This window comes from Bison bison, unplaced genomic scaffold, assembly GCF_000754665.1.
Source record: "Bison bison bison isolate TAMUID 2011002044 unplaced genomic scaffold, Bison_UMD1.0 scf7180017864296, whole genome shotgun sequence".
NCBI lineage: Eukaryota > Metazoa > Chordata > Mammalia > Artiodactyla > Bovidae > Bison > Bison bison.
Window position 1 is genome coordinate 1888997 of NW_011494868.1, and position 70298 is coordinate 1959294.

Genomic DNA, 70298 nt, shown 5'->3' on the forward strand with positions numbered 1-70298 from the left:
TATAATGGGTTTACTTCTTCTTTTATAGTGAATCAATACATAAATATTCCCAAACTATCTTAACGAACCTGGGTTTCCTGCCTTGCGAGTGGACTATTTACCATGTGAGCCACCAGGGAAGCCAAAACTGTCTTAGACTTTAAAATATGGCATATACTTTTAAATGCCATCCACATCAGCAAAAGATCTTCAGGTGGCTGATACTTGAAGAGCGTAAGGAGGTCCTGAGGCTGAAATGTTTTAGGACCTCTAATTTATGTGAATTAGTAAATTATTGATTGCTCTTAACATTGACTTTTTTCATTACTCACATACTCTTGAAATGGAGAGGGACGCTATAGGCCTTCCATGTCATGTCCTCCAACTGCCTTTTCTCTATGGAAAATCTTAGCCAAAGAATATGTTTAATCAGAAAAATGAGAAAATACAGACACAAAGGAAAACTCCAAGGAAACCAAATAATGATAGCTTAGTCATTAAGCAAAGCCAAGGACCTTTAGCTCTTTCTCAGGGCTATAGCTAATATTTTAAGCCTGTGAGCTGCCATATAGATACTGAAACCCCCAGCAGGTGGAAGGAGTTAACTACATGATATCCAGACTGTAGCCATGACATGAGCTGCCACAATTCCAAGAGCTGGCCTCAAGGTGATGGGACAAAACAGACCCTGGAACTGAAGATTAATTGTACTTAAAACAGTCAAGATGACCCTGATCACACCACCACGTAACTAATTTCAAGATGACTGTCAGAGCTGTTTCTGCATGTAGCCCCCTCCTTCCTTCTATAAAAGCCCTTGCCCACTGATTGTCCGCAGGGTGGTGGGGGCTGACAGGAGTCAGTCTTCAGATAGAAGTCTGCCCTCCTGGTTCCCACCGTCCAAAATAAAGGACACCTTCCCTTCCACCAGCCTGGCCTCTTTATTGGCTTTGGAGCAGTGAGCAGACAGATTCCCACTGTTGATTACACTCTTCGACCAAACTCTTAGTTAAGGCCTTCTCTTTGCTCTGCTTTGTATAGCTCCTGAAGCAATGAGAATATAGCTTTCCAAAAGCACACACTTTGGTGTGTGTTCAAAGTCTACTTGCAAAAAGATGATTATGTAGTAAAATGGATCTGCTCAGTTGCCATGGTAACACAGATGATTAATGTGACAAGCTGTGCTTGAGGGGGGTCAGGCAGGGCTTGATGGACAACATGTGGCTTAGAGTATTTAGCCAACATTGCATTAATCCTCTGCTCCTTCCTTTCTCCCTACCATCTTCTCCTCCCCATGTCCCCACCCACTTGCTGTCAGAGCCCCTTAAGGAGATTATCGATTCCTCATGTGTAACTGCAACTGGCAGCCTTGTGGCAGTACTTCTAGCATTTCTTCCTGGAAAACAAACTTTTCCTGATGCAAAGACTCAGGCAGGGGGCACGGGTGTGGGTTGGGAGGGTGGAGGCTCCCAATCCTGCTGTAGACAAAGCAGCAGCATCTTGGTGGCCAGTAAATCAATCTAAATGGCCGTGTGCTTAAATCATACCGGGAAAGGAAGGGAGAGAGAAAAAGATTACACTGCTCAGGATTTGCAAGGGTTGTCAAAGAGATGGGCCCTGGGGTCTATCTACGGCCCTTGCCCGATCCATGAAATGCTTTATTTATGCTCCCGCTCTGAGCTATCTCATGTCAGGAGTGATCTCTTGTTGTGTGCTTCAAAAAGGTGGAAGCAGGAACACAATGTGACACTCAATTAACCACATGTGTCAATCAGGAGAAGCCCAGTGGATTCTACACTGTCAGCAGCCCAGCGCTGTGTGTGGGTGGGCGACAAAGCCTTTCATTACCCCACTTCCTGGAGGCCTCCTGTTTGCAGGCATCCGGATCAATTCTGGAGACCTCAACTAACCTTCCGGTTCTGAAACCTGAAAGGTGAACCCCAGGATTGCATTTATCATCTCCGCTTGTTACATTGTTCGGGCCACGATTCAGTGCTGGTAGGGGTTCACAAAATAATGCCTTCTTTTCTCTTCTGCCTTAAGCTCAGATTTCTCACCCTTTTAATTTTGTGTAATCATGATATTGATTAGGGGAAAGCAGTGCTTTCTGCTGAGCTTAGTTGACTTCTCAGCCTGTTGCTCTAACTCTCTCCATTAAGAATGGAATTTTACTGAGTTAGGTAGACTCAGTTTGGGGAATGGAGATATATTTTAATCTTGTTTTTGAACATTTCTTTAAACCCTTAGCTCCAGGAACTGGAAGTTAATTCCAGATGCCATCCCTGAAATTGGTTCCAAATAAATGAGTGACAGATTTTTGTTATCATTTGTTTTACAAAAACACTAATAAGAAAAGAGAGAATTTTAATTTCCAGGAGCAAGACTTTTACTACACTTAGAGAAAAAAAAATCATCAGGTACTGTGGTATTGTAAAGATATATATTATGTACTTGTTTTATATTTTTCTTGATTTGAATATGTATTCACTTGTCTAAACTGATGACTTCATCTTTGGTCTCCTATTTCAAGATTTAGTTTCTCAAATAAGATGGAAGGAGTTGATCCGTCTTTACACTAATTCAAGGAAATTATAGCTTAAAATTATAAGCATTAACATGCATTCATAAAACTTTTAATGATAAGCAGACAGTGCTTTTATACTTAAGGATTAGGAATACTGAAGATACCACAATATCTAGCAGATTTTGAGTGAGGGCTACACCAACCTGCTGTGGTAAAACCAAGAACAGTGGAGCTAAGACTATTTGGGTTTGAATGCCGCTTACTAGCTGTGTGGACTTGGGCAGGTTATTTAGACTTTCTGGGCCTCAATTTTATCTTTGTACAATGGAGATAATAATATTAGGTACCTTGTAGACTTGTGATTATTATATGAGTAAATGCATTTAAAACACTTATGAAAAGTGGGAGAACCATTCTAAGTGATCTTATGTTTTCATTCTTATTCTTTTATTCTTTCTGAAATAATTTTACCATCCAAGTGCTGCTAGTCTCAGGTAGCTTATTAAATTCTAATTGTATTGTTCAACAGTTTGTGTTGAAGTGCTTCTCCTTTTGTATTCCATCCATCGGTTCTGTTTTGTCTCCCTGGAGTACCCAGTACAAATATACAGTTTCCTCTCTATGATGGGCTTTCATCCACTTGACTTTAATGCTCTGATGACCACTTGGACTTCACTTGCACATTTGACTTTCAGCTCAGGATCTGGAACCAGGGTGCCCAAGTTCCTATTGGAGACCAACCAACTTTGGATGTGCAGTTGGGGGCACTTTTTCTTTATTGAAACCCATTCTTATCTATAAAATGGATAAGCATTACCTCATAGTATTTATCTTGAAAATTCAATATGATAATCTGTGAAAGATGTATTTGATACCTCTCAAGGAGGTGGAGCATAACTCTCCACCATTTAAGAGCAAGCTGCACATGGTACATCCTTCCAAAGAGTGCAGTCTGAGAATGGGAAAATAAGAACCATGCAAGGGGAAACACTAATAAACACTACTGCAGCCATGTGTTCAAGGTTAATATCAACAGTGATAAGGAATGTTGACAGTGTATATCCTTGATATGATGTGATAAGTGTCAGTTGTTCAGCCGAGCCCAACTCTTTGTGACCCCATGGACTATAGCCTGCCAGGCTGCTCTGTCCATGGAATTCTCCAGGCAAGAATACTGGAGTGGGTAGCCATTCCCTTCTTCAGGGGATCTTCGCAACCCAGGACATGCAATCTCTCCATTCCACGCAGATTTTTTACAATCTGAGCTACTAGGGAAGACCCATAATGTTATGAGAATGGCATATTATCTCTCTGGTCTTCCCCTGCCCAAACCCATTCAGCTTTAGTTTAGTTACTCAGCCATGTCTGACCCTTTGCAACTTCAGCATACCAGTCTTCCCTGTCCATAACCAATTCCCGGAGCTTGCTCAAACTCATGTCCATCAAGTCAGTGATGCCATCCAACCATCTCATCCTCTGCTGCTCCCTTCTCCTCTTGCCTTCAGTCTTTCCCTGCATCAGGGTCTTTTCCAGTGAGTCAGTTCTTTGCATCAGGTGGCCAGAGTATTGGAGTTTCAGCTTCAGCCTCAGGACTGATGTCCTTTAGGATGGACTTCCCTTGCAGTCCAAGGGACTGTCAAGAGTCTTCTCCAACACCACAGTTCAAAAGCATGAATTCTTTGGTGCTCAGCTTTCTTTATAGTCCAACTCTCACATCCATACATGACTACTGGAAAAACCATAGCTTTGACTAGATGGAATTTTGTCAACAAAGTAATGTCTCTGCGTTTTAATATGCTGTCTAGGTTGATCATGACTTTTCTTCCAAGGAGCAAGTGTCTTTTAATTTCATGGCTGCAGCCATCATCTGCAGTGATTTTGGAGACCAAGAAAATAAAGTCTGTCACTGTTTTCATTGTTTCTCCATCTATTTGCCATGGATTGATGGGACCAGATGCCCTGATTGTAGTTTTCTGAATGTTGAATTTTAAGCCAGTTTTTTTACTCTCCTCTTTCACTTTCATCAAGAGACTCTTTAGTTCTTCTTCACTTTGTGCCATAAGGGTGGTGTCATCTGCATATCTGAGGTTATTGATATTTCTCCCAGCAATCTTGATTCCAACTTGTGCTTCATCCAGCCCGAACCCATAACTCCAGTCTAATTGTGAGAAAAACATCCAACAAATTCTAGTTGAAGGAAATCTACAACATACCTGAATAGTACCCTCAAAACTATCAATATTATCAGAATAAAGGTAAGCCTGAGAAATGGTTACACAGGAACCTAATGAGACATGATGATGGTACCCATAGTACCCATATGGGATCTTGGGGAAAAACAAGTTTGTTAGGTAAAAGTAAAAGTGGTTTAGTTGCTAAGTCATGTCTGACTCTTGTGACCCCATGGGCTGTAGCCCACCGGGCTCCTCTGTCGATGGGGATCTCCAGGCAAGAATACTGCAGTGTGTTGCCGTTTCATTCAACAGGGGATCTTCCTGACCCAGGATTGAACCTGGGTCTCCTGCACTGCAGGCAGTTTCTTTACTGACTGGAGCAACCAGGGAAGCCAAAACAAAAGAAAGACAAATAAATTATGGATTTTAGTAAATCACGATGTATCAGTATTGATTCACTAATTCTGACAAAATAATATATGATCTAAACAATAGAGGAAACTGGATGCAGGATATAAGGAAATTCTTGGTGCTATCTTTGCAACTTTTCTGTAAATCTAACACTATTCTAAAATTAAAAGTTAGAGCAAACGTATACGAAAGTACCTGAACTTAGTGAAGCTCAGTATGTGTTGACTGTGATGATTACATTTCTGTTAGGCCTGTCTCTTGTGACATCTGTTTCAGTTTACACCTAGCGAGGCTTGAGAAGCCTGGGTGTGGGGGCTGGGGGTTCAGGGGGAAGAGAGACATTTGTGAGAGACCAGCTTATTTATAATCATTGACCTGGATTTCAGGACTTTGCATTGATAGGGATCCAAAAGATCATTTATAACTTGGTTCTGAACTCCCATGACTTTTCTAGGAAGTCACTTGACTGTCCTCTAAATGAATAAAAATTTGAACCTCAAAAGTAGGATGATGAAACTTTACGTTAATGTATTGGTGTGAATTTTGGCTCACTGTGGTGTCTAAAGAAGCAAAATTGACCTTAGAAATGTAATTTGAAATGATTGGCATTTGCTTGGCTATAGGCAGCCTGCTGCCATTGAATACTTAACTGCACTTAATAAGCACCAGGATTATATGCAGTTAGCTTCCTAGAATGGAGGTCTCCAGGGTTCTTCCACTAAAGCAACCTGTGCGAATAAGACACTTTTGCCGTCTGATGCTTATTGCCCTTATGTCTTCTGAAGCTCTCTGATACAATTATTTTACCTCCTAGGATCTGACAAGACAGATCTAGGTCTTCGAAGTCCATAGAATGCATAAAAATGCCCAGGTTTTTTCCTCTGCCATTTGAATACTGATCTCTAGCCTGGAATGATATGTAGTGTATCCTTGTGCCTTCACTTTTGAACTATTTTGTTTTCAGCCCGTAAAGGGGATTATCATAGAGGCAAAATTATTTCTCAAAAATATGGACATTGGGTGACTTTAGTTATTCTCAATACTTGTGTGTGTGTGTGTGTGTGTGTGTGTGTTTTCCTTTGACAATTTGTTTCTGGAAATTTAGTCATGTTAACTACATCACAAAACAAATAGAACCATGGTGGCTTTCCCACTTTACATAGATGGATCCATGTACTTTTGACAGTTTTCTCACAGATACTGACAGTATATTTCCCGTTGGAGGATGTGCGGATGCACAATTCTCTGTCAACCTCACTTTACATTGATGTTTGTGATTTCTTATCCCACTAACTGTTCATCTCAAGATGTATGCTAGTATTTCAGATAAGGCATATGCACTTGAACACAGCTATCCAGAGGCAGTGACCTCAGATTGTAGGATGCTCAATTATGTTGCATGCATGTGTGTATGCATGCTTAGTCACTCAGTCCTGTCCAACTCTTTGCAACCCCAAGGACTGTAGCCTGCCAGGCTCCTTGGTCCACAGAATTTTCCTGGCAATAATACTGGAGTGGGTTGCCATTATCTCCGGCAACAGATCCTTCCGATCCAGGGATTAATCCCACTGAGCCACCTGGGAATCTCATGGGCAGTTATCTTAATTTATCTTAATTCATTACTTACACTATATTTTAATTTATTTATTACTTACACTAATGTCTCATCAATAATACACTTTATCTTTTTTTTTTTTAAGTAGGCTATCACTAGTCCATGGGGTCGCACAGAGTTGGACATGACTGAAGTGACTTAGCAGCAATAGCAGCAGCAGCATCAATAGTTTATGAGGCACATACTCCACAGTAACCAGTGACAATTTCTGTTTGTGTAATCAACATTCAATCCAACATGATCAAACACCTGACGGATTTTCCTCTGGGGTTTTTAATAGAAAATAAGCATTAAATATTACAAATACTAGGACCTATTTTTTCCAAGATTATTTCAGATTATAATGGCTCCTGTAAGAAAGTAAAATGATGAATAATTGTGTGATAAGGAAGAGTATGTTTTCTTTAACCTTTCCCAGATTTGTGATTGGAAATAGAAAGTGTTAAACATTTCTAGAGAATTTTATCTGCATCTGACCCTTGAGGTCATCGTTTTTGTTTTTCACTTTTAAGTTTTAATGAATGAACAGTAGTATGCTGCTGCTGCGGCTAAGTCGCTTCAGTCCTGTCCAACTCTGTGCAACCCCATAGACGGCAGCCCACCAGGCTTTGCCGTCCCTGGGAATCTCCAGGCAAGAACACTGGCGTAGGTTGCCATTTCCTTTTCCAGTGCATGGAAATTGAAAAGTGAAAGTGAAGTCACTCAGTCGTGTCCCACTCTTCACGACCCCATGGACTGCAGCCTACCAGGCTCCTCCATCCATAGGATTTTCCAGGCAAGTGTACTAAAGTGGGTTGCCATTGTCTTCTCTGGAACAGTAATATAGTCCCTATTAAAGAATAAAGTCCCCTGATAGTCTGCCATCTTCCTTGTCTTCCGCACAGTATCTCTCATTGATTCACTCTACGCATATTTTCTATGTTTTGGGAATACAAAAGTGGGCATGCCATGGTTGCTGTTGTCAAGGAATATCTACATTTTTGAGGGCAATAGATTTTGAATACATTGCTGAAGTGCAAAATTACCTTATTGACTCTTGAAAACTCCTTTGCAGACAATGACATCTTGCCTGTGACTGAAAGGACTAGAAGGCATTAGCCAGGCTATGGGAAGTAGGAAGGGAAGACAGATTTCGGGGACATGAAATAGTATTCACTCATTGCCTTTGTGAAGATGCTCAGTATATGTTTGAGGAATCACTTTGAATGAATAACAAGAACAATAGAGAGAGTTTCTGTCTTCTGTTGAAAGATTCAACCATAACAGAGGGTTGGAAAATGCTGGGTTGGCAACGTTTAATGGCAAGACATGCTATCATAGGACTGCATCAACCAAATGTGAAAAGATGTCCACCAAAACTCAAAGTTATCTTTAAAAAGAATCATGACTGTCCTCACCCAAAATGTAACACTTTTATTGGCTCCAAGGGGAAAGTTTTGCTCAAAAACATTTCTTTTGAAATTCCAACGTTAGAGATTTATGCATATGTCTTAAGCAGTTCAATTTTTTAAATGTCAGTACTACCTGAGGTTAAGCAGAGCTATAACTCATCCACGGTTTGGTCTGGAGTCCTGTAGTAAGGATGCTTTTTCTTTCTTTATGGCTTAATCATACTAATTACAGCTAGAAAATGGGGACTTCCATGGAAAGGTCACCCTTCCTCTTTGAATTATCAGAGAAAGGATCTGTGCAAAGAGCAAGCCACTCAGAGGGGCTGTAGAAGGCCACCTGGTGAAGAGCTGTGTGGCATAGCACAGGTGAGCTCCGCATCTCCCCTAGATCCCTCAGCAGAGTACAACGAATGCCATTCTGTTTTATCTTCAGATTTTATTATATTTTCAATGTTTTTAGAGAAATGACCCTTTTAATTGGGAAATATATTGTGTTTAGTATAGCTCTTCCTTTTTTCTATAAAAGTGACCTACCTGCCTGCAATAAAAACACCAGCTGCTACTAATTAGACTATTTATAGCATATTATTGGCAGCTTATTATATAGTGTAGACAAGGGAACAAGAAAAACACACTTTACTACCTGTTTTGCTCATTGATAAAGAGTAACCAGTAAATTTTTATTTCATAACCAGAAATACATGAGGATTGAAGCCCAAGAGAGTGAAAATGTGATAAATTAGTAATCCTAATGAAAGAAATAGTAATTTGAAATTGACATAAACCTGAATTTGAATGTTAGCTCTTGAAAGTAATATTGATTAAACACTCTGAACCTCATTTCTCCCATCAGTTAAACTTGGATAGTAGCCATATTATAGGACTTTAATGAGGAATAAATAAAGTAAAATAAAGTCTTTATCACAGTATTATGTGTTAGTCTTTCAGTCATGTCCGACTTTTTGTTACCCCGTGGACTATAGCCCTGTAGCCTAACAGGCTCCTCTGTCCATGGAATTCTCCAGGCAAGAACACTGGAGTGGATAGCCATTCCCTTCTCCAGGGTATCTTCCCAACCCAGGGATTGAACCCAGGTCTCCTACATTGCAGGCAGCTTTTATCACGGTAGCCTGTATATATTGGGTGATCAACTAATCATAATTAACATGATTATAATAATGTAATAGTGATGTGATTCAATCCACTGTTCAAGACTGGGCCAGTTAAAGAGAGTATCTCACAACAGATCCATGGAAGAAGATATAAAAGTACAGGTGAATCTTTATAGAGAATTTCTCATAGGTCATGAAGTAACTTTTCCTTATAATAGTTAAAACTTTCAATATATCAGTTCATTATCACCTTTAATCAATGAAATGGGAATACTCTGATCACTCACACTTTATAAATGAGGACTCCAAGGCATAGATAAATTAATTTTATCAAGCTTAAAGAAAAAAGCAAAAAAACACTAAGCAGCACAGCTCGTATTTGAACCAAAGCAATTTGGTTCAACGCAGAGCTCTTACGACATTACACAATAATGCCTTTGAAATATTGTAAATTTTCTGCTCACACTAGAAAATTATCTTTTTTCTGCATTATATTAAGATTAAAACTACTGCTATCATATTGTAATTAAATCACTTTGTAGATAGTCTTGTGGAAAGTATCAAAAGTTAATTTAATTAATTAGTGAAGATACTTGGATTTAAGGCATACTTGTTCATCAGAATATGCATGACTCCAAGCATAGGAATAAATGATGACTGTTTGATCACCTAATATGCATTGCAAGCATATTGAGGAGGCCTTTAATATATATCATATTTTTATTTTACGTGGGCAATCTTCCTTGTGACAATTAATTATTATTAATTCAGCATATGTAACAAGAACAATGAACTGTCTTTGTCTGCAGGCAGATGAGAAACTTAACATCTAAATCAGTATTTCGCCTTCAGAATAGCACTTTTAGAAGCCAGATGTTTATTTCCATGAGTGTAACTTTGTTATTTCTTGTTTTATTTCTTTGGAAGTTTTCAAAGTATGAGATATATTTGATTATTAATTTTAGTATTCACAATAGTGTTAACATTTCCTTTAGTGTTTAAAGATGATAGAACACAGATAGATGCAGACAGATAGAAGATAGACAGCATTGGAGGGGATCATGGAGAGAATGTGAGTTTCGGTTGACCTGCGAGCTGGACCTGGGAACTCCTAGGCTCCCCACTCCTTCCCCGTCCTTGGAGTATACATTCTGCCCACAGTTGCCAGAGTAGGAGCGTTTTGACACGGCTTTGAGAGAGAGCAATGGATTGTGAGACCATCTGTGCTGGATATATGGCTGAACCCAGGTAAGTCCTGTGTATAAACTTGTAAGATTCCAGTGGGTATAGGGATCTGCTAGTAGTCTTGCTGCCCAGACAAACTTGGCACAGAAGTTCCCTTGCTTCTTAAACCTGCCGCCTAATGATATGAAGCAGTCCGTCTCTTTCTTCACTATCTTCTTGCTCTTTGTGTATGGGAACCAGTTTGTGAAACAACAGATAACTATATGCACATATATAATGATTTAATATGATTAATGTTGATTATTTATATAGTATATAATTATTTATATATCCAGGTATCTATATACCTATATCTCTTGATCTATTCCTCTATCTATCTTATTCATCCTATAACATTTAGGGATTTAAAACTGCTCAGGTCCTTTCTGTCAGCAAAATGATCATGTGAGACACTATAAAACTTCCTGTAGTCTTTGAAAACCTTGTTTCAAATCTTAGGGGTAAAGTGTTTGGTCTTTCACCATAAACTATATTAGCTGCAAGTTGTTTACAGATGCCTTTTATCCGATTAGACCAGTTTTTCTGTATTTCTACTATGTTGATTTTTTTAAATTATAAATAGATTTTGAGTATTTTAAAGTATTTTCCTTTATCTACTGAGATGATCATATAATTTGTCTCCATTACTCAATAATACGTATACACACTACACTAATAATTAGTGATATTGTGAGAAAATTCCACTTGGTTTTTGTGTATTATGTTTTTATTTATTGTTGAATTCAATTACTAAATCACATTAAGGAATTTTATATCTGTATTTATGATGTGATAGAGTACTTCATGCAAAATGCTGGGCTGGATGAAACACAAGCTGGAATCAAGATTGCTGGGAGACATATCAATAACATCAGATATGCAGGTGACACCACCCTTATGGTAGAAAGCCAAGAGTAACTAACAAACCTCTTAATGAAGGTCAAAGAGGAGAGAGGAAAAGCTGCTTTAAAACTCAGCATTCAAAACTCTAAAATCATGCCATCCGGTCTCTTCACTTCATGGCAAATAGATGGGGAAACAATGGAAACAGTGACAGACTTTATTTTGTTGGGCTCCAAAATCACTGCAGATGGTGACTGCAGCCATGAAATTAAAAGAACTTTGTTCCTTAGAAGAAAAACCATGGCAAACAGCGTATTTAAAAGTAGAGATGTTACTTTGTCGACAAAGGCCCATATAATCAAAGCTATAGTTTTTCCAGTAGTCATGTATGGATGCGAGATGTGGACTATAAAGAAAGCTGAGCCCTGAAGAATTGATGCTTTTGAACTGTGGTGTTGGAGAAGACTCTTGAGAGTCCCTTGGGCAGCAAGGATATCCAACTGCTCCATCCTAAAAGAGATCAGTCTTGAATATTCATTGGAAGGACCAATGCTGAAGCTGAAATTCTAATACTTTGGCCACCTCATGCAAAGAGATGACTCATTGGAAAAGACCCTGATGCTGGGAAAGATTGAAGGCAGGAGGAGAAGGGGACGACAGAGGATGTGATGGTTGGAGGGCACCACCAACTCAATGGACATGAATGTGATCAAGTTCCAGGAGAGGCAAAGGACAAGGAAGCCTGGCGTGCTGCAGTCCATGGGGTCACAAAGAGTCAGACACGACTGAGCAACTGAACAACAGCAAATGATATAGCTGGGTCATTCCTTGCAAATGAAGAGATTATTCAGTTCAGTTCAGTTCAGTCCAGTCACTCAGTCATGTCCGACTCTTTGCAACCCCATGAATTGCAGCACGTCAGGCCTCCCTGTCCATCACCATCTCCCAGAGTTCACTCAAACTCACATCCATCAAATCGGTGATGCCATCCAGCCATCTCATCCTCTTTCGTCCCCTTCTTCTCCTGCCCCCAATCCCTCCCAGCATCAGTCTTTTCCAATGAGTCAACTCTTCACATGAGGTGGCCTAAGTACTGGAGTTTCAGCTTTAGCATCATTCCTTCCAAAGAACACCCAGGACTGATCTCCTTTCAGAATGGACTGGTTGGATCTCCTTGCAGTCCAAGGGACTCTCAAGAGTCTTCTCCAACACCACAGTTCAAAAGCATCAATTCTTCGGCGCTCAGACTTCTTCACAGTCCAACTCTCACATCCATACATGACCACTGGAAAAACCATAGCCTTGACTAGACGGACCTTTGTTGGCAAAGTAATGTCTCTGCTTTTGAATATGCTACCTACGTGGTCATAACTTTCCTTCCAAGGAGTAAGTGTCTTTTAATTTTATGGCTTCAGTCACCATCTGCAGTGACTTTGGACCCCCAAAAAATAAAGTCTGACACTGTTTCCACATCTATTTCCAATGAAATGATGGGACCAGATGCCATGATCTTCATTTTCTGAATGTTGAGATTAAAGCCAACTTTTTCACTCTCCTCTTTCACTTTCATCAAGAGGCTTTTTAGTTCCTCTTCACTTTCTGCCATAAGGGTGGTGTCATCTGCATATCTGAGCTTACTGATATTTCTCCCAGCAATCTTGATTCCAGTTTGTGCTTCTTCCAGCCCAACATTTCTCATGATGTACTCTGCATATAAGTTAAATAAGCAGGATGACAATATATAGCCTTGACGTACTCCTTTTCCTATTTGGAACCAGTCTATTATTCCATGTCCAGTTCTAACTGTTGCTTCCTGACCTGCATACAGGTTTCTCAAGAGGCAGGTCAGGTGGTATGGTATTTCCATGTCTTTCAGAATTTTCCAGTTTTTTGTGATCCACACAGTCAATGGCTTTGGCATAGTCAATAAAGCAGAAATAGAATTGGAAGTGATCAAACAGGAGATGGCAGGAATGAACGTCGACATTCTAGGAATCAGTGAACTAAAATGGACTGGAATAGGTGAATTTAACTCAGATGACCATTATATCTACTACTGCAGACAGGAATCCCTTAGAAGAAATGGAGTAGCCATCATTGTCAACAAAAGCTTCCGAAGAGATTATTAGATTTGGTCAAAAAGTTAAGGGAACTCTCGGCAGATTGCTAGAGTCTCTATTCTGTGTGACTCCCTCCTCTCTGGCAACCTACACTCCTCTTTCCATTTTCTTCTGCATCTCTGAATTTAAACTTCAGTTTCCTCTGCCAGGCAAGATGACTTCTTTCTTTCAGGACTCCATCCTCTCAGTTTAGAAAAGGGATCCAAGGGAGAACCCAGGAGAACATGCAGCTCATCTTTATGTGTTTCCTTTCTCTTAAGAATCACAACCCTGCTCTATCTCTCATCCAATGTCATCAATAGTTGGTGCCTGTAATGTGTCCACCTCTGTAAGAATCTTCTATGGGAGGTTAACTCAGGTAATTATCACTGAGTCTTGGCAAAACCAATGATATCTTTTTATTTAATTAACAGTTTTTTTTTAATGTAGATCATTTTTAAAACCTTTATTGATTTTGTTATAATATTGCTTCTGTTTTATGTTTTGGTTTTTTGGCCACAAGGCACATGGGATTCTAGCTCCCCCAGTAGCGATCAAATCCAAACTCCCTGCATTGGAAGGTGAAGTCTTATCCACCGGACCACCAGGGAAGCCCCCCAATGATCATTCATAAACATTTAATAGCTGATGTGAAAATTCCTCCACTCCTGAAAGTTCATTTTTAAGTGTCTTTTAAAATCCCTAGATTATATCTTTGCTCATTTTTGCTGATTTTACCTATTAGAAGACACTTCTTTCAGCTTACACGTGCTTGTCATTTTATGCATGCCCACATGATATATCTTTACAAAACCCTGACGTTTTTGTTTTTCCCCTGTAAATTTTATATAGGAAGTTTGTGGTAGGTCTATTTTTATGGAATTTTATTATTCTCAATACACAATAAGAATAAAAAGAAAAAAGTAATGTATTTTTATGACTAAAGAACACAGTTTTCATAATTTTATTTGTTAACTAAAAATTCCACTGTAGAGGCTAAGGGACTCTGAGAAGAATCGGTTCCCGGATGTCTTGCACTTGCTGAGGCCGTACCTTGAGCACAATGGCGGAAGGATTGAAAAAAAAAAAAAACAAGCAAATAAAAAGTTCCACTGTATACTGTGACATATCAAGTCACCTGAGAAAATGACTTCATTTTCACACCTTCATTTTTACAAAAAAAAAAAAAAAAAAAAGTCCATGTTAATATTACTCCTCAAATATTTATTTTTGGAGATTTCATATTGCTCAAATGCCAAAACTTGGATTGGAGTTACTAAGGCTCTTTATCTACCCTGTGTATCATATGCTTGGTCAATTGAAACGCAGGAAGCAGAGAAGACCTGGATGAGCTGAAACAAAAGAATCTGCATAGTCATACCAGATGAGTAAGTTATTTCATGAGTAATCCTATTTACTTTTTTTTTAATTTTATTTTTTATATCCGTTCTTTTAGAGGCACACACCAGAACTGAGTCATAATTAATTTTTGTGGTGTGATTTTTCTGTTGTGGAAATTCCAGCTACATAGACATATATATTAAAGGTGCTAGGTTATTACTATAAAGTTAAAATACAGTAATTCCATCAACAGACTAGTTGAGGAAAACATGAGGCAAGTCTAATGTAAAGATAATGCATATTTTTGCACTCTATGGATTACCTAACCCTTGCTAATTAAGAATATACTTTATTCAGTATGGCAGTGTAATTTATAAGACTATGCTTGCAAAAACAGATGCTAATGTAAAACATTTAGGATATTAAAATTAAATGTTTCATGCCCAGACATAGAAATAGTTACTCATATGTCAATATTTACGTTATTTGTAGTTGCTGCTGCTACTTCACTTCAGTCGTGTCCAACTCTGTGCAACCCCATAGAAGGCAGCCCACCAGGCTCTCCTGTCCCTGGGATTCTCCGGGCAAGAACTCTGGAGCGGGTTGCCATTTCCTTCTCCAATGCATGAAAGTGAAAAGTGAAAGTGAAGTCGCTCAGTCGTGTCCGACTCTTCGTGACCCAACGGACTGCAGCCTACCAGGCTCCTTCACTGTGGGATTTTCCAGGCAAGAGTTAAATGTATGTTTTCCCATATGTTCATAAAGAAAAAATTGTAGGCACAATTTTTTTTTTTCCTTTCAGGGTTTAAATACAGCAGGTTGCCACTGAGATAAAACATGATGAAATTGTCATTTAAAAAAACTTTGTAATTTGATTTTTGCCATTTCCTTATTCAGGGACTCTTTCCAACTCAGGAACTGAATCTGTGTCACCTGCACTGCAGGAAGGTTCTTTACACCTGAGCCATCAGGGAAGCCCCCGTGCATATGTACAGTTCAGTTCAGTTCAGTCACTCAGTCGTGTCCGACTCTTTGCAACCCCATGAATCACAGCATGCCAGGCCTCCCTGTCCATCATCGTCTCCTGGAGTTTACTCAAACTCACATCTGTTGAATCGCTGATGCCATCCAACCATCTCATCCTCTGTTGCCTCTTATCCTCATGCCATCAATCTTTCCCAGCACCAGGGCTTTTTACAACGAAGCGGCTCTTCGTATTAGGTGGCCAAAGTATTGGAGCTTCAGCTTCAGCATCAGTCCTTCCAATGAATATTCAGGGTTGATTTCCTTTAGGATTGACTGGTTTGATTTCCTTGCAGTTCAAGAGACTCTCAAGAGTCTTCTCTAGCACCACAATTGAAAAAAAATCAGTTCTTTGGTGCTCGGCCTTCTTTGTGATCCAACTCTCACTTTCATACATGACTACAGGAAAAATCATAGCTTTGACCATACGGACCTTTATCCATAAAGTGATGTCTCTGCTTATGCTGTCTAGGTTTGTCATAGCTCTTCTTCCAAGGAGCAAGTGTCTTTTAATTTCATGGCTGCATTCACTGTCTGACGGGATTTTGGAGCCCAAGAAAATGAAATCTTTCACTCTTTCCAATTTTTCTCCATCTATTTGCTATGAAGTGATGGGATCAGATACCATGATTTTAGTTTTTTGGATGTTGTTTCAAGTCAATTTTTTCACACTCTTCTTTCACTCTCATCAAGAGGCTCTTTAGTTCCTTTTTGCTTCCTGCCATTACAGTGGTATGTATCATCTGCATATCTGAGATTGTTGAGGCAATCTTGATTCCAACTTGTGATTCATTCAGCCTGGCATCAGAAGCATGATATACTCTGTAAATTGCATGAGGTATAATATATTTGCAATAAATAATCACTATTTTTAGTACTTAGTATTAAAAAAATTGTTTTTCAAATTTATATTATCATGGACTCCATGAGGCATTATATGCAGATTTCAAAGTACTTAGCAAAATATTCATATAATAAATAGTTATAGTAAAGTAAAATAAATGTGGTGTTTTCTAACTACATAGATAATACAGTGTGAAAGAATTAGATCATCCATCAAATAAATAAAAACACTTACAGCATTTACATAAGTTTTCTAAGCAAAGCAGATATTCTATTAATCTGATTAAATTTACATGACAGTCTCCACGTTTTAACAGAATCATTTTTGTGAACTTTGAACTCAAAACCTTTTAATCAGTTGACCAATAGCTACTTCTGATGTCTGGAGAATTAGCTCTGGCGAAAGTGTTGTACATTTCATCCTTAACTCATGATATGGATCTTGATTTAATATTTCTTACTGACAAAAAAAAAAAAAAAATTCCCCCTGGTGTTTTGAACTCCTGGATATACATGTTAATGAAAGCATGCAAGTAGCAAATATGTGATAGAATCCATTCAAATGTAGTTAATTATGAGAGCACTTCAGTCTTGCTCATCAGAGTGAAGTATTGCCAATTCCTATGTGTACAGTTAGTTCAGTTCAGTTCAGTCGCTCAGTTGTGTCCGACTCTCTGCGACCCCATGAATTACAGCACGCCAGGCCCCCCAGTCCATCACCAACTCCTGGAGTTCACTCAGACTCGTCCATCGAGTCAGTGATGCCATCCAGCCATCTCATCCTCTGTCGTCCCCTTCTCCTCCTGCCCCCATTCCCTCTCAGCATCAGAGTCTTCCAATGAGTCAACTCTTCGCATGAGGTGGCCAAAGTACTGGAGTTTCAGCTTCAGCATCATTCCTTCCAAAGAAATTCCAGGCCTGATCTCCTTTAGAATGGACTGGTTGGATATCCTTGCAGATCAAGGGACTCTCAAGAGTCTTCTCCAACACCACAGTTCAAAAGCATCAATTCTTCGGCGCTCAGCCTTCTTCACAGTCCAACTCTCACATCCATACATGACCACAGGAAAAATCATAGCCTTGACTAATATGACCCATTATAGGCTATTTGAAAATTTGAAGTAATGCATATTTATTTCATATTTTTTGATCACCCAGGGAGATGTTAATAGGCCAAATTTTTTTCCTTACTGTATTGTTAATATATTAAGCAAGATTACTTTGATCTTCATTCCTTTATTCATTCATTTACTTATTGAATTAATTTGTTTAAAAAATATGTATTGTGTACCTATTAAACACCAGCTACACCTTATTTACTGGGAATACAGAAATGATTGTATTACTCTTCTCATCTACAAAGAACTCATAACCTTACAGCTTTTTATAAAGAATTTTCCTTTTTTTGGGAGAGAGAGGGACTCATCTGTTTATTTGATTTTATTTCACGAATCATACCTCATATCATTTAATATTTCCTGACACATTTCCATTCAGATGATACATTTACTCTAAGGAACACAAACCTATGTTTGCATCTCTGACAGCGAAGGAGAGACTGACTAATGGAATTGATGCTTGGCTTGAATAATGTAGGATGTTGTGACAATGACAGTAGCAACGAATCTTAAATAATGGGCCCTACCTGATGCAATTTAAAAACATGCACACTATTGTCTTAGTTGCAAATATGTTAGATTTCATTTCTGCTTCTGCGATGCCACTGAGTGTAATTCATCTTAATGACAGTTGACAAGAGAAACTAATTTCTCTTAGAAGCACTTCCCAATTACCTTCCTTTTTTTTTCCCCCTAAACACTAAGCAGTTTGAGGCACTTGGGAACAAACATTTCCCTCCGTCTTTTCTCTATGTAGAGGAAAGAAATTGGGTGATATGGCATGCATTAATGCTACTGCTCTCTCTAACTTGCAGAAATTAACTTTAAATAGTGAGTGGCCAGGGTATATGTGATTTGAACAAACTTTGGGGTAGATATGATATACATTGCTAATGGAAATGATTTAGGAGAAGCAAATTTGTATTGTATCAACTTCCTTTTTATTTAAAGCAAATATTGAGAAAGGAAGGAAAAAGGAAGGGAAGAGAGAGAGGAAAAAAGGGAAAGTGGAGTGGGGAAAATATCAGAAAATATTTCTTCTTTTCTACCCTGAATGTAAAACCTCAGAACAAAGTAGGAGAATCTTCCTTGCTCATGTATATATTCATGAAAGCTGTCCAAAATTTTTAAACAATAAAACAGCATCCAGTTTTAGAAAGATTTGAAATATGAGTATACGGATCCTTTTCTTAAATGATAGTCATATAATGATAGTTACCCATGATGATAAAATGTGCTTCATCTCAACTGTCATAGCTTGAAATTTAAATATTGAGAATATGAATGTTCCCAGGAAATTAGCAGGATCAAATATTACTCAACAGACTACATATATCATTTCAATATCATGTCATTTCATATATCCATCCCAATTTATATTCCTTTTTTTTGACAAAGTTGTAATTAATTTTGTAACTCGTCTATAGAAGTTGGATGAACTTCTCTTTAAGTCACAATGATTTAACTTTAAGGATGAGATTGATGATGTTTTAATGGAGAAAAAAGAATAATGAAAGACTTTAAAAGAAAATGACTTGTTTTGGTAATGAGACATGATACTACTTTAATGAAGATTAAGAAAGTTAAAATCCATGTGAGGAAAAAAACATTCCCAGAACATTTACTAGCACTGACAATCATAGCAAAAGATGAAGGAAAGAAATTGTGCTACTGTAATAATTTATACAAACTATAAAGAACACCTACAGTTGATCTGAGACAGAATACAGAAGTAAATATTAAGACAGGTGAGGTTTACACCAAAGGAGAGGCTAAAACAATGAAAACATTTAGTATACCTATTGAAGTATGTTCCATAAACTTTGATCCTCTCACTCATAACAAGGATATAGCAGGTGATAAGACTTTGAGCTTGAGAGAGGATTTTAAAAATTTATCAGGAATGAGCTGTACTGTAAATCTCTTTGTCCTGCTCCACCAAAGGGTAGGGAGTTTTGTGGCTACCTCCAAATTCCAAAACCAGTTAGAAGAACTTCCAATGAATTATTCAGAGACATTTTTTTGTGGACTGGGATTATCTTCTATTCAAAAAGGAGTGCAACATTGAAGTTGATTCCCCTTTAACAAAATTAAGAGGGTTCAATGAGAACATTTAATAGTTAATGTGGGGGACTTCCCTGGTGGTCCAGTGGTTAAGAATCCACCTTGCAATGAAGAGGACATGGGTTTGATCCCTGGTCAGGAAACTAAGGTCTCACATGCTGCAGAACATCTAAGCCCACATGCTCCAGAGCTTGTGAGCTGCAATTACCAAAGCCAGCATGCCACGACTAGAAAATTCGTGTACTGCAGCGAAAGATCCCACATGCTGCAACTAAGACACAAAACAGCCAAATAAATAAAAATATTTTTTTAAATGTGTATTCCTAAAGGTTGGGGAATGAAAAAACTGAGGTCTGACTGACACCTGGAAGACCTAAGGCCAAGAGATTTCTAACTAGCTGTTTTGAACATGGAATAGCTCATTAGAAAAGACCCTGATGCTGAAAGATCAAAGGAAAAGGAGAAGGGGGCAGCAGAGGGTGAGATGGTTAGATCCCATCACCAACTCAATGTACATGAGTTTGAGCAAACTCCAGGAGATAGTGGAAGACAGAGGAACCTGGCATGCTACAGGCCATGACGTTGCAAAGAGTCAGACATGACTTAGCAACTGAACAACAACCATAGCAAAGGGAGAGCTTGTTTGGGCTGTGTTAGAAGACATTCTCCAAGAGTTTGGCAGTATTGTCCAGCCAGTTGTGGGCCAAGAATGAGCGAGAACTTCCATGGGTGATCTTAGGTCTTGTCTAAAACCCAGTCTAGAAGGACAAATAGATGGCAATGAGAAAAAAAAAAAAATAGAGGGGACAATCCTTAGTGATGAGGACAGATGAAGGGACAGCAGAAATAGAGGCACAGTTACTCCTGTCAGGAGGACTGCATATACATGATTCCTCAAAATGGATTAGAAATGTTGGCCAAGAGCCGTAAAGTTGAGTCAGCCTTGAATACCTGCCAAATTTAGAGAGCACTAGTTAATCCAGTGTCCACAGAGAAGTTTTCTTTATCTATTACTTCGGCTCTTGTTATTTTTCTAGATGCTGCTGGTAAGGAATAGGACGGCCAAAAAGGGGAAAAGGAATGGGAAATTAGAAAGATTGGAAGGAAGGAAGCTAGGGAATGTGTGGGAAGGCAGCTATTGCTTTCTTTGCCAAATTTTAAGATTTTTCCAGATTTAGGTGGGACAATGAACAAGCCTCCCTTATGACATGAATTTGAGCAAGCTCCAGGAGCTGGTGATGGACAGGAAAGCCTGGTGTGCTGCAGTCCATGGGGTCATAAAGAGTCGGGCATGACTGAGTGACTGAACTGAATTTTAAATTACATCTTGACCTTAATGATTTCATGGGGATGGATGTTTTTGTTACTTGATGGAGATTGTGTTTTAAGACTTGTGGCAACCAACTATTAGTTTTGCTGCAATGGCTTCCCAGATTTTTATCTAAGAGAAAGGAAAGAATTTGCTCTTTGCAGTCCTTTTTTTAAGACATATATATATCTATATCTATATATATCTATATATATATATCTCTTTCAAAGTCCAGCTGTGTAAATCTACTCCATTGGAAAATGATGACATAGTATTCCATTGCATAAATGTACCATACTTCATCTAATCCTTTCTGATGAGATAAAGAATCTGCCTGCAATGCAAGAGACACAGGAGACTCAGGTTCGATCCCTGGGTCGAGAAGACCCCCTGGAGGAGGATATGGCTACCCACTCCAATATTCTTGCCTGGAAAATTATATGGATAGAGGAGCCTGGCAGTTTACAGTCCATGACATGGCAAAGAATCAGACACAACTGAGCACTCATGCACTCAAGTGAATGAATGAAGTATTATTGTTTCCATTTTTGGGGGGAAAAATAAGTGTGATATTAAAAAAAAAAAAACCTGCTTCATGATTATATTGTCTGTGCTGGCTTATTCAATGTATTGCACTGCTAGTTTATATATTACTATGATAGATGACAGTGATATTTAGTCATTCTAAATCTGTGCCTTGCTCATGAATCTTTCCTACTCTTCATGTTCATGTTGTTAAGTCACAGCTAAATCTTCTGCTTTGTACATTGTAGACTGGCCTTTGTTGGTTTTGATGTACTTTGTAATTAGCTATTACTTAGTTTCTGAAATAGGGAAATTCTTTCATACTCTAAAAGCCCAACTCTAGCCTACTTGAAAACACAGTTATTTTTTTAAGCATATTATTATTATTATTTTGGACCCTTAAGAAAATCTATTTTACTACTACCTCCTATCTTCTTGTATGAATGTGAGAGTTGGATGGTGAAGAAAGCTGAGTGCCGAAGAACTGACGCTTTTGAACTGTGGTGTTGGAGAAGATTCTTGAGAGTCCCTTAGACTGCAAGGAGATCCAACCAGTCCATCCTAAAGGAGACCAGTCCTGGGTGTTCACTGGAAGGACTGATGCTGAAGCTGAAACTCTAATATTTTGGCCACCTCATGTGAAGAGTTGACTCATTGGAAAAGACCCTAAGGCTGGGAAGGATTTGGGGCAGGAGGAGAAGGGGACGACAGAGGATGAGATGGTTGGATGGCATCACTGACTCGATGGACATGGGTTTGGGTAGACTCTGAGATTTGGTTATGGACAGGGAGGCCTGGCATGCTGCGATTCATGGAGTCTCAAAGAGTCAGACACGACTGAGCGACTGAACTGGACTGAACATATCTTCTTGGGGCTTCCCAGGTGGCTCAGTGGTTAAGAATCCATCTGCCAAGGCAGGAGATGCAAGTTCAATCTCTGGGTCGGGAAGATCCCCTGGAGGAGGAAATGGCAATCCACTCCAGTATTCTTGCCTGGAAAAATCTCATGGACAATGGAAGCTGGAGGGCTACAGTCCAAAGGGTCACAAACAGTCAAATACGACTGAGCAACTGAGCATGCCACGCACGCCTGTCTTCTTGACCAATAGTGGAAATAGTGCTTTTCTTCCTATTATTAAAAAACAAAAACAAAAAAACTTCTCTTTAAACTATTTTTTTCTCTTATGATAGTCTAATGAGAAATATATGTAAATATAACAGCAAAAATCAAGTACACTATCAAATAACTGAAACTTCAAGTTTACCAAAGAGATATTTGAAAAAGCTTTACATAATCCAATCTGTAAATTCAGGCAGTATGTATACTGGGTGTTATCAATAGTTTGTGAGATCACTGCTAATGATTTCTAATTATTTTAAGAAGAAAACGATCTGATAAGCTTTCTAGAAATCTAATTCAGAGTAAGTAGAGCAATGGACTTTTCTGAACAAGAAATGTACTTAATAAGCTGATGTAACCAATAATGAAAAGTCAAAAAGAAATACACCACCAATTTTAGATTCCTAGTACTTGCAATTAGAGCCTATCACTGATCGAGGGACAGAATTTTTTTCTAAAGAATTAAAAAACCATATCTTTTACAAAATACACATTTGCTGTAAACCACTGTGTGTCTTCTGGATATATTAATCTTTAGTATAAGTGCATTAAGTATCTCTAAGCTATTCTGTTCTAAATTTCTTCTAGAACAAGAATTTCTGGTAAAGATGAAATAAATATGTGGATTGCTAAGTTATATCTGTGGACTTTTCAGGTAAAGGTAGAAAGGAAAGTATATATTATTTGTCTGCCCTTGGAAGATGCCCTGGGGCTTCCCCAGTGCCTCAGTGGTAAAGAATCTGCCTGCCAATGCAGGAGAGGCAAGAGATGCCAGTTCAATCCCTGGGTTGGAAAGATCCCTTAGAGAAGAAAATGACAATTCACTCCAGTACTCTTGCCTGGGAAACCCTGTGGACAGAGGAACTTCGTAGATTAAAGTCCATGGGGTCACAAAAGAGTCAGACACAATTTAGCGACTAAACAACAACAGAAGATGATCTAGGAAATTGAATTATTATAACCCAGTTTTAAATCAAGAGAGACTATGGTAAGGGTGGCTCCCACTACATGACATACATTTCCCTAAGTGCTTGCTAGGTCAAGGAACAGTAACCAGTTAAATGTGGCCCTGATAGCTCAGTTGGTAAAGAATCCGCCTGCAAGGCAGGAGACCATGGTTTGATTCCTGGGTCAGGAAAATCCCCTGGAGAAGGGATACACTACCCACTCCAGTATCCTTGGGCTTCCCTTTTGGCTCAGCTGGTAAAGAATCACTCTGCAATGTGGGAGACCTGGGTTCAATCCCTGGGCTGGGAAGATCCCCTGGAGAAGTGAAAGGCTACCCACTCCAGTATTCCAGCCTAAGAATTTCATGGACTGTATGGTCCATGGGGTCACAAAGAGTCAGACACAACTGAGTGACTTCACTTTCACTTTCAGAAATTGATTGGAGCTTCCCTGGTGGCTCAGATGGTAAAGCATCTGTCTACAATGCAGGAGACCTGGGTTTGATCCCTGGGTCGAGAAGTTCCCTGGAGAAGGAAAAGGCAACCCACTCCAGTACTCTTGCCTAGAAAATCCCATGGACGGAGGAGGCTGGTGTCCATGGGGTCACAAAGAGTCGGATACGACTGAGCGACTTCACTTTCAGAAACTGATAGGAGCTTCGGAAGCTGCATATGAAAGATTTTCTTATTTATTGATTTAATTTGTGAAGTTGTTGATTTAATTTTCAGGATGTTCTTACTTTGAATTCTGAATTAAATTGTCCTCCATTCAAAACAAAACCAGGCCAAAAGATATAGAGATATCTCTGGTTTACCCATAATCCATTCAAGAACTGAAACTGAGGGATCAGCAGCTGTTTAATAATGTGGTGCCTTGAATCATACTGGGGAAATGAGAACCAAAGATTTCTAAATGCATCTCACAACCACAGAGCACATATAAGGCACCTAACAAAACTAAGGGCTTCCCAGGTGACGCAGGGGTAAAGCCAGTGCAGCAGATGCAGGAAATGCTCATTCGATCCTGAGTCAGGAAGAAACCCTGGAGTAGAAAATGGCAGCCCACTCCAGTATTCTTGCCTGCAGAATCCCATGGACAGAGGAGCCTGGTGGGCTACAGTCCACAGGGTCACAAAGAATCCAATATGACTGAGCATGAACACAGAACACAACCAAACTAAGAAAATAATTAATAGCAGTGAACAAGTCCTTACCAACAGATAAAAAGGGAGAAGAGTAAAGTGACTGAAAGAGCAATTCACTAGTGGTGGGGGGTGAGTCCTTCTTAAAAATTCAGTTCTGCTTCTTTGATTGCTCTACTGTGCAGCCTGGGAGTTCTTTCTGTAGAAGTGGGTGGTCTCCTCATGGAGGCTAAGTTTGTCATATTTCCCTCTGTAAATCAATTGTGTTCTTTTTTTTGCCAGTCCTTGCAACTTTTCCAGGATTTTATGTATTTCTTTTTTAGATCTGGGTCTTATAGTTTCATTTTTGAAGCATACTGCAGTGAGAGCAGCTTTACTTATGAAGTACCCGTGCCAGGCTTAGAAGCCTAGGCAGGAGAACAGGGCACAGCAGCAAAAGCGTTTGGTGGCAGGAAAGGTGCAGAACACCCTACAGGTGGGCAACCAGCACTGCAGTGGGCTAAGTCAGGGAAATAAAGATTTCACTCACTCAAGGAGGCTGGAGGGGCAGAACAGTACCTTAATCCCTGGAAATGTTGCTATTTCCATGTTAAAGGAAAAAAAAAAACTGAATCAAAGGAAACCAGGGTATGAGACAAGAACCAAACAAAGCAAGGACTCAGCGATGAACCTGGGCCAGACCATGAGTCCTGTGAAAACTGAGCCAACTTGTTTGTGAGGATACTAGCCAGGGTTTGAGGAAGATCATATTCCAAAAGCACTAGGGTAAAATTCAAAAGACTTTTCTAACCCACCAGGGCAGCAGTTGAGACACAGATTAAGTAGGATGTTTTTCATCTTTTTTTTTTTTTTGGTTACTTTATCCAATAATATTCACCGGGGACCATTTTGGCTCCTAGAGGACATTTGGCAAATCTGGAAATATTTTTGGTAACTACAACAAATTACAAGGGGAGGTTGCTATTGGCATGGAGTTGGAAGAGGTCAGGGACGCTGCTAAGCATCTTACAATACACAGGAGAACCCTCACAATGAAGAACTGTCTGATTCAAAATGTGAGTACTGTCGCGATGGAGAATCTCCTCATTTTACCTAAACTTGAAGAATTCTTAAAATGCAGTTTGTTGCTTTCGTTCATTTACAGTCTCATGTTTCTCTTCTGCTAGTCACCATCTTTTCTCCTAACAGAAAAAAGCATGACTACATAGAGAAAATAAAAGCAAAGAGCACAAAGAAAATTCAAAAGGTAAGATGGGTCGCCAGTCCAGGTTCGATGCACAATAGATACTGGATGCTTGGGGCTGGTGCACTGGGACGACCCAGAGGGATGGTACAGGGAGGGAGGAGGGAGGAGGGAGGAGGGTTCAGGATGGGGAACACGCGTATACCTGTGGTAGACTCATGTTGATATATGGCAAAACCAATACAATATTGTAAAGTTAAAAAATACAATTAAAAAAATATGGAAAAAAAAAGTAAGATGGATCTCATTTTCTCTTCATTTTGCTTTACTCAAAGATCTAATTCAATATAAACAAGAGATGGTAAAAGGATGTGAAGCCTATATACCCACCCAAAAAATCAGTTTGAAATAATTTTAGAAAAATACTTTTTATCAGAAAAACATTTTCTTCAGACAAGAATCTGAAAAAAATGACCGAGTTTATACATTTTACCTTTTGGAGAATCAGTAAGATTTGCATTGAAGACATAACTGGCTTCAACTCCTAGGCCTACCAACTGATAATCATGAGATCTTTCTATGAACTTAAATTAATGAAGACATTGAAAGGAATTGAAAATAGTCCCTTTTAGGGTTTTGGTGGGGGTGAACTCAATATTGCATGCAATGTTCCAACAACTTCTATACCTGACTCAGAGTAGGCCCTAAGAACTGCAAAACACTCAGCACAAAATGATTTTATCTGAACTCCTACATTCAAAGACTTGATCAAACTCTAATATGCCTTCTAGAAACTTAAGGCCATATTCCTAACATGACCCCAGGTGTCCTTAAATGCCTGTTTGACTGCCAGGGGAATTTATTGTTTGCTCCAGCTGAAACCTTGTGATAGGTGAATAGTTCCTCTAAACTGTTGCTTAGAGCAGTTCCTTTAGAAAGTTTGGGATTATATATATTTTTCTCTGCTTGTTTGAAACATAAATCTTCTACTACTCAGAACTGTCTTCTCAAGGATTTAGGAACAGTCTCTCTGAAATGCAAACATTCAAGGAGACCAGCCCTCACCTGCAGTTCCTTTGGAAGGGTAAGGGCCTAACTTCACTGGGCACCCTGCTATAACTTGCACAACTATCTCTTGTCACAAGATATGAGCAGTCTTTTTTTCCCCTGCATAAGCAGTAATTACGTGGGCCCCGTGGTAAAGAATCTCCTTGCCAAGGCAGGAGATGTAAGAAATGCAGGTTTGATCCCTGGGTCCAGGAAGATCCCCTGGAGAAGGAAATGGCAACCCACCCCGGTATTCTTGCCTGGAGAATCACATGGACAGAGGAGCTTGGCAGGCTACAGTCCACAGGGTCACAAAGAGTCAGACACAACTGAAGTGACTTAGCATGCAGGCAAATAGTAATTAGCAAACCCAGATGACTGACTCACATGGACCCACTTCCCCTCAATGTCCTTCCATGTCTTTCTTTTAGCACACCCAGCATTTAAAAAGTCGCCTTCCTCCCTTTTGTTTTGGTGATGTTAAGCTCAGTTTACCCTGGACTCTCTTCACTACTACAGAAGTTATCATTGAATAAAATCTGCCTTTATCACCTTTTACTAACATCTGGCTTGTTCTCTCTTGGACAGCCTTCAAAAGCAACAACAGCAACAATAATAGTAGTTGTCACAAAATGTGGCAATTTCTTAAAAGTCTCATCTGCAGTATAAAGAAAAAGATAATGGGTATCTGTCTACGAATGGGAATTTTTTTACAGAATATTTTTATGACAGTTCTTAGAAAAAAGAGATAGAAAATCACATTACTTAGGCTGAGGCTACATATTGTGTATGTTTATTTTCAAATTCATTGTCATCAAAGATATCTCTGCACTGGTTAAAATTATCTCATCAGAAAAGCATATTGTGTTTGAAGATTATTCAAACACTCTTGTGCAAAGTATGAAAAATTAGTTGAGTCAAAGATGACTTACAGATTTTATCTCTTCAATTGGATCTTAGGAACAAATTAGCCAATGATCAATGATCCTCTGATTCAGTAAAAAAATCTTTAGGGATCAGCAAGATACAAACAAGAACAAGTAAGTTTGAGACTCTAGTAAGAAGTGAATTTTCCAGTTGGGAAATTGAAACTGACTTAGCTGTAATTTTTCACATGACCACAAGGAAAGCAAATACCGGGACCTGGGGCAACCAGGTTACAATCTAAAGAGGCTACACTCTCAATCCCAGCAGCATCTATTCCAAAGAAGAAAATAGATAAACTTGAGAACATTCTTCTGGATGTGGGCGAAGAAAGCATAGGTGATCTCTCCCCCAACTCCTGTCATTTTATTGCAAAATATCCAAATTTATAGACTTGGTCTTCTTAGAAACTATTTGGTAAAAAGGATTCTCACTATGATTAAAGCACTACAGTTACATAAGGAAGGGCTTAAGAGTCTAGTCCAGAATCTACTATGACAAATTATTCTTATTTAAATATACTACCACAGTGGCTTATCATACCCCAAACTTTCTGAAGTCTGACTTAGGAAGGCAGATTAGATAGCAAAGCAAAGGAAAGATGGGTTCAAGGAACAATATCCATGAATCACAGTAGTTCCCATTCTCTAAAATTTGCTATGAGGCTTTACGTCTCCTCTATCTACAAATTAAGATTTTAAACCGCTATTTCTTGAGTGTCCTTCCAACTGGAACATTCTGTCTTATTTTTAAAGTGTAGGAATTGGAAGATTAATATTGAGGTCATTGAAATAGGAACGGAGGCCTAACAGTAAAATCACAACTGTGAACTTTACACAGATTGTTCCGAGAGCATGTCTCTTTACATGCTTATATTCCGTTATTTTCATTTTAGGACAGCTTTCCAAAATGAGAGTGAGACTAAGAAACAATTATAAATGGTGTAAAACTAAGGCTTAAAAAAAAATAGAATAAAATCTCATGCCACAAATTCAAGATTATAAAGAATAAGGGATAGTATATGGTCACCTGTATTTCCTCAGCTCTGCTAGTTTTAAAGATAATTTAGTGAGCTGGGTTTTGCATAATATTCTCAACAAATTAATTTGCATATAATAGCTAATTGTTTTACAAAATGCTTTCACATTTGCTGCATGATTTGATCCCCAATCCTACAATAGCTAGTATTATATGTGTGAGCTGTACCATTTTTTTAAATTTCTGTATCTTTCATTTGGTTATTTAAAATTTTATTTTATATTGGAGAAGAGCTGATTTACAAGGATATGTGAGTTTCAGGCGTACAGCAAATGATTCAGTTAAACATGTACATATATCCATTCTTTTTCAGATTCTTTTCCCATATAGGTTATTACAGAATATTGAACACAGTTCCCTGTGCTATGCAGTAGGTCCTTGTTGATTATCTACTTTACATATGGTAGCATGTATCTTATTAGTGTTCCTCATTATAGATTAGAGATTGTTCAGCTTTAACTGTGTGGTGAGTTTTAGTAAGAAAAGAACTGAGAACTAAACAGATTGTATAATGTAGAGGTCATGTGTAGCTTTCAGTTATAGGGGTGGGGGGACTGAAAAACTCAGATTGGATTAAGGAATGATAGGAGAGACAACAGAAGCAGCTGGTACAGACAAGCAACTCCTGAAGTTCTACTAGACAGGGAAGCAGAATAATAGCAGAGACTGGTGTGAGACAGCAGAAACTAAGTAAGGAAACATTACCGCATATTTGAGTGCTGATGGGAATAAACAAGTGGGAGGGAAAACTGGATCAATGATGCAGAAGATGTAAGAGATAGCTGGAAAGCTCCTGGGGAAGATAGTTTTTCACTAAATTATAAATTATGAGTGGTCATCGCATGCTTGGACATGGCATTTTTGCCGAGAAAAGGAGTTCAAGATCTAATAGAAGATAAGCAAATCAGAAGATGAGAAGGGGACTCTAGGACTGGTACCAGCTGGTGGGGGCCGAGTGATCAGACTCCTTAGATTAAATGCTTTCTTACCAAGCTTCGTCTTTTTCTAGAGTGCTACCTTCCCGTGCAATGAAAATGAAGTTCTTCAGCCTAGTGGAAGCTGACATGGGAGGGTACACTTAACGGGAAGAGGAGGGGGGGTGTTTAGTGGCCTTACATTTTGACAGTGTTGTAACCCACCCTAGTTCTGTCCTTTCTCGGGTTTGATGAACCATGCATTTTGAGAAGAGAGAGATGTACAAGAGCAGGTCAGGAAGACAGCTCCAAATCTTCACCGCTATTAGCGAGAAGAATTTGGTTAAGCACTATTGTCATTTATTTAAAGTTGAAAAAACTGCAAGGATTATTGTGTTTAAAGCATTGTTATTCATAAGGGTTTGCAAAGGACCTAAATCCTAGAACACAGTCTTGGAAATGGGCCTACAGAGAGTGATGTTTCTTCAAATGAGAAATATCCCTCTTTACTCATCTTCCAGTGTTCAAGGTATTATCCATTCATTTTACAACTATAACCCGGAAGTCAGCCAGTGTGTGTCGAGTTCTCGGAAATCTGTGTATAATTAGTAAGGAATTACTTCTGCTGTGTGTGAAAGCCCATCTCTTCTCAAATACCTTTTTGTCCCTTTCTAAGACTTAGGATTTGATGGTGACCAGTGAAGACCTATGCAACATTTGCCCCTATCATGAAGGCATCACCCCTTATCATTGCATGCAAAAGTACAAACACTTCAAAACTCCGGTGGATTCAGGGCCATTAGTGAATCTTTGCAGGAGGGCAGGGAAGGGTAATCCGTATGTTCTATATCCCTTCTTGTACTCACCTGAAAGTCCTCATTTCCATCTTTCCTATTCTATTTCCTCTTAATACCCTTTTTCCCAGTACACCCTACCTACTACACATTGTTGTCCCTTCTGTAGAATAATACTTCCCCAGTCAGAAATCTTAGCTCAAGCTGACTTACCCCAGGGCTCACCAGTTATCTTCCCAATAAAGAAGAAATTCTGATACCCAACTCCAAGACCATAGAACTTTCCACCTGGTTACTCAACTATTACCAAGATATTATTCTTAATGCCTTCAGTTGCTGTGGCTCCTGCAGGCAGGCATGGAGCTCTTTTAAGGTCTAACTTAGTGCAAAATTCAGGGAGAAAAGTGATTGCTGTGTTTCTGTCTCTTTCTTCCTCTGAAGCTTTGTGCTTCTGATAGTCTCTCCATAAGTTAGAAGAGACAGTGGCCATTGGAGTCCCTGGGCCATCTCAGGATTTTCTGGGGAAAATTGAAGTGAGGAGTCTGGAGTCTGTCTGGAGCACAGCCACACTCTGGACGTCATGATGGGGAGAGTACTCCAGCGGGTGAATTATAGTGGCTGCTGCTCCAGGCTTATGTGCCCATCCATATGGCCATGGGATGCTGGCACCATGATTGACAACTTCATGAGAACATAGGAAATGAAGGAAAATCAAGTGGAAAAGAGGACTGTCACTATTTCAGAGGGAAATTAAAAAAAAAGAAAGATTAAAAGTATAGCTACCAGTATTAACACAGTAAAGCACATGGACCTTTGTTTAAAAACCTCGAGAGGCGAGAACTTGCTAAAGTACTAAATATATATTTTTATGTGTAAATGTAAATAAAAATATACGTCTATGGATAATATTTGCTATATATGTACATAACATGTATGTCTCTATCTTCTAACATACAATTATGTATTTCTCTACCTAAACATTATAATTCCAATTAAAGACTGCAAGTCATTTCCAAGGAGAAGCACAACAAACCTTGAGCAGATACTTTCCATTTCTAACTTTCTTCAGTCTTCCGAAACAAGTTACCACCTCTATATCTTTTAGAATTTCTAGAGAATCCCATTAAAAAGCATTTTTCCTTCTTATAGCCCTGTGGCTGAGAATAAATGGCAATAGGGAGGGTGACCTATATCTGCATTTCTTACTTAGGATGGTATGCATGAAAGCCAGAGGAGCTGGGCTACATCCCCCATGTTCAAACCTTCACCTTCATTGTCCTTATTATTGTCTTCAGCAAAGAGAGGCTCTTGCAAGAGTCATACCTCGGCCTTTAGCCAAGGGTAAGTAGAGACTTTGAGACTAGCAGCTGACAAAATACACAATTGTTTCTCCTCTACTTGAGTTGGTTTTTTGTGAGACTGAGCAGTGAAGTCTGTTGCTGAATTAGGTGCTTTGGGGCAAAGCCAAGTTCATTCTTAAGGTCATGAATGCTATCGGACAAATCCCAGCACGTTCTTTGTCCACCTGATTAGCGCATATTTGAGTGTGTGTGTGTGTGAGTGTGTGTGTGTGTGAGCGCGTGTGCATATGTGTTTGGCTTTGACTGCTTAAATGAACTGCAAGTTTCTTTCGGAAAGGAAAAAAGAAATTATAGAAGGGGAGGATTCAGTTTGAGAGTGAAATGTTGACCTAGGGATCTAATTACTCTCTATTTTCTTCAGTCATTTATTCATTTAATCAATGTTTTATTGCATTAACTTTATTATATATCATTTAGTGAAGTTTTACTCAGTACCAGGTCAAGTACAGAGTGATGGGAAAACATTGCTGAGTAGATAACCTTGGTTGTTCCAGCTATTGCTCTGCTATTTGGTGCTCAAATACCATTTAGGTCTTTTGTGTTATTAGCTGGTGAAAGTGCTTTGTCATTCTGCATAACTCCCCTCTAAGCTACTCTGTAGTTTCAGCCACCAAAACCAAAACCAAGGTTGGACACCCTAACACCTCGCTGTAGTGCTTCTTTTAGGCATATGGTCTGGTATGGTCAAGTACATGGATGTATCAAAAAAGAAGGTTTGCATTCAGGACATACGGCCCCTAGAGACATGAGATAGTGTATTTCACAGAAATAGCTCTGACTATTGGGGTTGAGTTTTGGGTCTTCTCTCTGCTTCCTAGTGGTAGGAAGGGATAAACTGATTGCCTAAAAAGAAATAAAATTAAGTGCTATAAACTTAGTTTTTAAGGGAAAAAAAAATATTTTCCTTTAAAATAAAAATGGGGGCATCTGTCTTTGATTTTTCACTGCTGACTTAATGCTAATACCCACATCACACTCAGAGTGACCCTGGCAGATGTTTGATAATGAATCTGCTTTGAAATTCATCCCAGAAAATAAAGTCTGCAGAGGGATTCCAAGACTCTTAGCACAGAGGGGATAGCTTGAGATCAGCCCCAAGACTGATAGCATATTTGCACTTACACCGAGGTTTCTGTAGGCTAATTACTAAAAATATGAGTGATGGAGAGCCAGAAACTTCCCTGGGGCCAGTTTCTCCTCAGTCTTTCCACAGGGAGCATATAAACCGTGCTCTTTACTGAGTGTGTGACACTATTAAAAATGGTATTGAATGTAGAAAAACAGCGCCTTAGCAAATTTCTCTTTGTAAATAAGTCTGCAAATCTTCCACATTCTGCTAAATATAAATTGAATGGCAACTTTTAAATGCTACAGCAAAACCTTGGAGAGACAGGGAAATGGACAGACTGGTTGTCTGCAGTAACATTTGGGTATATGCAACCATATAAAAGACTACTACTAATAACTGTACAATGAGCCTGTGGCAGGCATTTCTACAGAGTTTTCACATTTCAGCTTTGGTGTTTCATGACATAGGAGAGAGTTGGAAAGTTATTTTTCTCCCAATTTCCAGATGAAAAAGTGAGACCCATGTATATTAACATTTTTTTATAAGGTCATGTATTTGCTGTATCTATGGTTCTCTCTGGTTCTCTTTGCACGAAACGCCTTCCTGTACCAAAGTCAGAACACAAATGGCAAGTTTAAACTCAGTTGACTTTAAGGCACGAGGCTAGGCCAAGTTCATTATGAATGGACGGACAGTCCTCTGTCTGGCCCGGTGACTCTCACATGGTTCAGGTTAACATAACACACAGGTAGCAGTTCCGTGCCAACAATGAGAGCTCCCGAGTCAGACCATCTGGGTTTCATCCCCAACGTAACCACTGCCACCTTCAGTCAATTACTCCCCTTCTCCAAATCTCAATTTCCTCAAAGGGAAGATGGAAAATATAATACCGTTTCCCTCCAAAGCTTTTTGCAAGGACTTATTAATTGGGGCAAAAAAAGAGTTTGGCACAGGGCCTGGCATCCTGTGAGCTCTCTACAAGTGTTAATGGTTGCAGTTATTGAAGATGCATATATTACATTCTTATAAATGAAAGGGATCTTTCCACATTCCATGTTGTCTCTGGGATTTGCTTCTGTGAGAGGGATGCTTTTCTAGAAATGTGAATCAGAGTATGACTTAAAAGAAGAGGTAGGTGGTATTTCAAAATCCAAGATAGATGACCTTATAGCTTTACATAGTGCTTTTGATGGTGTTGTTCAGTTGCTGAGTTGTGTCCAACCCTTTGCAACACCATGGACTGTAGAAGGCCAGGTTCCCCTGTCCTTCACTATCTCCCAAGTTTGCCTGAATTCATGTTCATTGACTCAGTGATGCCATCCAACTCCAGCTGAGCTATTTCAAATCCTGAAAGATGATGCTGTTGAAGTGCTGCACTCAAAATGCCAGCAAATTTGGAAAACTCAGCAGTGGCCACAGGACTGGAAAACCTAAGTTTTCATTTCAGTCGCAAAGAAGGACCATGCCAAAGAATCTTCCAGCTACCATACAATTGTGCTCATTGTACCCACATGGCCCATGGCTTCATTGAGTTACACAAGCCCCTTTTTATGACAAGGCTGTGATCTATGAAGGGGATATAGTACTTTAGCAACTTTTAAAATATACACATGTCATTTCTGGAACCTGGTAGAAGTGAGCTGGAATGAAGATTATTAAGTAACAAGAACTTCAGTTCTTCCTTAAAAGGGAGGTGGAGACCAGAGTTGTGGTGATGGAGAAAATAGAAGACGAAGAAAGTTAACAAAAGGATCCAATTAAATGTTTGGAGAGAATTTTCAATAACTTATTTGTTTGGCAAGTAAGAGGGTAAACATACCAATCAGAAAAGACTCAGGTACTTTAGGCCAGCTATTTTTGAGACTGTTACCTTTTTTTTCAACTGTTTATAAGTCTCAGTAGAAGTGTGTTTCTTGAATCACTAATAAAATGTTAGCAATGAATTGTGTAAAATCACAGTGGAAAATGGATATGGATAGTGGGGTAAGCAGCTGTTTGGGGAGGCTAGAAAACAGAAGCACCAGAGGCTGTTCATCAGTTAAAAACAGAATCTCTGGGGCCAGGATTCATAAACATGTAAGCCCACCTGAGAAAATTCTAAATATTCCAGGTGAGCAAAGTTAGAGATTATAGGAAATACCTCTAGTAGGTCAGTGAAGGGGAAGACATTGTATTTATATGTATTAGGTGCACACACATTAAAGTAAGCACATCACAAGAAAATATTTTCATGTACAAGTTTCATGCCAATTCACATTTTATATCTATTGTTTTCTATTTAGTTTGCCCAATTCATATATCCTTTTGTAAATGCCAAATTAAGGAAACAGAAACATTTGGAAGCTGAAAAATGTTTCTCAAAGTTGTTTGTTCCCTTGGATTTAAAGAAATACAGTGGTTGGAGTTCCACATTGATTTCTAGACTTTACATTACTCCCCTTTGCTACCATATATACCCTTCATTAAGCTATGAGTTCTGACATTTAAAGAGCAAGGGGTGCTGTGAATGGAATAATCCAGGTGAAAGGATTAGCTTTAGCATCTGCCCTTCCCATCTTTTTCCTGGAGTGCAATTCAGCAATAATCATTTGCCCCTACGCATAACTGGATTCCCACCTAGATCTCTAACTGGGTTTACATGGCAAGGGCCCAACTTGCCTGGTTTCTGGGGATTTCTGATTCCTCACCAGTTAATAAACAGACCCTGTGGAGGCTGCTGCAAAATGCTCAGCTCACTTATGTTAAATAAAGCATAACATTTTGATGGCCTTTTAGAGGTCAGAGTAACCATTTTCATTATGTAGACAATCTGTAGGCTAGTGTGATTCAAGTATCCAAATTATTTCTATCTAGGAACCACACTATTGATGTTATTATTATTATTGGTGGTGGTTTAGTCACTATGTCGTGTTGGACTCTTGCAACCCCATGGACTGTGGCCTATCAGACCTCTCTGTCCATGGGATTCTCCAAGCAAGAGTACTGGAGTGGATCGCTGTTTCCTTCTCCAGGTATTATCATTATTAAACCACAATATATTCTGCTGATTGGAAACACTAATTCAGTCCATAATTTCTGTCCACTATTTTGCTAAGAACATGGTAGGAATTAATTCTCACTGTCAGCAGGTGGATGGTTTACCACTGAGCCTCCTGGGAAGCCCCATAAGCCTCTGAGGTATGAACTGATATCGCCCCCATTTTAGGGATGAGGAAACTGAGGCCAAGAGGTGTGGAATCGCTTTTGTCAGGCGAAGGAGCAGAATCCAGTTCAGAACCTGCGCTCTGAACCAGGATTCTGAAATGCAGAATAAAACTGATCAGCAAGGTCACCTGTCAATTCAGTTCTGCCCTCAGCTTCTAGGAGTCGCTTCCGGCGAGAAAGTGTCACCTTCATTCCCGGGACCCGGATGCAGGGCCTTGCACCTCCCTGCTAGTCTGAGATTGGGAAGCTGGGCAGGAACCTGGGGGCTGAAGGGCCACGCGAGCAATTCCGTCCATCTGCCGAGCCCGTCCAGCCTGTACAGGGTGTCACTCCGCATCAGGCAGAAAGCAAGACCGAATTAAACCCCGCTGTCAAAGATGCCCAGATTCGCAGCAACTAGAGATGCTCTTTACTCTTTATGTGAAAGCTCTGATTGAAAAGACAAAAAGAATTTAATCAGTCATTCTGCGGCACTGCTGCTCTGGCAGCTCCAAAGTCTTTTTTTTTTTTTTTTTCTTCCCCTTGCTTCCTGCCTTGCTTGGCCCCTTTCTTTTGAATGCCAACCTGCACTACTTTGTTCGGGATTAGCTGTCCTGGCTAAACTTCAATAATTGGATTATTACTAACATATTGTGTGAGGAGCTCCTGCAAGTCTCCAGTTTATGGAACTGAATGAACAGGCAGGTGCCAGACCAGAAAGGGCACACTTCTCGTGGGTTGGCTCAGGGTCCTCCCAATGCTTTCAAATGGCTGGTCTGAGGTTCAGCGGTGCCAGTCATTCAGGCAGGGGGGCACAGAAGTGGAGGGCACACATGCAGCTTGAGGAATTGTGGATTTTTGCCTGACTAGCTCTGAAAATCAAGATTATGGTCAGGAGATTATGCAAATATCTTACCAGGGGCAAGATAAGCCTCTCTTAGCAAGACTGACTCAGAAGGAAGTGCCCTGGTTTTGGCGACCTTAGCAAAATCTGAGGATGGAAAGAACTATTTGCCACAAGTTATTAACCAGCTATGTTGCTGAGCTCACAGAAGCATAAGTAGGGGCCACTCATCCAAGACTGAGAGTCTTCCGTAGTGAAAAAGTGAGAACATTTGAGAAATAGTCGACTTTTCTGAACAAAAATGTTCAGTGACTCAGGTCAACACTGCCACATAGAAACTCATATGAGTTTTAAAACTTGAAGTATAGTTTATGTTCATTATATTAGTTATGTGTACACAACATTATAATTTGAGATGTGTATATTTTGCAGAAGGATCATCACACTATATCGTCAACAAACATCACCATACATACAGATTTTTTTTAATTATTTAATGGTATCTTTTAAGATATACTCTCAGCAATATTCAAATATGAAATCCAGTATTGTTAACTACTGTTCTCATGTGATATGTTACATCTCCACATCTATGTTATAACTGAAAGTCTGTACCTTTTCACCTACTTCCCCATTTTGCTCACCCTCCAGCCTCAGCCTCTGTCAACCGTCAGTTAGTTCTCTATCTCCATGAGCTTTTTGAAACAAAATTTTATACTCTACATACAAGAGATCATACGATATTTGTCTTTCTCTGGCTAATTTATTTCACCTAGCACAATGCCCTCAAGGTCCATCCGTACTGTTGCAAATGGCAACATTTCATTCACTTTTTATTGCTGAAGGATATTCACACACATACATATATATGTATACTCCACATTTTCTTTATTCATTTTGCCAAGGGCGTGGGTTCAATCTCTAGCTGGGGATCTGAGATCCCATAAGCCACTTGGTGCAGCTAAGAAATAAATGCATAAAAAAATAAATATCATGTTAAAAATAATGCTGCAGTGAACATGGGATGCACGTATCTTTTGAGTTAATGTTTTTATATACGTATAATAAGCACCCAGAAGTTAAATTATTGGATCATATAACAGATGCAATTTTAGTTTTTTTTTTTTTAGGAACGTCTATACTGTTTTCTGTGGTGCCTGTACCGATTTACAATCTCACCGACAGTGCTTGAGGCTTCTCTTTTCTTCACATCCTTGCCAACACATACGTCTTGTATTTTTGGTAAGAGGTATTCTAACAAGTATGGAGTGATATGTCATCATTATAGGTTTGAATTGCATTTGCCTGGTCATTAATGATGTTTGGAATCTTTTCATCTTGACTCTCTGTGTGTCTTCTTTGGAAACATGTCTACTTAGATCCACTGCCCAATTCTCAATCCAGTTGTTTGGCTGTGTCTTTTGCAGTTGATTTGGTTGGGTTCTTTATATATTTTGTATACTAATCCCTTATCAGATATCTGACTTGCAAATGTTTTCTCCTGTTCCATAGTTTGTCTTTTCATTTTGTTGACAATTTTTTTTGCTATTCCAAAGATTTTTAGTCTGATGTAGTCCTGCTTTTGTATTTTTTGCTTCTGTTGCCTTGCTTTTAGGGTCAAATGAAAAAAAAAAATCATTGCCAAGACTGATGTCAAGGAGCTTACTATCTAGGTTTTCTTCCAGGAATTTTATGGGAAACTCACAGAATTCTTAAAGCAGGTTCCTACTTTCATGTCTAGAGATCACTGTAGCGACCAAAACAGAAGTTAAGGTCTGGGTTTACGTATCTCACAAGAATTCAAGACACCTTTTAAAGAAGTTTTGACCTTGTGCTGTGCTCTGCTTAGTCATTCAGTTGTGTCTGACTCTCTGTGACCCATGGACTGTAGCCCGCCAGTCTCCTCTGTCCATGGGGATTCTCCAGGCAAGAATACTGCCCTCCTCCAGGGGATCCTCCCAGTCCAGGAACTGAACCCAAGTCTTCCTCATTGCAGGTGAAATCTTTATTGTCTGAGCTGCCAGGGAGGCCGAAGAATATTGGAGTGAGTAGCCTTTCCCTTCTCCAGGGGATCTTCCTCACCCAGGAATCAAACGGGTCTCCTGCATTGCAGGCAGATTCTTTACCAGCTGAGCTACCAAGGAAGCCTTTGTATTGTGAAATAATTATATGTTGCTTTTGCTCCTCCCTAAGATTGTGAGCTGTACTTTCACATGGCTGTGTCTTATTCATCTTATTTTCCTAATGTCTGATATTGTTTCATAGACTAAGTACTCAGTAAATATTGTGTGTTAAATGATATAAAATGGCAACAATTATTTGGGCATCTTTTTAAAAGGGTTTTACATATGTAATTTCCAATCTTTACAGCCTACTTTCAGAATAGGAGTTTTCTACATTTTTTAAAATAAGGATATTTAACAAATTAAGCAGATTGCAGAAAGCTGTATTGCTAGTATGATATAAATCAAGGTTTCAGATATAAATTAATGTGAGGTCATAAAGCAAGTTTTACTAGTATAAAAAAGTTAGAATGATGAAGAAAAAGTAAAATAAAAGGAGGACAGAAATGCTCAGTTGGTATAAAACCCTGCTGTGTGGCCTTCAGCAAATGTTCAACCTTTACTGCCTCTGTTGCATTTTATAAAATTAATAATCTCTTATTGCCTAAAGATGGCAGTTAAATTAGATAATCTCAAGGTCATTTCAGCTCTAGAAAAACAAATTCTTAACCATTATCATTCTTGGATTAACATGAAGTCATTATCTAAGATGGTATTAAAGTGACTTTCATTTTTTCAAGTAAGAATTATACTGCGATATAAACACACTGTAAAATTACCCCAGTTTGTGAGCTTTTTTCAAATATTTTATACACATTTAACTCAAACTTAGAATTCTTTACGAGAGCACCAAGTGACACAAAATATCTGAAGCAGGTAGACACAAATTTCTGGGAAGCCTGCTTTCTTTAATAAATTCCTTTTACTGGCAACTAAATATTAATGAAGATGGAAGATTGAGAATGATTATGTTGAAATGACCCAGAGGCAGGTGTTGGGTTTCTGTTTCTTGTACAGAATCATGGAATTTAGAATAAGGACAAAAATAAAAACAAAGAGAGACGCTCTACTGAAAAGAGCTTGTTTTTTTTAATTCTTTCACTTAAGAGACAGGCAGAACGTAGAGTGTTTCTGTCTGGGGATAGGGGTCAGGAAAGAACTGAAGCACATGTTGTTTAGTCTCTCAGTCGTGTCCAACTCTTTGCCACCCCATGGACTGCAGCACACCAGGCCTCCCTGTCCTTCACCATCTCCTGAAGCTTGCTCAAACTCACATCCATTGAGTTGGTGATGCCATCCAACTAGCTCGTCCTCTGTCGTCCCCTTCTCCTCCTGCCTTCAATCTTTCCCAGCATCAGGACCTTTTCTAATGAGTCGGCTCTTCCCCAGGTGGCCAAAGTATTGGAGCCTCAGCCTCAGCATCAGTTCTTCCAATGAATATTCAGGACTGTCAAGAGTCTTCTCCAACACCACAGTTCAAAAGCATCAATTCTTTGGTGCTCAGCCTACTTTATGTTCCAACTCTCACATCCGTACCTGACTACCAGTTAGGTGCAGTGCTATGTCTATGCATGGGGAGGAGGTGTGATGCTCACGTGTGTTGCTTGGTGCCAGGCTGTGATGCACAAAGAGCTGTATCAGTTCAGAAGACCAGAGTGTTCCTTTGTCTTGTTAACCACGGGATCTGCAGCACCAAGCAAGTAAGTGGATAATAAATAAATGTTTGGTGATTGAATAAAAAGTTAGTGAATGAATCAATGCAACTAAGTATTCTAGAACAAATAACACAAAAACATGTACACAGGTGTACACGACTTTGAGTGAGAATATCTTTTCAACACGGCTTGAATCTGAATGGAGGCCAATAAAGTTTTAAAAATTAAAATGATCTAACATATTTAGGCCATAAAATGATCTAACATATTTAGGCCATAGTTGACTTTTTCAAGAAAGGCTTTGGTATGACCATAGGCTTAAATGTAAAGGCCAAAGCAAGTCAGCATATGATATAGCTTTTACCGGACTAGTCTATCCTTCTCCCAAAAGAGTAAAATATATAAACTTATAGTTTTAATCAGTTTTAATTTTAGAGCTGACATCCATCAATTCTCTTAGCTTAGGAAGAGTTACTTGGTGAAAGAATAGTCTTTAACGAACTGAAAACAGAACAACTACCATATTACCCACCAATCCCACTCCTGGGCGTATACTCAGAGAAAACCATAATTTGAAAAGACACATTCACCCCACTCTTTGTTATAACACTAGTTATTGCAATAGCCAAGACATGGAAACAATCCATCAACAGAGGAATGGATAAAGATGATGTGGTACATAAAGATAATGGAATATTACTCATCCATGAAAAAGAACAAAGTAATACCACCTGCAGTACAATGGGTGAACCTAGAGATTATCATACTGAGTGAAGTAAATCAGACACAGAAAGACAAATGTCACACGATACTGCTTATATGTGGAGTATTAAAAAAAAAAAGTACGAATAAACCTACATGCAAAGCAGAAGTAGAGTCACAGATGCAGAAAACAAACTCAGGGGGTGGGGGAGGGGTAAATTAGGAGATTAGACTGACATATACACACTACTATACATAAAATAGACAATAAGAACCTACTCGGTACTCTGTAATGGCCTAGAGGGGAAAAGAGTCTTGTAAAATAGAGTGGATATATTGAAGTTGAAATAGTTAATAATATAGTTTTTAAAATGGCGCATGGATATGGATTTTAGTCCACAAATTCGGATGTGCAAATGATGTAACTGTTTTTTTATTATTCTACTAGGTGGCAGGATAAAAAAAAAATCAACTCTTCCTTTCCCAATGTGTTAAGTATATGTGTAAATATTTCACTTTGCTGCACACCTGAAACTAACAGAACTTTATAAATCAATGATACTCCAAGAAACATTTTTAAAAATCACACTCTCGTCTTTCCTCTTGCTTACCTGTACTTTGCAGTTTTGTAGGGCATTTTTTTTTTTTTTGGTCAAAATGTGATAGATTCTATCATACCATCATCAATGAGAGGGTGCTAAATAAGCCATCTGAAGCACTGTCCCCAAGCCCCACCATTTCTGCTCCCTCTCCTCGCAGATGGGAATGACTATAGACGGATTTATGCTGCTGTGCCTTTAGGCTTCATAATCAGCATTCAAGTGTACCTTCTCAATTTAGGATTTGTCAAGTATTATCAAAACTCACCAACCCTGACAGAATATGGCTTATACTCACAGCTAAAGTTTATTTTAATTCAGAGTATAAATAGAAAATAAACAGAAAAAGAGCCAATATTTTCTTTCTTCCTTTTTTATTAGAAGCTTAGAGGTCTGATACCAATCAGTGTTTGATAAACAGAGATGGCAGTGAGAAAACAATCAAATAATGAACATAAAATCCATCATCAGTGCACAGCCATATTAAGTTACCTACTTCATTGTGCTGTCCTAAGACTTGTACAGACTCCAAGTAAACTTTGGGCTTGTAAATGAGAGAGACTGTTGACAAGTAATAGGAGACAATTAGGAAAGGGTTTTTTCCTTGTCTAACTTCTCTATTAGTGAGTTGGAAACACTATCAGTTGCATAACCCATATCCATTCCTGAAGATTCCTTACTAATATTATCCTGATTTTATTTATTATAGCAATCAGCTCCAATATCCCGTATAGCTAGGCACACCATTAAATGTTAAACGAGATGAACTGGAGCTTCCTGTGAAATCTTTTTCTTTTCTAATAAAGAGATTCTAGCATATCTGGCTGGAGAAGGCAATGGCAACCCACTCCAGTACTCTTGCCTGGAAAATCCTACAGACAGAGGAGCCTGGTAGGATATAGTCCGTGGGGTCACTAAGAGTCGGACACAATGGAGCGACTTCACTTTCACTTTTCACTTTCATACATTGGAGAAGGATATGGCAACCCACTCCAGTATTCTTGCCTGGAGAATCCCAGGGACGAGGGAGCCTGGTGGGCTGCCCTCTATGGGGTCGCACAGAGTTGGACATGACTGATGTGACTTGGCAGCAGCAGCATATCTGGCACCTACCTTCCCTTTTAAACGTACTTTGAACATGAACATGATGTCAGAGGTTGAGATAATGACACAAACAAGCATGACTGTGAGACTAAGTAGGCTTGGTGGAAATAACACGCTTGGTGCCAGATGACATCCCTGAATGTCTCAACCTCATAGCTGTAAATGTCTCTCTGTTATTATTTTGAGAAAAATGAACAAAAATTTGTTTTCTAAAGCTGTATTTTTTTTTATTAGCAGGTTAAAACAAGCTAGATGAAAAATACAGTGCAAGTCCTGACAATGGCATTGAAGTTGAAATAGTTGATAATATAGTTCTTTAAAATGGCAGGTGGATATGGATTTTAGTCCACAGGTTCAGATGTGCAAATAATGGAACTATCTTTTATTATTCTACTAGGTGGCAGGATTAAACAAACAAACAAACAAAAAAACAAGTCTTCCTTTCCCAATTTTCCTCTTCCTTAACAACAGGTGTGGAGTCCTATGCTGTGTATGGCATCAAGGAGTAAGGGAAACCGTCAGTCTTAGTTACAGGTTCACAGGGTTGAATGAGATGTCCTTGGGCTTATTAGCATGGCCTCTTCAAGTCCACAGGGGTTTTGTTGCTGCTTTATCAGCAGAGCATCTGTGTTTTTGTGAGAGTGCCTATTTTCTACTTGCCCACATGTACACCATCGTTACACACAGTTTTTAGAATCTTGACATATCCCGGGCAATGCTCCTAAGCATACTGTGTAATGTTAGTTCTCCTTTTCCACTTGAAACCCTCAGGTTTCTATCTGCCTCCCTCCCTCCTTTCTTCTTCCCCTTCTTCTCTCTCAAGCCCTCCGGGAAGAGGTTTCCAGTTGGTAGAAACCCTTCTCTTTTCCTGAATCATCAAGGGACATCTGTATTTCTAGGAATATCTTCCCATTTCCATTCCCTATTCCCTGTCCACCATCCGTAAGCATAATACTCTGTTAATTTTCCCAAGGAACTAGGCTTTAAAAACAAAGACACTGGTGATAAGTGAAGTCTGAACAAGGGCAGGCTGATAAAAAGACAGAAGATGAAGAGGTCGCGCCAGGATGGTCAACAGAAAAGAAACTGTTGTCCTGGCGCCCCTGACCTAACAACTGAGAATGTTCGAAGGATTCTCAACACAGCTTCTCAACAGCAATCATGACATCACTGCCGCCGTCTTCTGAAATTCACTCTTCGTGGAAAAAGAAAGAGAACATCGCCTGCTCACCATCTTTCAATAAGCCATGCAAGCGGGACAGGCAGCAACCGGGCGGTGCGGTTCTAGCGTCTCTGGCTACCTGCGTGTTTTTAGACGACCCGAAATGAAGTGCTTCTTAAAACCGGTCCGCGTTTTACTTAATTATGTGGTCTGGGTGCTCGGCTTAAGCCTGGCCCACAGCAGATCCTGGCGAGTGTGGGAGTTTGACAGCGACATCGTTTCCGTCGTGTTCATTGGACTCTGGGAAGCTTTCTACCAGCAAAAATTTAACATATCTGGCATAATGGTTGAGTTACCGATGTACAGCGAGATCAACTCAAGCTGGGTCATTTCTAATGAAATCTCGTATGGGCAGGGCCTGATGCTGCTGGCGAATTTTATGATGTCGGTGGCCCTGATTTTTAGCTCGGTGGCGCTTTTCGTCAGCAGGATCAAGGCCCCGTACCCTGATTTCCTCCGATTGTGCTACAAGGCGTCCGCCCTGTTGCTCTTCCTCAGCTGCACTTGTATCACAATTGCAGTGAGCTGGAATTTCACCTTGGATTTTTATGGCCAAACCACCCTTGACTTTCCACTTACCTTTCCTGTTGAAAGAGAAATGATAACAAATAAACGTCTGTCCTATGTGTTCCCCCTAGGAACCGCAACTTCCATCCTCTTGCTAGGAAACGCCCTCCTGTTCTCCTGTGAAACGTGTTCAATAAAACCACCGAATCGGGTGACTCCCCTGATTATGTCCAAATGTTGAAGAGGAAAGGTCTGAACAGTGAGTTTTGGAATGGCCGGCAATCATTTTCTTGAATACTTTTCCATACGTACCTCCTATTGTCCTAATCTTCTATTCTTGTAAAATAAAATATACTTGTCTTTTCGAAAAGAGCAAAGATAAAACATACTGGGTGCTCTTTTGGTTTCCATCCTTGCGTGATGCCTCCTGTAAGGCAATGAAGCCTCCATCAAACATGGATCAAGCACACTGCTTAAGTAAAAGACTGCAGAATAGGAAGCTAGAGAGAGGCAATGAAATCAACATTCAAAAGGTTACTATACTGAGATGCTGGTGGCGGTGGGGATGGGGTGGAGTGGGTTGCACCGCCTAATGGTGCCAAGCATGTGGGCATTTTATGAACTGAACCAAACTCTCCTTAAGCCATTCCTTGGGGACACCAGGTAGCTTTTATAGCCAAGTTTGTCTCTCAGGGCAGCTCTTCAGGGCATGGAGCATGGCACTCCAACTTCTGCCTCCGATACCACACCGTGTGCTTCCCTCTGGATGTGTGCATCTCTTATGGATCTCTGTCTCCAAATCTCTTCCCGCTTATAAAGACACCAGTCAATGGATTTGGGGTCCACCCTAACCCAGAATGACCTCAATTTTAAACTTGATTACATCTATAAAACCCCTGTTTCCAAATAAGGTTTATGGGTATAGTGTTAGCACTTCAGCATATATTCTTCAAGAATACAATTCAACCCACATAAATCAAAATGTTTCTTATTTTTAAAAACATTTTGCATTATGGCTTCTATTATTTGCAGCTGAAGGCATGCTGGTCAATATTCCCTTCCTTCACCTCCTCACAGATTTGGGATATTCATATTTTGTTACAAAATTTGGCTTACCTCATCATTGCTCTTAGTTAATTATGCTCTGGCTGCATACGAATTGTCTTTCATTATTCCTTGTAAGCAGTTAGCAGACTCCCTTTGCCTATCACAATTCTGTTGGCAACATTTATCAAAGAACCTGGTACACATTTTTTGTTCTATAAATATTTGTTGAGTGAATACTTTAAGTAGAATTTGAGAAATACAGGAAAGTGCAAAGAACTTTTAATCATACAAAATACCACTACCCATGTGAAAATACTATAAAAAAATTTGTGTATATCCTTCCAGAACATTTCTGCAGAAGTTTTTTAAAAACTCTATAATCATCATGAGTGAGTCAAAGTTGCTCAGTCATATCCGACTCTTTGTGACACATGGATCGTACCCCACCAGGCTCCTGCATCCATAGAATTTTCCAGGTAAGAATACTGGAGAGGTTTGCCATTCTTTTCTCCAGGGGATCTTCCCAATCAAGGTCTCCTGCATTGCAGGCAGATTCTTTACCATTTGAGCCATGAGGCATACTGATTTATAATTGTGAGTCATATATTTTTCATTTTGTATAAAACAAACATTTTCTTATGTTATTTCAGTGTTCACAAACTTTTTAAGTAGTTGTGTAAATTTCATTCAATGATTGTGTGAGAATGTACTTAGCATTCCCTGAAGGTAGGAGATTTAGTATGTTTTTGTTTTTTTAAGATTTTCTTAAATTTATTATTTTTCTACATAAACCTTTTTTTCTATTATCAAGAACTATTTACTTAACATCAATAGAAAACTGACTTAGTAAAATGTTAAGGACCCTGAAAAATGCAGGAATTCAGGTCTATTTTATGGACTGGAAAAATCGAGAAGGTTTCCATGAAACTGGAAGAAAACACATCAGATTAGGAAGCAAGCAGATCGTGGACATTCAAGAGGGTGCAGCCGGGAGAAGAGGCAGGGAGCCCCGGCATCCTAACCACCGGGTCGTTTCTGTGAAATGTGACTCCTTCTCAAGCCACAGTGTCACAGCTTGGTGGCACTCCAGGTCTCATCTGCCTCCCAAGAAATTAAGAAGAGACAAACTCAAGTATAAGACGCAAGAGCAGTTCAGATCAGTTCAGTCGCTCAGTCCTGTCCAACTCTGCAACCCCATGACCTGTAGCATGCCAGGCCTTGTCCATCACCAACTCCTAGGGTCACCCAAACCCATGTTCATTGTGTCGGGGATGCCATTCAACCATCTCGTCCTGTCGTCCCCTTCTCCTCCTGCCCTCAATCTTTCCCAGCATCAGGGTCTTTTCCAATGAGTCAGCTCTTCTCATCAGGTGGCAAAGTATTGGAGTTTCAGCTTTAACATCAGTCCTTCCAGTGAACACCCAGGACTGATCTCCTTTAGGACGGACTGGTTGAATGTACTACAATTTTCTTTTCTTGGTACCCCATCATTGAATGCATTTACAATGATGTACTTATTTAGCTTGTTTCAGGGACATAATCAGGAGTCACATACAAGTAAACCATGATAATGCCACCCCTGATAAAAGACTTTTGGTGTAAAAAATGTATAGACTGAAAAGAAATAGAAAGAATATAGAAAAGAATTGATAGATTGAGCCTTACATTCTCAGTATAACCTTGAAGTATTAAGTAGATTGAAATCAAAGCAGTGGTGTTTGGGCTTTTTCTTAATAAACAGTAGAAGACAGGAACAAAGCCTCACTTGATATTACCGTTTATTTCTAAGCATTTTGTACTTTCAACTAATGTTGTCTAATGTTAATCCTTTCAACTAAACTCAGCATTTCATCTGTAACCCTGTCATGATGGTGAAGGAGAGCTCTACAGGAATAAATTCAGTGTCAAAATTGACAAGTGGGTTTAGTCCCGGCTCTGCCTCTTCCCTGCTCTGTGATTTAGAACAAAATGTATTGTAGTTTTTTGTTTTTTTGTTTTTTCCTGGAATTTTGCTCCCAAATTCACAGACTGTAATGATCGGACATGATAATTCTTTAGCTGCACAGCCCTCTAAAAATCTTTGATTCCAAGCAATGCATGATGTAAAGCTACAAAACTAATTTACATTCGTTGAATATTGATTCTATCTTGGCAGTAAAGTAATAAACCATAATCCCAAAGAGTTAATTTTGAAAAGTAAACTTCCATTCAATTCACTGAAGTAGCCCAGGTTCTTGGCAGTCAGATAAATGAAAGCTGAAATTGTTTACAAAAAAAAAATCCACCATCCTTGAAAGTTCCTCATGGTTTATTCTCAAGAAAAAAAGGTATTTCTCAAATCCACATATTTCTTCTATAAAGAAAACAATTTGGATCCAACTGTATATGATCACAGTGCCTCTGTCAGAGGTAAAAATGTTAAGGGAGACTTTCTAAATATGTCTTACAAATATTTTAGAAATTAAAAGGCTGGTACCATGGCAATGGAGAAATAAAGAAAAGCAATGATATTTGGATTATTCAAGAAATTCTTGCATTCATTCATATATAATCTGAATGGTTTTCTCTACTGAACTGAGGTATGTTAACATGAAATACCTCCATATTCTGCCTCCAGAACTTTAGGAAAATGGACTCCAGGATTATTGCTGTTCTAAAGAGGATACACAGGGTGATGCCTGTTCTTCCAAGAGCCTGCACTGGCAGATGGCTTGCAGTGTGCGTGTTGCCTCATATTTTCAGTTCTCTCTTTTGTTTTCCAATGCTGAAATATGGAAAGCACAACATTGTAAATGATCCTCACATAACTGAGGGAGTGATGCTTCTAACAATTTACAGATATTCAAGTTCAAACAACCGGGCCCTGGGTATATCAAATGGCATCCAGCCACTAGAAGTTTTGGTAATTATTTCAGGTAGCTGATTTTGATTACAGCATAATGAGATGATCTGTTCTACATCTCATCAGATTGTCCTCTATAATTTTATTAAAAGTTAATACTTAGTGGGGAAATGACTTAAGTGTCAACAGTCCCTTGTCTTTTATTACTTTTCAGCCTTGTGTCAAACTCTAGTTTGACAAGTTTGGCCCTGATGAGTCCAAATTCTGGCCACTCCTATTCCTCTGCAAAGCTTTATTTACCAGTGACATGACTAGGACCACAGCCAGCCTTTGGAGGAAATATTATTACCTGAGTTCTAGTTGCAAAACCAATAGTTCCAAGTAGTAAGGCTGTTAGTAAATTCTTTCACACTTCTGAATCTCAGTCTCCTCTTCAGTAAAATGGGGATACTGACCATCTAAAACTTGCATGGTTTCTGTAAGGCTTAAATGAAACAGTGCATGTGGAATGATCTAGCCCCGTGTATTAATAAAGTTCATTGGAATGAAATAGGGCAGATTTAAATAATGGGGCCTGGAACAATAGCTACACATCAGTTTCTACAGAATAGCCAGCCAAGGAAAAAGACTAACCATTAAAGACAATGGAACCATTGTTAACTCTTCTCCTTCAGTGGCAGTCAGATTTCTCTCTCATTTATTCTTGTTTATTTCTACATAAGGCCAACTTGCTGCAGAATGGCCTGCCTTAAATAGATAAACATGAAAAAAGCAAAAAACATTCACTGTAAATCAAAACCCCACTTGATTCTATATTCCCCTCCAGCTACTACTGACTTTCTCATTTCCTCTTTATAGCAAAAGTCCTCAACAGAATGACAAATATTTGCTGCTGCACTTCCTCATCTTTTGCCTTTAATTAATATTTTACCCCAAGCAATCCAATAAAACACAGCAGAGGACATCAAGACAGGGAGGACATTACCGGGATTGGGGTAAAAATCTTCAGACTTTATATTAAAGTGAGACATACTGGTGAAATGGCCAGAATCCAATGTATTTGCTGTTAGTAAAAATGGACAAATAGCCTAAGCCATTTACTTTATATTTACTTTAAATACTTTGTGGCATCAGATATACATGATACACATATATATACAAGATATATATATGATATACAAGATATACACACATATATACATACATATATATGATGTACATGATGTACATATGAGATACAAAATATACACATATATATAAACTAAACTCTGCTTAATAATTTCTTTTAAAAATTGTGCATCTAATATATTCAGGATTGAACATATGACATGTAGAATGATTTAAGTTAATAATCCCCAAATCAATGGATATTCTTCCAATAATTCTCCCCACCCAATCACACAAACTTAAGCCAATAAATAACAGGAAAAACTCCATCATATTTATATTCACTTACTATAAATTCTGTATCAACAGCAAGAATTTATAGATTTGATGAGATTACTACAAACTAGCTATTCTCAAAACTTTCATCTTATCCTGGGGTCTTCAAGGCACAGTAGATAAATGCTCACTTAGTAGAAATGTACCTCTGTGTTCAAGGTCAAACAAAATTAGAAAGTTTCTCATTTCCCCACAATTGATTCTTATGCCATTGCCCATTAGCAGCTCAGACCAGTTTAGCTCCCTGGAAATAAGAGGAAGGGGATAGGTCGGAAGCCACATGCACCATGTCACATCTTTAAATTATGAAAATTCTAGGAAAAATGCAAGTGTCTGGAGGTCTTAAAAATGCAGGTCATGTGGACAGACAGCAGAGTGGTTGAGAAACATGTCGCATTCATTGCTGTTTATATATAAGATTAGATATATGATCGTGTGTCCTGTAATTGAAAGGATTCAGGATTCTTATCAGCATTTGGAATAGCTTGGACTCACAAGCATGGCACTGTGTCTAGAATGAAACAGTCCAACCATCATTTACCTTCAGTCAGAGATACTGGAAGTGAAGGCCAGCATTTAGATTTGAGGTCATGCTTTAAAACCATACCACCAACTGCATACATGTCTCCTTTCCAGAGACACCCACCATTTCTCTCCTAATGAGAGGCAGGAGGCAGAAGCAGTCCAGGATGGGTCTCGGGACAAAAAGTGGGTTCTGTGACCAGACAGGATTTCCTGCCAGATCATCATGGAAGGAGGAACCAAAGGATTCCAATTTTCTCCTTGAACTTTTCCATGTGACTAATAAGCCATCCCCAGTTGGGGTTTTAGAACCATAGAATTTTAGTTATTTTCAGGCTCCCTCTGTAGAGAGCTAATGTAATGTGTGGATACAAACAATACTACATGGGTCTTCCCTGGTGGTCCAGTGGTTAAGAATTCACCTTGCAATGCAGGAAACTCGGGTTCAATCCCTGGTCTGGAACTAAGATCCCACATGTCATGGAGCAGCTAAGTCAAAACTACTGAGCCTGTGCTCTGTGGAACCCACACGCCACAACTAGAGAGTCCAGGTACCACCACCAAAGACCCTGCATGCTGCAACTAAGACCCTACACAGTCAGATTAAAAAAAAAATTCTACATGATTTCCCGGAGTTATGGAGCTGGAAGGCCACTTGTTCTCTTTATCAGAAATCTGGAGACTTTGAGGAGCTTACTCTTGAGGCTGCTTGGGGGGTGTCAACATCCATTATGGTTACCAAGGTGAAACTTTGCACACACGAGGAGAATCCTCCTCCTTCCCAATGTCCTGAACATTCCCCGGTTTTGTACTTATAAAACTTATTTCAGTACTGCACAAGCTTATTTCCAGTGTTAAATGCAGCTTTTCAAATATTAGAGTTCTTTCCAGTGCCTGTAACAGTAGAATGAGCTGATAAATTTACATATGACCCCAAAACTCGGACATTGTGACATTGAAGAGGCCTGAAGAGAGGAGCAGATAGATGAGGTTTCTCCCATTCAGCTATAAACTGAATTGTGTCCCCTTCCCAAGATTTTGGAGAAGGCAATGGCACCCCACTCCAGTAGTCTTGCCTGGAAAATCCCATGGATGGAAGAGCCTGGAAGGCTGCAGTCTATGGGGTCGCTGAGGGTCGGACACAACTGAGCAACTTCACTTTCACTTTTCACTTTCATGCATTGGAGAAGGAAATGGCAACCCACTCCAGTGTTCTTGCCTGGAGAATCCCAGGGACGGGGGAGCCTGGTGGGCTGCCGTCTATGGGTTCGCACAAAGTCGGACATGACTGAAGTGACTTAGCAGCAGCAGCAGCAGCCCCAAGTTTATATACTGAAGCCCTAACTCCCAACATAACTGTATTTGGAGATGGAGCCTTCAGCAGGCTGCTCTTGTTGTTCATTATGCTAAGTTGTGGCCAACTCTTTGTGACCCCATGAACTGCAGCACTCCAGACTTCCCTGTCCTTCACTGTCTCCTGCAGTTTGCTCAGACTCATGTCCATTGAATCAATGATGCCATGCAACCGATCTCATCCTCTGTCATCTCCTTCTTCTCCTGCCCTCAATCTTCCCCAGCATCAGGGTTTTTTCCAATGAGTTTGCTCTTCTCAACAGGAGACCAAAGTATTAGAGCTTCAACTTCAGTACTTTCAATGAATATTCAGGCTTGATTTCCTTTCGGATTGATGAATTTGATCTCCTTGCTGCCCCAGGGACTCTTAAGTGTCTTATCCAGCACCACAGTTCAAAAGCATCAATTCTTCAGTGCTCAGCCTTCTTTATGGTCCAACTCTCACATCTGTACATGACTATGGAAAAAATCTTATCTTTGACTCTGTGGACCTTTGTCTGCAAAGTGATGTCTCTGCTTTTAAATACACTGTCTAGGTTTGTCGTAGCTTTTCTTCCAAGGAGCAAGCATCTTTGGAGGTATAAAGCATCTATACGTGGTATGAAAGGTTAGAGGTCATAAGGGTGGAGCCCTGACCCTACAGAGTTAGTACCCTTATAGGAAGAGACACCAGAAAGCTTGTTCCCTCTGTCTCTGCCATGTGAGGACACATCCAGAAATATGACATCCACAAACCAGGAAAAAAGTTTCCACCAGAAATTGAATTAGCCTATATCCTAATCTTAGACTTCCCAGCCTCTAGAACTGTGAGGAAATAAATGTCTTTGCTTCAGCCCCAAGTCTCTGGTATTGTGTATGGCAGTTGCCCAGATACTGTTTCTGCTGGTTAAGACCTTCATCGGCACTTGCATAAATTTTTGTAATCACCTCTTTATTGGTCTTCTTCTTAAGTCTCTCTCTCCCTACTCTGTAGCTAGCATTTGCTCTAGAGTCTGATTATCACCCCATGTGAACATTTTATTCAAGTTGGAGCTCAGATGGTCAAGAATCTGCCTGTAATGCAAAGGACCCAGGTTCAATTCTTGGGTTCAGAAGATCCTCTGGAGAAGAAATGGCAACCCTCTCCAGTATCCTTGCCTGGAGCATCTCATGGATTCTGTCCTGTGGGGTCACAGAGTCAGACACAACTGAGAGACTAACACTACTCCTACTCTGAGTAAGCACCTCTCTTTATCAAAGATCCACAGTGATGCTTTACGACACGTGGAAATACTTGACATCACTTAACCTGACAGGCAAAGTCCTCCCAACCTGTCTTCAGCCTGCCTTTGCATATGTCCCGTATTCATCTCCGTTCAACAACTAAACCCTGTCCTGCCTGATGACATCTGTTTCCCCACCTGCATCCTTTTGCTCAATTATCTCCTTTAGTAACTGTGTTCTTGGCATCACAACAGATACAATATTATGTACTGTTATTCTTTTCAACTCAATTTAAAAAATTTGGAGGAAGAAACCATCACCTTTAAACAGGTATACATATGGAGATATTCCATAAATAGTAGTAAAGACACCAGTGCGAGAAGCCTTATACAGAAGACACATGTGTAATTCTGTGTGAAACAATACCTAGCTAAAATTGGAAAGACCAAGAAAAAGGAGGAGGCAGGGAAGAGGAGGGGGAGGAGGAAGAGGAAAAGCAAATGCGAGGGGAATGAGGAAATGAGGAGGAGAGGGAAAATTAGGTCCGAAACAATGACTCAGTTCTAACCGACCAAAGATATTTACTAGTTATTCATGAAGATTTGGAAACACTGTTAAAACACAATAAGGAAGAATAGCAGAATATTATGCATCACAGTGCTAAAAGTAGCTTTAGAGAAACTTGTATGCAATTCACATGTCATAGTATAGCTTTAAGTCATTCTGAAACAAAATATTTTCCTGCAAAGCTACAAATGAATAAAAAAAAAGAAAAAAGGAAAAACACAATCAAAACAAAACAAACAAAAAAAATCCTTCCAGGTGTTGTCATTGGTAGATTTTGGATCTGAGTAAACTATATATGACAACTATAGTCCTGTAGTGAAGATGCTGTCATGCTAAATGGGCAGAGCAGAAAGAAAATGGATTTTGTCCAGGTCTGAATTGTTTTTATAGCAAGGGGCAGAGAAAGAAGGTCCTTTCTTATTCCCGCTAGGATAATGGCACTTTCCCCACTAACCACATACAGCATAAAGCTGTGGATTTAGAAGGTTGCCTTGAGAGCAGCGTACAGAATAGAAAAAAGAGAGGGCGTTCTTAATCTGCCAAACGCTTTGAGCGCTTAAACTCAATCAGCATTAGGGCTGGAAGGAGGCAACCTGGAGTCTTTGGCCTTCAGAAGGGCCTATAGGGAGCTCAAAAGGAGCAGCTTGTTTTCTTGAAAACAGAATTTGAAGATGCAATCTCTCTTCCTTTTTCCTACTATAGTAGATGGGTAGGGGACTTTTATCATTTACATCTCTTCCCAGTGTGAAGTTCAGTGATGTACAAATAAAATTTTTGCAAGAGCCCTTGTTAAGCACAAAAAGGAAAATAGTTTATCTGCCTCATCATTTATGGTCTTCCCAGGTGGCTCAGAGGTAAAGAATCCACCTGCAATTCAGGACACACAGGAGATGTGGATTCAATCTCTGGGTCAGGAAGATCTCCTGGATCTGACAACCCACTGCAGTATTCTTGCCCGGAAAATTCCACGGACAGAGGAGCCTGGTGGGCCATGGTCCATGGGATCACAAAGAGTGGGACACGACTGAGTGACTGAACATGCACACACGCATGCACTCATTTAATTTCACACCCAGGAACTAATTTCTCTTCTCCAGTGAGGCTGTATGTTAATATTTCTCATGGTGACCACAAGAACCAGGCATTCGTTTTCAGGGTAGGGACTGCCAGTGTCATTACAGATGGTGATGGCATTTCATAAAATTTGCCAGAGACTTGACAAACTGCTTTATATAATTAAATCTAACCAAGATGCTCTATGAATCCTTAATCAGACTTTTGACCATACTATTGTTGAAATGCGAAAAAAAGAAAAAATCAGCCACTTCCATCTGTCTTATTTCTTTGACAATTTCCAACATCTGTATCCATAACCTCAAGCCCAGTGACCTCCATGCAGCAAACCCACTGACTATTGGGAAGAAACTCACTTTGGTTGTGCATCTGATCTTAATTGACCTAGGAAGGATATATTGACCAAGGATCTTTGAAAAGAAGGGTAGATCTTGTCAATTATAAGAAAAATGGAAGGAATCTGCAATCTCCTCACCTTCACTCCTTTTGGGATAGGGAAACTATTCTTATAAATTAGCATATAAAATGAATTGTAGCAGGGACTTCCTAGGCAGTTCAGTGGTTAGGACTCTACACTTCTACTGTAGGGGGTATGGGTTCAATCTCTGGTTGAGGAATGGAAATTCCACAAGCTGCAAGGTGTGGAAAAAACAAAACAAAACAAAACAGAATTGTAACAAAATCTAATAATCTTTTTGAAATGATTTATCACATAGGTCGATTAAAACTAACATGTCTGTTTTGGCCAATATTCTGAGTTATATCACCACCTTTTTTTCTTGAAATGAAATCCAGTGAATGGAAGCACTGTATCTCTCTCCTTTGGGATAAAGCATGTGTACCTCTTGTAATGACAGATAGCCACTGTGGGAATGACAGATTTATTTCTACCCTGGCTGCTGTTCTTACCTATCGTTTAAGTAAGCTGTCATATAGGTGATATTTTCAAGGTAGCTCAAAGCTTCCCTGGGTTATAAAAAACTTCCTCATTTAGTATCATGGTGACCAGAATGCCACTCTCCATCCTCTGGACCATTCATTCTTCATTCATTCAGCAACCAGTATTGTGTACAGAGTATATGCCAAGCTTGTCCCCAGAATTAAAGAACAAAAAGTAAACCAAACAAAACAGATTTTAATTTAAAAACTCTGTGACTACTATGAGAAGTGAGAAAATGCATGTGATTAAAAAACAGTGAAAAAAATGACTATGATACATGTATTGGAGGGCTGGAGTTATAGCACCATTATGGATTTTTTTACTTCAAATTATATATGTTTTTCTTTCCAATAGTCTTAAAAACTATTGCTAGCTCTTGGCAGAAGTGATGCATTATTGGGTGGATATTTAGCACCTTAGTACTTCATGTTAGAGAAATTAATAGTAACTGAAAGATCTACATATTAGTCCTAATTAATTTGTTAATTAACTGTGGAATACTGAGTAGTTTGCTTTTATGGGAATATATCTATGTATATAGTCTGAGGAATATAGATCGTTGTTCTTATTCAGTTGTTCAGTCATGTTTGACTCTTTGTGATCCCATGGCCTGCCAATGCAGGAGAAGAAAGACATGTGGGTCTGATCCCTGGGTTGCGAAACTCCCCTGGAGAAGGAAATGGCAACCCAATCCAGTATTCTTGCCTGGAGAATCCCATGGACAGCGGAGCCTCGCATGCTACAGTCCATAGGGTTGTCAAGAGTCAGAAATGACTATAGCGAAGCAAGAAAGCAATAGTCTGAGGAATATATATTTATTGTTGCTGTTGTTGTTCAGTCACTGAGTCATGTCCGACTCTGCAGTTCCATGGACTGCAGCACACAAGGCTTCCCTGTCTTTCACTATCTCCCGGAGTTTGCTCAAACTCATGTCCATTGAGTTGATGATACCATCCAACCATCTTGATGATGTCATCCAACCATATATATATATATATATATATATGTTTGTCTAGAAATATATAAAATATTCACACATTCTGATATCTATCTATACCTGGAAAGCCCCAAGGTAAAAAAGTTCCATAATTTTAGTAGAATATGGATAAAAATTATTATAATAATCAAATAATAATAAAATTTTCCTCAAAGTGAGACATATCTGGTTTTTCTTTTCAGCTTTATTCAAATGGACATACTTTGGCAAAATAATTAGCTTGAGATCAATTTTTATCTTGCAGTTTTGTGAGGATTATTAAGATATGTAATATATGCAGTATAGTAACTATTATCTCATTTGTCATCAGCTCACCTTCCCCTACCACACACAAACACACACACAGGCACAGATACACACACACTTGCACACACACATACACTCCCCTTACCCATCCCCTTCTTACAGCTAACTGAGGTCACTTTACATATAAGAGCAAAAATTGTGACTGTAGGCATGCATGCTTTGTTGGAACAAGCCGAGGTAGCTTTATGGAAATCTTTGGAGCATCGAGGGGCATTGACCAAAGAAGATACAGTGACTTCACCATTAAGAAGCACGTGTAGTATGAGTTAGTCAGGAAATGGGGAGAGAAAGAAATGAGGATTCCAAAATTTGGCTTGTAGTGATGAAATTCTTTCACTTGTTCAGAAGGCATATATTTGTTAAATATCCTTCCTGTGCTCATTAGTCTTCTAGATATTAGAGTGGAGAATATAAAACCATTCTGAAAAAGGTTTTGCTGTATATATAAATTGACCATTTTTTTCATGATTAATGTTTTACTTGTTTGTTTTAATGTTTATTTTATATTGGAGTATAGTTGATTTATAATGTTGTGTTCATTTTAGATGTACAGCTAAGTGATCCATTATGTATATACACATATTATTCTTTCTCAGATTCTTTGCCCATGTAGGTTTCTATAGAGTATTGAGCACTGCTTTATACTTGGTGTTTGTTGACTTATTATTTTTCTTACAGAAGTGTGTATGTGTTAATCCCAAACTTCTAATCCTTGATCTCACTTTTCCCCTTCAGTAATCGTAAGTTTTTTTTTTTTCTATGTCTGTGTCTATTTCTGTTTTGTAAGTTCATTTGTATTATTTTTTAGATTCCATGTATATCATATCATAAAAGTGAGTTTTATATTCTTCTTGATTGTTTGTCATATGCACAATTTAAAAATACTATTTCTTTATAGCTATGTAAAAAAGTGAGCATTGAACAATGCTGTTTTTGCCACATTAGGGTTATATACAGAATAGTTCTACATGTATGCATTAAATCATTATAAAATGGGAGAAAAATATATGCATTCACATATATATACAAATTAGTATGCATATGTACTTATATATAATATATATTTAACTTTTAAGGTACACACAGAAGAACTCTACAAAAAAGATCTTCATGACCCAGATAATCACAATGGTGTGATCACTCACCTAGAGCCAGACATCCTGGAATTCAAAGTCAAGTGGGCCTTAGGAAGCATCACAATGAACAAACCTAGAGGAGGTGATGGAATTCCAGTTGAGCTAATTCAAAACTAAAAGATGATGCTATGAAAGTGTTGCATTCAATATGTCAACAAATTTGGAAAACTCAACAGTGGCCACAGGACTGGAAAAGATCAGTTTTCATTCCAATCCCAAAAAAAGGCAATGCTAAAGAATGCTCAAACTACCACACAATTAAACTTATCTCACACGCTAGCAAAATAATGCTCAAAATTCTCCAAGCCAGGTGTCAACAGTACATGAATTATAAACTGCCAGATATTTAAGCTGGATTTAGAAAAGGCAGATGAACCAGAGATCAAATTGGCAATATCCAGGGGATCATTGAAAAAGCAAGAGAGTTCAAGAAAAAACATCTATTTCTTCTTCATTGACTATGCAAAAGCCTTTAACTGTATGGATAACAACAAACTGTGAAAAAGTTTTCAAGAGATGGAAACACCAGGCCAACCTGACCTGTCTGCTGAGAAATCTGTGTGCAGGCCAAGAAGCAACAATTAGAACTGGACATGGAACAGGAGACTGGTTCCAAATCGGGAAAGGAGTGTTCAAGGCTGTATATTGTAATCCTAATTATTTAGCTTATATGCAGAGTACATCATGAGAAATGCTGGACTGGATGAAGCACAAGCTGGAGTCAATATTTCTGGGAGAAATATCAACCTCAGATATGCAGATGACACCACCCTTATGGCAGAAAGCAAAGAAAAACTAAAGAGCCTCTTAATGAAAGTGAAAGAGTATAGTGAAAAAGCTGGCTTAAAACTCAGCATTCAAAAAATGAAGATCATGGCATCTGGTCCCATCACTTCATGGCAAATAGATGGGGAAACAATGACAGACTTTATTTTTTCGGCATCCAACATCACTGCACATGATGACTACAGCCATAAGGTTTAAAGACTCTTTTTCCTTGGAAGAAAAGCTATGACCAACCTAGACAGCTTATTAAAAAGCAGAGACATTACTTTGCCAACAAAGGTCCATCTAGTCAAAGCTTTGGTTTTACCAGCAGTCATGTATGGATGTGAGAGTTGGACTATAAAGAAAGCTGAGTGCTGAAGAATTGATGTTTTTGAACTGTGGTGTTGGAGAAGACTCTTGAGACTCCCTTGGACTGCAAGGAGATCCAACCAGTCCATCTTTAAAGGAAATAAGTCCTGAATATTCATTGGAAGGACTAATAGTGAAGCTGAAACTCCAGTATTTTGGCCCCTGATGGGAAGAACTGACTCATTGGAAAAGACCCTGATGCTGGGAATGATTGAAGGTGGGAGGAGAGGGAGACAACAGAGGATGAGATGGTTGGATGGCATCACCGACTCAATGGACATGAGTTTGAGTAAGCTCCAGGAGTTGGTAATGGACAGGGAGGCCTGGTGTGCTGCAGTCCATGGGGTTGCAAAGAGTCAGACATGACTGAGCAACTGAACTGAACTGAACCTTTTTAGGTAAGATAAATCTTACTCAGTAAAGTATATTAATATTAAACATACAACTTGATATTTTTTGCACATATATGCTCTGTGTAATCATCACTTAGAGTAAGATATAAAATATTTTCAGTTTATTGCAGAGTTTTATCTCCTTTTACTTGTTTTTATTCTTTTTCAATTTTAAGGGAAGAAACTTGATTCTCAACCTTCTGTATTCTTCTATACAATAAAAATTGCAAATAGCTCTGAAATATATATTTTAAAAATGCATCTTTTGCTTAGCAACTAAAATAGAAACTTCAGAAAAATCTATATTTTATTCAAGTTGAGTTATTCAGAACTTCTAACAGTGGAATTTAGAAACAGTAGAATAGAAATTGAGTTTAAACCAAAATCTTCCAATTACTTTCTGTGACCCAGACAAGTATCTTTTTTGTGTCTCAGTTTTGTCATCTGTAACATAATGAAATAATAATCCTTAACCTATATACCCTTTAGGAAAATTGTAACAATCAAATGATAAAATGTGCATGGTAATGCATTTTAAATTGCAGGGGAGTATATAAAAAGCAGCATTATTCTTTTTTTTAATCAAATTAGTTTGGAACATTTGAAATTATTCTGATTTTTCCCAAAGGAAATAGTTGCTGTCTCTTGATTGGGAAACTATTGAAGTCTTTCTAATAATCAACTGTTTATTCTTCATTTGCCCTTATTCAATTTCATCCTGTTAACAAATATCTTCCTTCTAAATTATTTCCTCTTGGGTATTTACACTTTCCTGGCATTTCACTGTAGCAGTGATTATCTATGATATATTAGATGGAAATTTCACTGTAGTAATAAGACCATGATTATTGAGTTTCATGCAGAGGTCTCTCTCTCTCTCTCTTAAAATAAATAAATAAATAAAAACTGGTAGGCATTTTGCAATACACAGATAAAAGTCCTGAGAAATAGAAATGCCACATTGATCATAAAAATCACTTACTCTTTCAAACTTAAATGTTCAAACAGAGGATACCTTCATTATGAAAAATATTCTTTAATGCAAATGATATGGTGATTTTATTGGAAAAGGAAATGGCAGCACACTCCAGTATTCTTGCCTGGAGAATCCCATGGATAGAGGAGCCTGGCAGGCTACAGTCCATGGGATCGCAAAAGGGTTGGTCACAATCTAGTGACTTAACAACACTGATGATTTTATAGAAAACTCTATTTAAACGCATGCGTATTTACCTCTCATGAAGAATTTGGAGACTACTTTCAGGCAGTAGTATAAAGACTACTTTATTCTTATTTTCACTTTTTCTATATACTACGTGTGCTGAGGCAGAGGGCTAAACTTTCCAGATCACTTAAATGTGCCTTTTGAAAAATCTCCTGCATATGGAAAATATCCCCTATGTATCAAAAATTTGAGAATCAATATTTGAATCAAATTGTCTTATTCTTCACTCATATGGATTTCCTTTCAAGAGAAAAGTAAACAGGAGGTAGAAAAGTATGCAGTTTTTGAGGTCCAACTCCTTTAGATAGCAAAAGTTTATTTTCATATTTTAAAGAGAAATAAGCTGGGTGCTCACTCTCAATACTTCAGCAAAATATTCTTCCCTATGCTTATTATCACTGTGTGATCCAGATGTCCTGGACCATTTGGTCAACATAGTATTTGAAAGAAGCCTAACGTGAACTATACAAAGATGTGGCAGTCTCCTTGAACAATGATGTCTTGGAAGGAAGCAACAGAAGTCTGCTGCTGCTGCTGCTAAGTCACTTCACTCGTGTCCAACTCTCAGTGACCCCATGGACTTCAGCCTACAAGGCTCCTCCGTCCATGGGATTTTCCAGGCAAGAGTACTGGAGTGGGGTGCCATCGCCTTCTCCAACACAGAAGTCTCAGGTGGCCCCAATCTGAATGCTATCACTCTCACCAACAAACTATTAAAAAAGTTATTAAGCCACTAAAATTATTCTGAGACTTTTCTCTTAGCTCGTCAGTCAGGAGGCTTTCTGCTGCAAATAACAGAATACTGACAATGATTGCCCAAAGAGTGGATTCTCTCACTCACTCTCTCTCTCTCTAACAAAACAAAAGCATCTGAAGGGGAGAGTTCCAGAATTGGTTCAGGGCTCGTGTTTATCTTTCCTCTGGTGCCCTGACTCTCACCATCTCCCCGATCTCTACCGTCACTGTGTCGCCAGCTGTCATCCTTTGTGGTCGGAAGATGGCTGGAGCATCCCTGTGAGCACAGACACACCGGGAATGATAGATGGGGCTTACTTATTGACTTTCTTTTCCTTTTAGCCAAGGAGATATGCATTGCCAAAATTCCAAAGGAGAGGTTGCAGGACCATTCCTAGTCACAGGAAAGACTAGGAAAGAGTCTGACCTTTTCAGCCATCATGGTACAAGCTAAGCGCTTCGAGTGTGAGTAAGAGGGGAGAGCTGCCTCCCAGGGACAAAAGCAACAGCATCTGTCTATCACAAATATCCAGTTTCCATGGTACAGTGGAGGCTCAAGCCGATCACATGCCAAATCATTTCATCTGGTGTCTCAAAGAAAGTAAAAATATGGAAACATATGCCCTTATCCATTTGGGACTTTGGGACTGAAATTACAAACCTGCAGCCAAAGATCAATTCTTGTCTATAAAAGTCATTTAAAAAAATAAAATAAAATCTAAATGGATTTTGTGGTGAACTGAGATCTCGTTTCAACAACGATTTCAAAGATACAGTGTCTTATCTCCAGCCTATTCACAGGCATATTAACTTCCATGAAATATAAAACAATTTGTACTGGTGACCCACTGTAGCAATTTACCAATTATTCTGAAGTAATATATCAACGATCATTAAAGAATAGAGAAAGAAGTAACTTATTTTTTTAAACCCTAAGTTTCTCATAGGAAAACTTGACAATAACAATATCAGCTTCATGGCATTCAAGTGAAAAATAATTTAAATTAGTTTTCCTGAAGGTTGAACCAGAGAAACAGATTTTTGTGCCAAGGCTTTGTGGAAAGAGTTCCCTAAGGAGGCAGAAAATGTGATGCATGGATAAGACAGGGGAATGTAATCTAAGCAAAGATGAGTCTCAGCTAGGGGTCAGCCCCAGCCTTCATCTGATCGGATGGAGAGTTTGAAGAACATGAAGTCTCCAGAGCTATTCCCACTTGGAGACAAGACAGCCAGCTTTTGATGCCTCAGTCACAGGCTGAGGGTGGGATGAAGAATGTGAGTGAGTAGTGTGTAACCTCCTGTGTAAAGTGATTTTCATCTGATGCAGGGCTAGTCTTTATTAGTCATTAGCATCCAACCCTCACTGAAACAGAGGGTGGTACCTGCCAGGAAAGGGTATCTAGCTGCGGCATCAGCAGTGTCCGCTACAAGGAATAAATATGATGATAAATATAAAGTATAGACTTTCCAGGTAACGCAGTGGTAAAGGATCTGCCTGCCAATGCAGGAAACGCAAGAGATGAGAGTTCAATTGCTGGATTGGGAAGGTCCCCTGGGGTAGGAAATGGCAACTCACTCCAGTATTCTTGCCTGGAAAATTCCATGGACAGAAGAGTCTGGTGGGTCGTAAAGAGTGGGACACGATAGAGTGACTGAGCACATGACATACACACATGATGTATAAGAATGGGGTTTGGGAGACAGGAAATGCCTAGTCAATATTTCTATAAACAATAAAAAAAATTGTGTGACTTCAAGAAAGAGTGACCAGTGAGAATTACTCAAAGTTTGTTTCTTTGAGTAAATCTACATAAAATAGTAAGATGGAGGCAACTTTTAAACACAAATGTTACATGATTATATTTGGATATTAAAAAGGCAATATGGAGACATGTGAGAGATGGGATACACTAGGAGCAGAGAGAATGGTTATATGACACCACCCTTATGGCAGAAAGTGAAGAGAACCAAAAAGCCTCCTGATGAAAGTGAAAGAGGAGAGTGAAAAAGTTGGCTTAAAACTAAACAGTCTGAAAACTAAGATCATGGCATATGGTCTCATCATTTCATGGCAAATAGATAGGGAAACAACGAAAACAGTGAAAGACTATTTTGGGGGGTTCCAAAATCACTGCACATGGTGATTGCAGCCATGAAATTAAAAGACACTTGCTCCTTGGAAGAAAAGCTATGACCAACTTAGACAGCATATAAAAAGCCGAGACATGACTTTGCCAACAAAGGTCCATCTAGTCAAGGCTATGGTTTTTCCAGTAGTCATCTATGGATGTGAAAGTTGGACTACAAAGAAAACTGAGCCCCAAAGAATTGATGCTTTTGAACTGTGGTGTTGGAGAAGTCTTAAGAGTCCCTTGGACAGCAAGGAGATCCAGCCAGTCCATCCTAAAGGAAATCAGTCCTAATTATTCATTGGAAGGACTGATGCTGAAGCTGAAACTCTAATATTTTGGCCACCTGATGCGAAGAACTGACTCACTGGAAAAGACCCTGATGCTGGGAAAGATTGAAGGTGGGAGGAGAAGGGAACAACAGAGGATGAGATGGTTGGATGGCATCACTGACTCTAAGGACGTGAGTTGAGTAAACACCAGGAGTTGGCAATGGACAGCGAAGCCTGGTGTGCTGCAGTCCGTGGGATGGGGTTGCAAAGATTCAGACACACCTGAATGATTGACCTGAACTGATAATCTGGGACAGATATTATGTAAGTCTAAAATAAAGTGATGGTAAATTAGAAAAAATATAGCTTGGAAGCAATACTTTGTGTATTTGGCAATCTTATATCTAAAGAGGAAAACAAGCTCGTTTGCTTATACCACATGTAATTTAACAAGCAAAGTAAAAATAATCACTATAGAAGAAACTTTTCTTCTTCAAAAGTCACTAGGCACTGAGATGTTTTGTGGAAATTGTACCTGTTTTGTATTTTAACATGTTATAATATGAAATTAAGTAAACTGTAATGTTCAGTTCTCTTGTTAATATGTTATTGGTTTAAATTTATGGCATTTTTTTTCCATATTGACATCAGGAAAAATTAAATGCCATACTCATCAGGGAACAATATTTATTGATATCAAATGCAGTTGTCAATCCAAACTGGTCCACCACATCTGGTTCTCAAGATAACCTCTTTTGTAATGCTCTTGGAACTTAAACCACAAAGACATTAAATTTACAAAGGATGTACTGAATAATGCTACTACCCAGAATCCAGTCTAGGTGTTAAGTGAATGCAACTATGAGTGAAAACACTACCTGTTCTCAGGCATCTTAAAATATATTGTGTGTGTGTTAGTCACTCAGTCATGTCTGACTATTTGCAACCCCATGGGTTGCAGCCCACCAGGCTCTTGTGTGCATGGGATTCTCCAGGCAAGAATACTGGAGTGGGTTGCGAGTTTCCTTCTCCAGGGGATCTTCCTGACCCAGGGATTTAACCCAGGCTTCCTGCATTGCAGGCAGGTGCTTTACCATCCGAGCTACTAGGGAAGCCCGTAAAATACACTAGTTATAGAAAATGTACAAAACAGGTCCAAACAGAATAAAAGCATTGCAAATGTACCTGGTACTATGAGGATAGTCAATGACCATACTCATTGGAAAAGACCCTGATGCTGGGAAAGACTGAGAGCAGAGGGGGTGACAGAGGATGAGATGGTTGAATGGCATCATTGACCCAATGGACATGAGTTTGAACAAGCTCCAGGAGATGTGAAGGACAAGAAAGCCTGGCTTGCTTCAGTCCATGGGGTCATAAAGAGTCAGACACGACTGAGTGACTGAACAACAAAAATGACAACAATAATCCCTAAGGGAAATAAGATAAGAACTACTTATCACATATGAGTAATAGTGTTTTCAGTAAGTTTTAGAAGTTAGAATAGTAGAGCAAATAAAGAACAAAAATATGAACAATGATAAAAGAAATTACAAAGAATAAAGAAAAGTAAAAACAAACAGTTGAGGCATTTGGAATTTTCTTCTTTGGGGGGAAAAATCTCCTGAAGTCTCATTCAAAAGAGTGGGAAAATATGAGAAGTTTTAGAAACATATCTGTTCAATAGTGTCACATTAAAACATCTTAAGTTTTTAGATGTTTTACTTTAAGTAAATTAAGTTTTACTTTATACTTGGATATTTGCTTACCTGCAAATACAACTTTAGCCATAAACATCATGGCAATAATGTAGCAATATTTTTATTATTGATTTCTCCTAATCTCTTTGTTCTCCTTTCAAAAGAATGATGTTATAACTTACATCTAAAAAATAATGTTCAGAAATGAAACAATGGAAGGATTGAACTCATTATTCACGATATGAACATTGTATCAACCCATATAATGCAATAAAATCTACCTTTAAGATAATAAAGAGAAAACATTTGCCCCCAAAACTTGCATCTTTAAACTGTGAGCATTGCTCCATTATGAAACAAATGTCAAGCAAGAATAAAGGTATATTTGCATATTAGGAATAATGAGACATTGTAAATGAGTTACAACTCTCTGGAAAAAAATTCCAAGCCTAAACACTTTCTTTCTCTGCAATAAATATGAACTAGATACCTTTTTTCTTCTTTGCTGTGTGAGAAACTCACTTACACAGCAATAAGGCCAGAGCTTTGACTATACATATACAGTTCTTTGCTCACTCGGCAAGACTGGATGGTATTGTAGATAAATAACAGCAAAAACAGCAATATACCTTTCTTTGACTATGTCTTTGAAACTTGGATCATATTCATTAGCGATCATAAACTCTGTTAAGGTCAAATCCACAACTCTGTTTACAGTTAAATCCCTAGCATCTAGAACATGCAAAATGTATTTATTGATAATCTACTTTATTTTTATTTTATTTTATTTTATTTAACTTTACAATATTGTATTGGTTTTGCCATATATCAAAATGAATCTGCCACAGGCATACATGTGTTCCCCATCCTGAACCCTCCTCCCTCCTCCCTCCTCATACCATCCCTCTGGGTCATCCCAGTGCACCAGCCCCAAGCATCCAGTATCGTGCATCAAACCTGGACTGGCGACTCATTTCATATACGAGACAGAAAAAGAGACACTGATGTATAGAACAGTTTTTTGGACTCTGTGGGAGAGGGAGACGGTGGGATGATTTGGGAGAATGGCATTGAAATATGGATAATCTACTTTATGATAGACACTATTTGGGGTATTCAGAATAAAATAAGTACAACATCTACAAATTCTTTCCCCTCAAAGTAGAGAAAGTAAAAAATAACACAAGTAAACAAACGATGGGGGAAAAATCAATTAATGACAAAAGTCAAGATAGAATTAAATGAAGGCTGTCAAAAGGCCACTTTGAAGAAGTAACACTTGAGTTCAGTTGTAAAGTATGAAAAACAATCAGTCATTCTAGGAGCAGAGGTTTAGGCCACTGGGGTAGGGAGGGGATGGGTGTTGCCAAGAGGCAAGACATAACAGTAAGTGCAAAAACTCTGGACTTTGGGGATTTATAGAAACAGAAAGGAGAGCTGCTTGCTGAGAAATAGTGAGTCAGAGAAATGCATGTGTTCAGGTTAGATCTTGGAGGAAATGTTAAGAAGTGGCGGATTCATTTCGATATTTGGCAAAACTAATACAATATTGTAAAGTTTAAAAATAAAATAAAATTAAAAAATAAATAAATAAACAAATGAAACAAAAAAAAAGAACATCATCATTTATTCTAATGACAATGAGAAGTTATTGAAAGGATATAAGCAAGATAGTAATATAACTTGGAACATAGTAGATACTTACTCAATATAACTTGGCTGAAAAATATAAATTGACACAATTAAAATGTTCTTATTTTTGTTTTATGTTATGCTGATGCTTTATTTTATATATTAAGTAATGGTTTAAGTGAAATCTATCTGTGATTATAGTATGCACAATTGACCATTTGCTGTTTTTTTTTTTTTGGAGTGTAACATTTGGTAAGGATTTTCTTATCAGAAAAAAATGAAAATTAATCCGAAAGGCTGATAGGAAAACATTCTTATTAGCATTCAATCATAATGCTGGATTCACTTAAGCATGCATGTTAATGTCATAATTTAACAAAATGTTCATGTTTTGAAAGATAATTCATAGGCTATCATAATTTCTAAAGGGGTAATCAAGGAATCCCAAAGTCTGGATATGGTATTAAACACATAAGCAACAGAAAGAAACTAGAAATGATATTTATTGCTTCTGAATTGAAGAAACTTTCAAGTGACCCTCTATCTCTTTTAAATTCTCCTTTTGTATTATTTTTGGTTTCTAAGATATTTGGCAAAACTAATACAATTTGTAAAGTTTAAAAATAAAATAAAATTTAAAGAAAATAAAAAAAATCAAGTCTTAGTCAAATTTCCAATTAAAAAAAAAAGGATAATAGAAACTAAGAAATGAATTTCATGAAACTTCACGCTGTGGAGTCATGGCAGGCTCAGAATTCCATCTAAATAATAAACTAGGACATAATTTTCAAAGCATTGTGTTAACAGAGTTCATATGAAATATGTCTGCCTTATTGATTCATGTTACATTTGGGTTCCCTTTCCCTGGTGAAGTCATTCTTATTCCTTACCCTTATGCTGTGCCACACCAACACATGAATATTAGTTTTTAGATTCTGTAGACCTAATTTCAATATGGATATTTGGACAGCTTTATTGATAATCCTTTCCAGAGTACCTAAGAGACTGTGATGGCCATAGCGTGTATGACTTATCTTTATTTTACACAAAGAAATATGATCCCAGTAGTACTAGTCCTCCATTTTCCACAGCTGTTGGCCACTTGCTTCCTGTGCATGGGTCAAAGTCTATCTCAGGCTCTGAGATTAGTCCTTTCTTAATCCAGGGAAATTTAAACCTGAGCAGGATGGAGTCATTCTCACCTAGACACCAAAATCTGTTAACTCAATTTTCTTTTCTTATTTCTCTGAATGGACTTTGACCTTCTACTTGGTTCTAGTAACAACATACATTTTTTTTTCCCATAAAGCAGTTTATTTTCTTGAAAAATTGCCAGAATCTCAGTTATACTAACACACCTTTCTGAATATTAAAACTACCACACTCTCTTCATAATTTTTTTCTGATAAATGATTTTTCTTCACTCATAAAATGAAGCATCTGAAAATCTACATGTAAGAACATCTATAAGCATTACCTCCGAAGAGAATTTTCACACTGGCAAAATTGTCATCTGTTCTAGAAAGTTCTTAGGTCATTCTCAGATGGATACTAGGATTGAAAATTATTTTCTACATGAAAGGAGAATATTATACTTGGCAAGACCTGATCAGTACACACAGGATATGGAAGGAAAACATTAATACAACTGGGGAATGGCACCTGGAGGAGAAGTGCCTCTTGAACACTCTGCTAGTGGCTACAGTTGCTGCATGAGTGACTTCCCAAAATACAGGAAATAGAAGAGGGAATGACCTAATGTTCAGCCATGTCTCAATGGAGGAGAAGCTCATATGGGATTTGTTCCAAACCACCTGAACAAATAGGCTCCAGGTAGGCTTATCTATTTGCACCAAAGGAGAGGGAAAACGTTTTACATCAAGACAGCCAAAAAGGGAATACTTTTCTCAGAAGGGCATTCTGATGAAATGGTGGGAAAATGAAGAGGTAGAGGAATTAGCTCACAGAACATATTGGCGGTGAAGGGATGTATTACAAGTGTATGTTTCAATTAGAGACATTTTTCTTCCTTCTTTTCCTTCCTCACTCCCTCCTTTCTTCCCTTCCTCTCCTCCTTCCTCCCCTTCATCCTTCTTGACACACTTGGCACTTTTTCCTAGCCTGGTTCCCTTCCCTCTTCATTCTCTGATGCCCTGAAGATAACTGATAACTAATCTGGCAGCAATCACTCAGGAGTCATACTCCAGATGGGTGTGTATCATCTGCATCAGCGGGGTGTCACTAAAGGTCCTAATTAGAGGGTAGAGCTTTTATTCAGCCTTTTCTCTCACCGCTTCATAGTCTCCTTTTACTCAAGTATCCACCCCTGGTGTCTTTGGGTCTTTTCCACTTCAAGTATCTGCAATTAGCCAGGACTGTAGAGGGCCTTACAAAGGTACAGACAGTAGAACTTAGCCTCCGTTACAGGTTAGTTTTGGCTTTTGAAAATTTACATTTATGAAAGCACATTAAATCAGATTCATTGTTACTTTTTTCTTCCTAATCTCTGTTGTGAACTTATTCACCTCTATTTTCAAAACCTAAAAAGTAAATAGGTCATAAGTGAAGTGAAAGTTGCTCAGTCGTGTCCAACTCTTTACAGTCCATGGAATTCTCCAGGCCAGAATACTGGA

General features: G+C 38.8%; 1 protein-coding gene across 1 annotated transcript; it reads left to right on the forward strand.

The window, feature by feature from the left end:
* Positions 1-44475: 44475 nt before the first annotated feature.
* LOC104996609 lies at positions 44476-45254 on the forward strand. The gene has a single exon (XM_010850886.1). It carries the CDS (start codon positions 44532-44534, stop codon positions 45252-45254), a length of 723 nt encoding a protein of 240 aa, XP_010849188.1. The 5' UTR covers positions 44476-44531.
* The last annotated feature ends 25044 nt before the right edge of the window (positions 45255-70298 follow it).

What these genes read in the sequence shown, in the direction of transcription:
- LOC104996609 (XM_010850886.1), top strand. Translation starts at nt 44,532, where the DNA reads ATGCAAGCGGGACAGGCAGCAACCGGGCGGTGCGGTTCTAGCGTCTCT.